Source organism: Sciurus carolinensis, chromosome 12, assembly GCF_902686445.1.
Source record: "Sciurus carolinensis chromosome 12, mSciCar1.2, whole genome shotgun sequence".
In the NCBI taxonomy this organism is placed as follows: domain Eukaryota; kingdom Metazoa; phylum Chordata; class Mammalia; order Rodentia; family Sciuridae; genus Sciurus; species Sciurus carolinensis.
In genome coordinates this window covers 82,779,776-82,850,418 of record NC_062224.1, presented here as the reverse complement: position 1 = coordinate 82,850,418, position 70,643 = coordinate 82,779,776, and the positions used below count along the sequence as shown (strand labels likewise).

Below are 70,643 nucleotides of genomic sequence, written 5' to 3'. Positions count from 1 at the left end.
ATGAGATGAGGCGGAGCAGGAGAGCCCAGGTCCTCGTCCAGAGATGCTCACCTTGGAGTAGGGGAGGAGGAGGCTGGCAGACGCAGGGGAGGGCAGAGAAGGGGGCTGTCCTGGAACTGGTGGACCCGCATCTCCAGAGCCTGCTGTTGAGGACTCAGCCTCTGCCCTGACCTCCCGCCAATGGGCATTTCTTTTCCCCCTCAAAGAGTTCCATGGGAGGAGTCCATCCTCACAGTCCTTTTGGAGTTTTAACTGCCTCAGGCTCCACCTCCCCACCCAGGGTCCATGTGAGGTCACAGCCAGTGCCCATTGGTCCTGGGTCTCCACTGGCCTGCTTTCAGGCCTCATGTCCTCACTGCCTCCCAGTCCCACTCCCGACTTGGGCTGACCCAGAAGGTGGGGAGCTCCCAATGCCAGCCCTGACTATCTGTCCCAGGGCCCACTGGAGCAGGAGGAGCTGCCAACATGGGAAGCTTGGCTGCATAGGGCACCCCAGAGGATCAGAGGAGCAGAGCAGGCTCCTAGTGTCCCTCCCTTGGTGGCAGCTCAGTGCTGGACCCGTGCCATGCGCCATCTGAGGCAAGGGGCATGAGCAGCCTCCAGGGTCCTCAGACCAGAGCTCCAGAAGGCAACAGCCAAGGGACCAGGGCCTGGTCTGACACCTCCCAAAGCAACAGAGGGAGACAGGAGTGGAAAACCACTCCCGCAGCCCAGCCAGACAGCTGCTCAGCTCTTGCTTCCCCTGCCCATCTGGCCTCTGGATACGATTTTGCACTCCTGGAACCCAGAGCAAGGAAGGGCCACAAGGACTCCCCTCACCTTCCCATCTCACTACCCCCTCCCTCTGCAAGGTTTCTGATGCCTGTGCATGGAGAAAGAGTTACCAGGACAGGGAATCAGGAGAGAGTCAGAGAATGTTGAACAGGACAGCAAAGAAGGGCCGACTTTGCCTGGGAGCCATTGTGTGTGTGTGCGCACACGTGTGTGTGTGCATGCGTGTGTGTGTGTGCCATGTGTGCATGCTCGCCTGTATGGGAAGGGGCATGTGTAGGTGGGTGTGTATGCAGCTGTGGAGGGAAGCGGGTGTGTGAGGGTGTGTCTGTGCGTGTGGGTGTTGTATTCAGATGTGTGCATACACTGTATCTGGCTATTTGAGCGAGGCGTGGATGGAGGGGCACCACCTTGCAGGGTGGCAGGCCTGGTCAGCCCTGGCAGCATGGTGCTGGCTCTTGACCCCTGCTCTCCTTCAGAACTTCATCAGGCATTTTTTACAATCTGGATTCCTAGTGATCCTTATACTGGCCCTTGGATGGAACTGGGCCTCTGCTGTTTCCATGGGAAACTGAGGTCAAGAATCAGGGACATGATGGTTAAGAATGCTGACTGTGGGGCAAGACTGGCCCAGGTCAAATCCCGCCCCCTCCCCGAACTGTTCCTTCTTGCTGTGTGTTGTTGGGCTAGTCATTTAACCTTCTAAGTCTCAGATTCTGTACTGATAAAAAGAAAATGCAGCGCCTATCTGGCAAAGGGGCATGAGAAGCAAATAGGGAACGTGGTCACCAATGGCATCTGTTTTTATTACTTTTTATTATTATCAATAAACCCCTACTTATGAATGTGTGCATATATAAATGCATAGACATGCCATTTGCAGCGGTGTGTGGGTAGGAACGGCTGTGTGTATACACTGCGTATCTGGCCATGTGAGGAGCTGAAAGGTGCGTGTTAACGTGTATCTGAATGTCTGTGATGTGGCCCGAGAGTGCGTGTAAGGAAGTGTGCAGGTGAGCCACGTGCAGGTGTGTCCATGTGGATATTCGGGGGAGTGTGAGGGTGTGCGCCCGGCTGGTGCGCAGCAGAAAGCTTGTTTCAGGAAGAGGGACGGTCTTAGAGCATCTTAGAGCGCCAGCGCGCCCAAGCCCACTCAGCTGCCCCACCCCTAGACGCCTGGAAGCTGCTATTGTGAAGGTGGCTCCCGGCACCCCGCTCCCCTCCATCCCTCCTCCCCGCCCTCCCAGTGGTCCCAGCTGGGGCAGGGAGCCCTACCCTCCTCCACCGCCATCATTAACTGGGGATTAAGCTGGGCTTTCCAGCCGAGATGATGCTGGTGCCGCCAGACCAACGCCTCCGAGGCCTGGGGCGGCAGTGAGGGAGAGTGACGGGTGGCAGGGCGCGGGGGATGCCTGCACCGGGCCATTTCTGGGAGCCCGGTCTCCTACCTCATTCTGAGAGCTGCTTAACAGCTGCCCTCACTCCCAGGGGGCAGGGCAGGGCCTCAGCTGCAGCATGGAGGCCCACCCTTGGAAGAGGGCCGACAGCTGGGTGCACCCGGGCACTAATCGTTAATGGGGATCCCCGCCTCCTCCGTGACCTGCCGATCAGGGCCTGAAATCAGCCACATGGAGAGGTAGGAGCCAACGGGGGGTGAGCACTGGCTCCTGCTGACTCCACAGAGACAAGGTGCCCTGGCCCCACCCGGCCGAGACGCACAGGCCCTGTGGAAAGGCAGGTACAAGACCCTGTCGCCTGTGCCCCTCATACCCTGCCCCTGTCCTGGAGAGGTGGGACAGTGATGCATGAAGAAAGAGCACCTGCTTGGGACAGGACTTGCAGGAAAACTCCATTTGCATGTGTGGTATCCATTTTTTCAGCAATTTCAGGAGAACTGGGGTTTAGACCTGTCTGGGTCATGGACTTACCATGGGACCATGAGCAAACCACTCCCTTTTCTGGGCCTCTCTTTCTTGAATTGGGACTTTATAAAACTGCCACCCATCAGCCATCCACTTGTCATCAGATGTTCTCCCCGCTCAGCCCCGCCCGCCCCACACTTGGGTCTGGCAGACATTTGCTGGGCATGCGCTCCACACCAGATGCCCTGCCAGGGTTCTGGCTGGATGCTCGGGTGGGCCCTGGAGGAGATTCATAGCTTCTCTTTTCACAGATGTAGACGTGGGGGCTCAGAAGAGTCCCATAACTTGCCGAAGGTCACGCAGCCAGCAGGAGGCCCAACCCGGCCCCAGCCCCAAGGCTTTTCACTGAGTCACTCTGCCCCAGAAGGGCACTAGACTCCAGGGACACGCCCCTCCCCCCTAGGGTTCTCCTGCATCTCGCACCCCATGGATCAGTTCCTTAAGGCTCCCCAGGGTGGCACCCCAGGGTGGCAGCAACTGCTTGCATTCTAAGGCCCCAGCATCTCGATCCTAAACCACTATTGGGACATGTGCCACGTGACGTGTGTCTGCTGCACACGCGACAGGCCCCAGCAGGGAGAAGAACCTGAAGAACGACCCAGTTGCTTACCCAGGGTCAGGTACAGAGCAGGTGCTTAATAACCAAGTGTCGGGAGGGACTGACTGTGACAGATGGACCACGGGGGGCCTGCCCACCTATTTAAATTCAAATTTAAATTAGTTAAAATTAATTAAAAATCGGTTCCTTAGCCACATTTCAAGTTCTCAGTAGCCACCGGTGGCTAGTGGCACTAGTGGAACATACTCCATCACAGGAAGTCCTCCTGAGCAGCATGGCGCTAGAGGCCAGGCCCCAGCTAGCCTCAGGCTGTGAGTCCCTCTGCTGGTGTCCTCTTCTGCAGCTTGGAGTTTGACCCAGGGATCCCCGGCCACCTTTGGGCCTGTCTTTGAAGACCAGCCCGTTGGCCTCCTATTCCCAGAGGAATCAACGGAGGAGCAGGTGACACTGGCTTGCCGTGCCCGGGCCAGCCCTCCAGCCACCTATAGGTGAGGGCCCTGCAGTGGGTGCTGGGAGACCCCGGGCCGCCATACTGTCTTCCCCTCATGTCAGCCCTGCCATCGGGCAGGACTCAGAGGATCCCCCTCCTCTGTCCCCTGCGGCAGGTGGAAGATGAATGGCACAGAGATGAAGCTGGAACCAGGTTCCCGACACCAGCTGGTGGGGGGCAACCTGGTCATCATGAACCCCACCAAGGCACAGGACGCCGGAGTCTATCAGTGCCTGGCCTCAAACCCAGTGGGCACTGTGGTCAGCAGGGAGGCCATCCTCCGCTTTGGCTGTGAGAACAATGGGGGGCCAAGACCCTGGGGGAGGGGAAGAAGAGGCCAGGAGGGACAGGTGACACCCTCAAGCCAGGCCTTCCTGCCCTCTCGTCACATGCCCTCATGAACTCTTCTTCCTGGGGAGCACGAGTCGGGGAGGGAGCCCCAAGCAGGAGGATGGTACCTGAGCCCCAGTCTCCACCTCCAGTTCTGCAGGAGTTCTCCAAGGAGGAGCGAGACCCTGTGAAAACCCACGAGGGCTGGGGGGTGATGCTGCCCTGTAACCCACCTGCCCACTACCCAGGTGAGTGGCACCTGACCGGGCACACAGGCGTGACTTCTGGATGTTCAGCAGGGGGCGGTTGGAATAAGAGGTGGCAAGTGCCCCTTGAAAGCACTGATCCTGGGTCCCAGACTTTGACTGGTTCTGTCACGGGCTTGCCATTTTCCAGCTGCCCCTAGGGTGCATTCCCAGCACCCAGCCTTCCTGCAGAACAAGGCTCAAGTTCCATCTTGCCTCTAGGTCTCCCCTCAACTCCCATGCAGAGCATGGGGGCTCCCAGAACAAGGTCCACAGATTCCCACCAGCATGTGAGGGTCCCACCCAGATCGCCCCTGAGCCCTGCAACCCCTGGTTTCCTCAAACTACCCGCGTCCTAGGCTTGTCCTACCGCTGGCTCCTCAACGAGTTCCCCAACTTCATCCCGACGGACGGGCGTCACTTCGTGTCCCAGACCACAGGGAACCTGTACATTGCCCGGACCAACGCCTCGGACCTGGGCAACTACTCCTGCCTGGCCACCAGCCACATGGATTTCTCCACCAAGAGTGTCTTCAGCAAGTTCGCTCAGCTCAACCTGGCTGCTGAAGGTCAGGATTGCCAGGTGTGGCGGGAGGAGGGAGCCAGAAGGCTGTGGGCGTTGTGGGGAAAAGGCCCCCTGGTCTTCCTGCCGCGAAGCCTCAGACCTTCCCAGACCCAAGGGGAAGGGGGAGGAAGTCATCCACCAAGCTGGAGCTGCGCAGATGGTGGGCTCTGAGGGTGCCACACGGGGTCCTGGCATGGGAGCACTCCCCTGGAGTCACTTGGGTGTGATTTGCACCACCCCTCTCTCCCCAGATCCCCGGCTCTTCGCGCCCAGCATCAAGGCCCGGTTCCCGGCAGAGACCTACGCTCTAGCGGGCCAGCAGGTCACTCTGGAGTGCTTCGCCTTTGGGAAGTGAGTGGAGCTCCCTGGCCAGGCACAGCCTTTCAGAGCCCATCAGGGACACAGGGGACTGCAGAGTGAGGGTGATCAAGGCCAGCGGTCAGCTTAGCGCCCCTCCGCCCCAAGCAGAGTGCTCAGTGTGCAGAGTGCTAACAGGCTTCGTGACCACCCTCTGATCACGAACTGCAGGTGGGGCATCCCGTGCCAGGGGCTTTACACACATTGGATCACTTGGTCCTGCCAGCAATGCACAGCAGGCTCAAATGGCCTGAGCAACACCAGGGCAGGGACAGGAGCAGAGTGTGGGCTCCAACCAGCCCACCTGGTATAGATCCCAGCTGTCACTCACTGACTGGAGGCCTTGGGAACACTTCCTAATTTGTGTCTCAGCTTCCTCCTTCCTAAACAGTGACAGTAACAGTAATCACCTGATAAGATTGTAACCAGGAATAAATAAGTTAATATACTTAAAGCCTTAGAGCAATGCCTGGCATTTAGTAAGTATTCCATGAATGTTAACAGTTACCAATTTCAAACCCACAACAGAAAGTGTTATCTTTCTTGCTCTCCCAGAAAAACAGTTCACTGGGACAGGGCTAAGAAATAGCACGTGTTGCCAGGCATGGTGATGTATGCCTGAAATCCCAGCAGCTCGGGAGGCTGAGGCAAGGAGGATTGCGAGTTCAAAGCCAACCTCAGCAAAAGTGAGGCACTAAGCAACTCAGTGAGACCCTGTCTCTAAAGAAAATACAAAAAAAAAAAAAAAAAAAAAACGGGGGCTAGGAATGTGTGACTCAGTGGCCAAGTGCCCCTGAGTTCAATCCCCGGTACCACAAAAAAGAAAGAAGAAGAAAAGAAATAGTAAGTGCTCAATAAATGTCTGTGGAATGAAGGAATGTGACTTTACTTTGGTCCCCTCTTGCTTCAAATTTGTCCTGGGGCTGCCGCTTTGTGGAAAGTTACTGGGCCTCCAGAAACCCCACATAAAGGCTCATGGAAGGGTGATCTAGTGGCCCTTCAGGATGCTGATTCCTCAGTCCATTATAGGACACAGGTTACTAGTAACTAAAGTGCTTTTGAAAAGTGGGGCAGGAGGAAAGGGGGCCCATAAAGACCCAGCACATAGACTGCGGCTGACCAGGACAGTGGGAAGTCAAGCTGGACCACATGAAGACCACTTTATTGGCTCCACAGCTGTGGCAGTGGACAGGGGCAGCAGAGGAGGCCTGCCCCGTGTCCCTTCCCTGATGGTGCTCCAAGTCTAGCAGGGAGAAGAGCTACAAATTGGCCCACATGGGCCTCTGTCCAGCTGTCCCCTCTCAGGGTCTGAGTACCAGGAGTCTGGGCACAGGAGGAACGTGCCCAGCTCAGCCCGCCTGCTCTGACTTTGTCTCCCCTGCCAGTCCTGTGCCCAGGATCAAGTGGCGCAAAGTGGACGGCTCCTTGTCCCCGCAGTGGGCCACAGCCGAGCCCACCCTGCAGATCCCCAGCGTGAGCTTTGAGGACGAGGGAACGTATGAGTGTGAGGCGGAGAACGCCAAGGGCCGCGACACCGTGCAGGGCCGCATCATCGTGCAGGGTATGATGCCGGGGACCCCTTCGCCTTCACCCTTCGCCCTGAGGAAACATCCCCAAAGTCAGAGGGAGTCTGGGGGGCCCTCAATTCCGCCCTCTTGTCCCAGGACTGCACTGAGTCTGGGGAAGAGAGGCTACTGGCCAGCACAGCTTCAGCTGGGGGCGCGGACAGCACACAGACACTTTGGAATGATTTAAGTTGCTAGAAGAGCCACTGCATACCCAGAGTGCCGACTTCTTCCTGCCCTCTCCTTCCCCGTCTCCACCTGCAGGGGGCGCCTCTGCTGTCTGGCACACATACAGCAGCCCCACCGTTACCTCCTACTTAACCAACCAGAGGCTCCTCCCAGGTCATCCCAGATTCTCTCTCCCTTGCTCTCCACAGCTCAACCCGAGTGGCTCAAGGTGATCTCAGACACAGAAGCTGACATCGGCTCCAACCTGCGCTGGGGCTGTGCGGCCGCCGGGAAGCCCCGACCCACAGTGCGCTGGCTGAGGAATGGGGAGCCTTTGGCCTCCCAGGTAGTCCTGGGCTTCCTCCCACACAGCCTCTTCTGCTCCCCTGGTTCCCTCATCCCCAGAGCCTCCCCCCATCACTGGTAGCCCTTCTGGACCAGCCAGGGTGTCATGGGGGGTGGTTCTGGGTGCTTTATCCATCCCAGAGTCACATGGCCACAGGCTGGTCAACTGGATAGAATCCCAGAGACCTGGGTCCAAACACAACTCAGACTCAAAAACAGAATGTGGTCCTGAGTGGGTCACTTGGCCCTCCTGGCTTGGGGACAGGGGCTGGGCTGGGTAACGACAGAGTCCTGAGATTCCAGGCTGCCCGGAGCTAGGACTACACAACAGCCCCATCCCAAGGAGCTACCAGCCTCGAACACGTCCCTGCCGATCCCTCCTCCCGGGCCTCCAGTGATCCTGATCCTCTGTCCTGCCCTGGGCTGGGCTCTTCTGCACAGAACCGGGTGGAAGTGTCGGCTGGGGACCTGCGGTTCTCCAAGCTGAGCCTGGAGGACTCGGGCATGTACCAGTGTGTGGCTGAGAACAAACACGGCACCATCTATGCCAGCGCTGAGCTGGCCGTGCAAGGTAAAGAGCCAGGGAGGCAGGGGACTTGCTCGTGCACAGAGAGGGCGGCTGTAAGAATTCTGAGTCCAGCATCTCCTGACGCTCAGTGCACACGTGCGCACGTGCATGCGCATGAAGGCAGCGGTCCTCAGTTTTCCGACAGCCTCTGAGTGGGAGAATTGAGGGATTTCAAAGGAGGTGAGATACCAGATTGACAGGTCCCAGGGGATAAGGTCTCTTGACTTGTCCAGTGTCTGGCAGGAACAACGCAAATGCAGTGGGGAAAACGGTAGCAAAATCATCAAGAATCAAATCGATGAGCTCTGTTTGACCTCGCCCCTTCAGCTGGGTGAACTTTGCTTAGCTTCTTTTTCTCTTCCTTTTCTTTCTTTCTTTCTTTCTTTCTTTCTTTCTTTCTTTCTTTCTTTCTTTCTTTTCTCCCTCCCTCTCTCTCTCTCTCTCTCTCTCCCTCTCCCTCTCCCTCCCCCCCTCTCTCTCTTCCTTCCTTCCTTCCTTTCTTTCTTTTTCTTTTTCTTTTTTTGTACTAGAGATTGAACTCAGGGGCACTCGACCACGGAGCCACATCCTAGCCCTATTTTGTATTTTATTTAGAGACAGGATCTCACTGAATCTCTTAGTGCCTCACTATTGCTGAGGCTGGCTTTGAACTCACAATCCTCCTGCCACAACCTCCCGAGCCACTGGGATTACAGGTGTGCACCACTGGGCCTTGATATACAAAGCTCAGGCAATAAGGGTCCTGCCCTCATTCTGCTACTGTGAGGGTAAACAAGATGGGAGAGGTAAAGCATAAAGCACCCGCCCATCATATGACAGGTGCCCATGAAGTGTCATCTGGTGTTCATATTTAGTTCATATGCTTTCGGCTTGCTGAGGCTCAGTTTCCCCATCTATAAGATGCGCCTAATGATACCCATCTTGTTAAGTCACAGTGAGGCTTAAATGAGACTTGCTCCTTCACCCATTCACTACCTCCAAGGGAATGAGCAAAAAGATCCTGCCTGTACCCTCAAAGGTTTTATAAACCAATTGAGGGAGAGGGACAAATACACACAAAATCAAATAATGAAATAATTTCAACTAGCCATAAAAGATACACTATAAAGAAAATCCATTGGAGTCATGAGTGAGACAGGCCATTACCTGGGGTGGTGAGGAAAGACTTCTCTGAGGAAGTCACATTTGGGATTTGACCTGAATGTTAAGAGGAGCCCACCTTATGAAGAGTTGGGGAACTTCTAGGCACACTGACAGCAAGCACAAAGGTCCTGAGGCAGGATAAGACTTGGCAATTTTAAAGAACAAAAGAAAAAAAAATTGGCTGATGATTGGAGCGCAGTGAGTGAGGGTGAGTGGGGGAGGCGGATGGGAGAGGTGGGGACTGATTTTTGATGGCTGTGAGCAGCTGGGCTTCGTTCTGAGTGCTTGATTTACATTTTTACAAAGACATTCCTGGCTGCTGGGTGGAGAAGTGACTGGAGGAGGGAAGCTGTGTCACAGAAAGGCCACGTAGGGGGCTTATTCAGCAGTCCAGGAAGGAGAACTGGTGGCCCGGAGGTGGTGCTGGATGCTGGGTGTGTCCTGGAGTGGTACTGCCAGGAGCCCGAGGGTCGGTCTCAGGAGGAACAGATGGGGCTTAGCACGTGTCCCGTCCAGGGCACCGGGCGCTGCTCTTGCTCTGTGGTGACTGCATGTCTCTCCCCTTTCCTTCCAGCATTGGCCCCTGACTTCAGGCAGAATCCCGTGAGACGTCTGATCCCCGCCGCTCGCGGGGGAGAGATTGTCATTCCCTGCCAGCCGCGGGCCGCCCCCAAGGCCGTGGTGCTCTGGAGCAAAGGCACTGAGATTTTGGTCAACAGCAGCAGGTACCACCCGCACCCCGCCCTGCGCCGTCCCTGCTCCCCCACGTTCCCCTGGGAGGCCGGTTTCCCTGTGTGTCTGCAGTGTGTCCCTGGGTTGACCAGATCTGCTTTGTCCCTGCTGCAGAGTGATAGTAACTCCGGATGGCACCTTGATCATAAGGAACATCAGTCGGTCAGATGAGGGCAAATACACGTGCTTCGCTGAGAACTTCATGGGCAAAGCCAACAGCACTGGAATCCTGTCTGTGCGCGGTAAGGCCGTGGCTGGGGGGCCTCCCGGCTCACAGCCAGGTGTCATCTCCCCTGCAGCCTGCTCTCGTGTCCCCAGATGGCTTTTGGTTTGGTGTTGAGGCCACCTCAGGACTCAGTTTTGCATGGGACCACCCCCTTGCCACTGTCCAGAATCTTGTCCTGCTTCACTGCTGGCCACACGCTCAGAAGGCTGCTGAGGGGTCAGGACACCTATTGGTCACAGCGCCTCTGTTCTTTCCTGGGGCTCAGGACAAAGCCCTGCGCCCTACTACAGCCCCTGGCCTGGACTTTTCCCTCCCCCACTCACCCAGGGGCCTTTTCATTTTGTTTTTTCAGATGCGACCAAGATCACTCTGGCCCCCTCAAGTGCTGACATCAACTTGGGTGACAACCTAACCCTGCAGTGCCATGCCTCCCATGACCCCACCATGGACCTCACATTCACCTGGACCCTTGATGACTTCCCCATCGACTTTGACAAGCCTGGGGGTCACTACCGGAGAGCCAGTGTGGTGAGGACTGAGGCCAGAGTCCCCCCTCCTTCCAGATGGACAGAGGACCCAAGATGTCCTCAACCGTCACCACCTGCAAGCCCCTTCGGAGCCTTCCCCATTCCCGAGGCCCACACAGGCAGACCCTTCCTTCAGGGACCCACTCATTCAGGAGAGGGTTAGAGACAGAGTTAGAACTCGGAGCATCCAGGAGACCCCCTCCCAACTCTCCTCTTGTTATTCTGTCACCCAAGGCACATGACCAATGCCTTGGACTGTCAGTGACTGTCTTCTGTAATAAACTCTGTTGCTTAGTCCCCCCAGGGGCACTAAGAGGGGAGTAGCTGATGCCTCCCATTGAACTGAGAGGCAGAGGGGCCTGCGGACATGATGGAGCAGGGGGACTCCCGAGTCCTGCTTTGTGTCTCATGGCCCACTGAACTAGTGAAGGCTACTTTCTCTGACCTGGGTGTCCCCTATGTGCAGAAGGAAACTGTTGGGGACATGACCATCCTGAATGCCCAGCTGCGCCACGGCGGGAAGTACACGTGCATGGCCCAGACAGTGGTGGACAGTGCCTCTAAGGAGGCCACCGTTCTGGTCCGAGGTAAGGGGTTCCCCTCCTCTGCCCGACCCCTGCTCCCTTAGTGGCCACCAGGGCTATTCTGACCTGTTGTCCCTAACTCCCCTCCTCCCCCAAAAGCTGTGGGGAAGGACTTCTGGCGGGAGTGGCCTGCTGAGCCTGCACATCCATTCAATGCCTGCCTGGTTCTTTGTAGGTTCTAGATGAGTAGAATATTTTTCTTCCAAAGCTAAACATTTATTTTTTTAAAAATCCATTCTAAACCCAAGGCAGAATACTTTGCCAAACCTAATTTTCAAGTCTGGTGCTGGGGAATCTATGCAGGGCAGGGCTCTGCTGGTGCCTCTGAGCACACAGAGCCTGAGGCCACCCTCCCACTGCATCCCCCACTCCCCACTGACTACACCCCCCCTTACCTTTCTTCCTGGGTGTGTCCACTGCGCCCTCTGCTGCCCTCTCTTGGTAATGCACCAGCCCCAACTGGGTTTGGAGAAGGTTGGCTCAGATTGAAAACTGCCCAATCCTGACCCAGTGTGCTCTGCTCTCCGTGCAGGTCCGCCAGGCCCCCCGGGAGGTGTGGTGGTGAGAGACATCGGTGATACCACTGTCCAGCTAAGCTGGAGCCGTGGCTTTGACAACCACAGCCCCATTGCCAAGTACACCCTGCAGGCTCGCTCTCTACCTGCCGGGAAGTGGAAGCAGGTTCGGACCAGTAAGTGTGAGGCCCACCCGGCTCGGTACTGAGAAGGCTGGGCTGTGTGTGTTGCAGGGTGTCAGGGTCAGGAGTCTGGGGTCAGAGGGCCAGCAATGAACCTGGAATTTTGGAAAGGTATGAGTTTTGCCTTCTATCATCAAGAAGCACCCGGACAGGTGGGGAGACAGAGAGCAGGAGAAGGGAGAGAGTGGAGGAGGAGATGCTCAGTCTGCACCCTCAAAGACTTGGAAGGACTGATACTGGAGCAATGAAAATATGGGTTTTGCATGCTTAGTATACAGCAGGAACCACAATGGGGGCTGGGTACCAAGGTGATGGGGCCCAATGCCCACCCTCATCCAGATGTGAATAACCACGTGCTGTGCACTCACTCCCTGGTACCCTGCAGATCCTGCCAATATCGAAGGCAACGCCGAGACCGCCCAGGTGCTGGGCCTCACGCCCTGGATGGACTATGAGTTCCGAGTCTTAGCCAGCAACATCCTGGGCACCGGGGAGCCCAGTGGGCCCTCCAGCAGAATCCGGACCAAGGAAGCAGGTCAGGGTCCTGGAGGTCCCCAAGGAAACTCAGCAGGGCAGAGACACTGGCTCCCCTTCCAGGGAGCCTCCAGTGAGCAGCCATCACGGAATTCCAACGCTGCTCACCAGGCTTTGGGCTCTAACCAAACAGCTGAGAAAGGACACCCAAGTGTCGGCAAGGGCAAGGGCAAGGGCGAGGGCGAGGGCGAGGCTGCCGTGGGGGAGAGCCACGTCGTCCAAACCGCTCATTTCAAACCCGAGTCCACCCGGCCACTGCATGCAAATCTATAATTATTTTTTAAGTTTAATTTAAAAAATGTGGAAAAACCAAAGTTTGGAAAAGGGAAGGGTCACACCAGCAGAGCCTAAGCCTGAACCCAGAATCATGGGTTGGCATTCCTGGAAGTGCACAAACTGCAGAGATCAGTTAATGGGGAAGGGCTGTGACTGTGTCATACAGGGGGACAGGAAAGCAGCCAGTGTCTCCAGGCCCTTGTTTGGATGACCTCTTTGGGAACAGGAGGAATAAGAGTCTGCCCATGGCCCTCAGTGAAAGGTGCATGTGTCAGAACCCGAGTGGGGACAGAGTGGGAGAGACTCCAGGAGGAACAGGCGCAGACCCCATCAGCATCTGCTGGGAGGCTCTTGCCCACCTCCCTCTGAGTCATTTGCAGGTGAGGGCCTGGAATGAGGGATCCTGCAACAGGCAGCATGGACTCAGAATCCTGCCCCCTCATCCTGCCTCCTCAGACCTGCCGCACTGGATGTGTAGTGAGGGTCCATCTTGGTGTCTCCTGTAAACATGGTCTGTGTGCTCCAGGTTGACTCTCCAGGCTTTCTGGAGTCACCTCAACATTTTTAGCTGGTACCTTTCATGAGTAAGAAGTTTCAGAGGGAGTTCTTTCTTTGATTGACCCCGAACATCTTGGTGATGTGAGGTGGGAAAGGGTCTCCTATATTCTAGTGTCCCGGGAGTTGTGTAAAGGAAAGATGGTGGGCTTAAAAATCAAGAGCTGAGTTCAAATTCTAGCTGTGCTACATGTTAGCCATGTGTCCTTAGGCAAGACACTTACCTGCCCCAAGTCTCAATCTTTTCTACTGTGAAAAGAATGATAATAATGCCCACCTTGCAGGGCCAAATAGGGGATGCATCTAGGTGTCCCTTACAAGCCCAAGGCCTGAAGATATCATCATCGGAACCAAATGAAAAGTCTCCATGTGCTGAATTCTCTGCAGAAATATCTAGACCCCAGCCAAGCCACTTTCAGCCAAGCTGGACAGCAGTTGAAATACATCCTTGTTTTAACACCAGTTTTTTTTTTTTTTTTTCTTTGCTCCAGCAATTTGACCCCAGGGGTAATTTATCACTGAGCTACATCCTCAGAACCATCCACACCTTTTTTTTTTTTTTTTTTTTTTTTTTTTTTTGAGACAGGGTCTTGCTAAGTTGCTTGAGTCCTACTAAGTTGCTGAGGCTGACCTTGAATTTGAGATCCTCCTGCCTCAGCCTGCTGAGCCACTGGGATCATAGGCGTGCGCCACCATGCCCAGCAACATCAGCCTTTTTTAATACAACAGGCAATTAGGGAATCAAATCTGACACAAAAAGAATAAGTTATACAATACTTTGGTGTGCAAAAGAAACAGGGATTTTTGTAGTTGTTTATTCAGTGGTGTGTGTGTGTGTGTGTGTGTGTGTGTGTGTGTGTGTGTAGTGCATTAACTGCCATGCTGGGTTATTTATTCCCCTTAATTTAAAGCAAACTGGTGTTGGTGTCTGTGATTTAGTTTGAGCTGACAGGAGTGAAAAGGACAATGACCAATTTTTGGAGCATCTACTATCTGCTGGCCACGCCTTAAATTTCAGTTTCATTATAGCCTTTGAGAGAAACGGTATTATCTTCATCTTAGGAAGAGGAGAATCAGAAAGGTTAAGTTACTGGCCCAGGAAACACAGGTCGCCAATGGCAGAAATGGGACTTGATCTCGGGTCTGCCTGACTCCAGAGTCCTGCCCAGAAGGGGCTGAGGGAGGACAAAAACCAGGATGCATTTGAGGATGTCCCCATCCTGAGATGGGCTCCGGGCACAGGCTGGAAGCTTTTGTTCCCTCGTTGCCCATTAACAAGCCACATCTATGTCCCTTGGCCCCTGACAGCCCCCTCAGTGGCACCCTCAGGACTCAGCGGAGGAGGTGGAGCCCCCGGAGAGCTCATCGTCAACTGGACTGTAAGCTGGCAGGGACAGAATCAGAAATGCGCCTCCTCTTCTCTGGAGGGACGAGCCCTGCCCCCTCCTCCTCCCTTCCTCACTTGAGCAGCGTGCAGAAAGGACCACTGCACAGTTTTGACTCCAAAGCGACCAACTTCCTCCTCCCCTCCCCTTGCACCTGCTGCCCCCGCGCAAATCCGCTGCAGGCTGGAAGCGCGGCGGGCGCAGGTGCCCCAGGGCTGCCCCTCTTGGTGAAGGATGGGTGGAGTCAGGATGGGCAGGGAGACGCGCCGCGACCCCTCGCCCACGCCACGCTCTTGCCCTCAGCCCATGTCACGCGAGTACCAGAACGGAGACGGCTTCGGCTACCTGCTGTCCTTCCGCAGGCAGGGCAGCACTGGCTGGCAGACCGCCCGGGTGCCCGGCGCCGACGCGCAGTACTTCGTCTACAGCAATGACAGCGTCCAGCCCTACACGCCCTTCGAGGTCAAAATCCGCAGCTACAACCGCCGCGGGGAAGGGCCCGAGAGCCTCACGGCGCTCGTGTACTCGGCTGAGGAAGGTGGGCCCCTCCTGGGCCACGCTCGGCCCCGCCCCAGCCGTTTGTCCGTGGGGATGCGGGGCGGGACTGCTGCTCGTGCCCCAGCTTGATTTAGGAGTTGGCGGAGGAGAGGGCGCCTAAGCCCCGGACTCACTCCTGCCCTCGGGGCCAGGGGAAGGAGGAGAGCGCTGTCTGGGAAGAGAAGTAGACACTCTGGCAGCCCCCACCTGGCTCTGTCCTGGGTCCTGGACTCTCCTCCACAATCCTAAGCAGTCCTGGTTGGGAGCTGCTCTGTAGGACACAGGGATGCTCTGGAAATCCAAACCCATTCTGTGTTGGTCCCCAGAGCCCAGGGTGGCCCCTACCAAGGTCTGGGCCAAGGGGGTCTCATCATCAGAGATGAATGTGACCTGGGAACCTGTGCAGCAGGACACGAATGGCATCCTCCTGGGGTACGAGGTGAGTACTAACTCAGGGCCTAGGAGAGGAATGTGGGGTGCTGGGGCTTCAAGGTTTGGGGGGACGCCTGACAGCTCACTTGTCACTTTTCCTGGAGTCACTCATTCTCTGCCTGGCAAACTGAGCAGCCAGTCTGTGCAGCACTGTGGATGCAGCTTCACTAAGACCCATGGCTGAGCCTGGCGCTGGGGTGCACACCTGTAATCCCAGCAGCTCCGGAGGCTGAGGCAGGAGGATTGAGAATTCAAAGCCAGCTTCAGCAACTTAGCGAGGCCCTCAGCAACTCAGGCAGACCCTGTCTCTAATGAAATATATTTTTTAAAGGGCTGGGGATGTGGCTCAGAGGTAAAGAGCCTTTGGGTTCCATCCTTGGCACCAAATCCATGGCTGGCACCCACTGGGGAAGACAGACTTATAGATGCCATGAAGTCAGTGCTTGGCCACAGAGGGAGAAGGTCATTCCAAACTCTCCCCTTGATTTGGGAGAATATTTAGCAGTTCTTAATATTCCAACTACTGTGAAAATGGGTTCATGTTTGTTAACAACCATCGTAAACTTGCCGGGGGCCGGGGGCTACCTTGTAAATATAAATGTGCATTTCGTATCTCTGGCAGAATCTGCATGGTAGCCCTGAGTTCCTGAGATGAGATTGGGTCCTGGCAGGCCATTGCTAGGCCAAGCCTGTGTCCCCGCTTTGATCATCCCTCGCCCACCCACTCCCTCATCCATTTTATTGAGCATCTTTCTTGGACCTGGTACTGGGTGACCCTGCTGTCTGGATGCTTATGACTAAGTATCCCAATTCTAAGACTCAAGAGACTGAGTCTTAGGACCAGGTTGAGGCAGAGAGAAACAGAATGTGGGGGGCCAGGACCAGGGTAGCCCTGAGATCCTGAGCTTGACCCCTGACCCTAGGGTACCCCTGCCCCCTTCAGATCCGCTACTGGAAAGCTGGAGACAAAGAAGCAGCTGCTGACAGAGTGAGGACGGCAGGGCTGGACTCTAGTGCCCGAGTCACTGGCCTCCACCCCAACACCAAGTACCACGTGACCGTGCGGGCCTATAACCGAGCTGGCACTGGGCCTGCCAGTCCTCCTGCCAATGCCACAACCATGAAACCCCGTGAGTCTGCCTGCCAGGGGTGAGGTGGGGTGCTGGGGGTGCTTCCAGGATCACTCTTTCTCCAGCCATAAGACACTTGCTCTAGTCCACAGAAACAAGGGGTGCGCTGCTGAAAATGAGGTAGAATTCACAGCCTAGCTCTTCTCCAACCTTTGGGCTTTTGTGGACTGTGTCTCTTAGGGATTGGCGGCACCGTGTTCTGGGTGTAACTACCACAGGCAGACATCTGGAGAAGGGCTGGCTGATGCTGAGGGGGGTGGGCAGGGGACTGTGGCGGTCTCACCAACTCTCCCTCCCCTGGCAGCTCCCCGGCGACCTCCTGGCAACATCTCCTGGACGTTCTCAAGTTCCAGTCTTAGCATTAAGTGGGATGCTGTGGTCCCTTTCCAAAATGAGTCTGCAGTCACTGGCTATAAGGTGAGGAAGAAATCCATCAGGCCTGGATGGTGGGAAGAGCTCTGGTCTTTCTGGTGAACACGAAAACTACAATCTAAAGCAAGAGGGATCTGAGTGAGACAGAAGCAGAGTGTGGGACTGGGAGAGGCTTGCAGAGCAGGGGTGATCTCCAGCTAGACTAGAGTAGAGACTATTAAACCGATGGAATTGCTGTGGAAAGGCAGGGGTGAGGGGCAGCAGGGGGCTGGGTGGAGTCCCAGCCTCAGGAGTCTCCAAACACAATCGAGCTACTTGCAAGGTCACCTCCCACCAATGAGGAGCTTGGCTGATGGGAAACCCCAAGAGGGATGAGGAGACAAAACTAACTGAGCTCCCCCCAGGGACTAGATCTGGGCCAGAAAGAAGGATCCGCCCTGGCGTAAGGAAACGCCACTCGGAAACCTTCTTCTAGATGCTGTACCAGAATGACTTACACCCGACTCCCACACTCCACCTTACTGGCAAGAACTGGATAGAAATCCCGGTACCCGAAGACATTGGCCACGCCCTCGTACAGATTCGGACCACGGGACCCGGAGGGGATGGGATTCCGGCAGAAGTGCACATCGTCAGGAATGGAGGTGCCGCCTCTCCCCCCCGCAGTATCAGGGCTCACCAGACGCTGGTGAAGGGCTCATTCCCACCGCGTCACCTCCAACCTAGACCCCGAGGACAATGGAAAAGCCAGGCAGGAACCAAAGCAGTGCAAAGCCGAAACCACCCACACGGCCGCCCTCGCCCACCCTCCCCCACCCTCCAAGCAGCCCCGGGCGGGGAAGGGAGGGAGCCTCTTGCACCGGGTACATAAGGAGGCTGTAGCGAAGGACAAAGGCCCCGGCGAACTGTAGGGGTAGGACTGAGGATACCAGGCACCATTGGCCCTCTGGGGCCTGCAGTGCTCCCCATCGCGTGTCCCCTTAGGAAAGGTCTGGATCCGCGGTAAGCGGGGCAGGGGAAGCCCCAGGTCTGCTGACTCGGCCCGCACTTCTGCTGGTTTCAGGCACGAGCATGATGGTGGAGGACGCGGCAGTGTGCCCAGCCCCACAGCCCAGCGCCATCCTCTCCCACTCGGCGGCGATGCTGATCCTCATTGGCTACCTGGAGCTCTGAGCTCAGTGCTCCTCCTGCAGCAGAACTAGAACCCACCTCTGATGGACACAGCCAGCTGGCCCCTGCCCTTTCCCATGCCAAGGTGGCCGGACACTGTGGTTGGTTTTAAACACCCACTTGAAACAGCACCCTTTGCGCAGGAGGTGGGGTAGTTCAGATTCTGCCACAGGACAGAACCGTGGAGGATTTTTTTCTTTAAATCAAGATGAACTAGGCAGCGACTTCCATGAGGATACTGAACCCAACACTGGGCCTCTACAGGTCCTGGATGGAAGACGCAAGCCCATGGGAAGAAGGGGGTTTAATGTGTATTTTCAAATGGCAAGAGATGGCATTCTGAGTCCGCACAGAGACTCTGTCACCTGAGAGCAGAGTCCTGGGTCCTGTGAGAACACTGGGCAGGACCGGGCTAAGGAAATGGGACAAAGCATAAACATCGACCTCCCTCAACCAAGGAGAGGACGAACCCTGGGACCAAGACCTCTTCTCGTCCTCCTGCTGAGCAGTAACACAGCTGGACCCTGGCGTTGTCCTCCATGACGCCCTAGCAGCCCCTGCCTGCCTGGGCGGCTGAGAACTCTCGCCTTGCTGCTGGGGTGGGACGCCTGGACCCCTTCAGCATTGAGGGATGGGACTCCAGACTTCTGGGGCTGGGGGCTAAGAAGGGTTGGGAGGCTGGGACGCCTGGTGGAGTGGGGCACCAGCCTGAGCCTGAGGTACGGGCACCATCTGGGCGACACTGCCCTCTCAGCCAACACTGCCAACCCAAGCCTGTCACCCTGAGTGACAGAGCCACCTTAGGTGGCTGGGACTAAAGGGCTCGTCTTGGGGAAGTCCCCCACCGAGACTTATCCTGCACAGCCCCTCCAAGGTTAGGGCAGGAGACCCACAGGCGCTCACCTGCCCTTTCCCGCCAGCTCCGCCTGCAGACCTGTGGCCACCCCTCCCCCACTGCAGGCCCCAGACGCCCCGCCCCCCTCAGCGCAGCAGGCTTTCTCTGTCCTGGCCTCTGGAGGCTTCTGAGACAGGCGAGGATCAGTGTGACCCTGCCTGCTCCTAGGAAAACCCTGACCGCCTGGACAGCCCCGCTCCCTAGACTGCCTGGACTGCTCTTTTGCATTCCCCAGAAGAAAGAGGGGCTAATAAAGGGGACATCCCGCCGTGGGCTCAGGTGTGCTGCCAGTCATGGACAGCAGAACTGGAAGAGGCCTGAGAGCTCAAGTTGTCCACACCCTGCCCTTCCCTGGTGAGGAACTGGAGGTCCAGAGAGGGTCAGGGACTTCCCTAAGTCACGAGGCCTATAAGTAGAGGGGATGGAACTAGAACTCAACTCTTCTACCTGCCTATTCAAGGCTCTGTCTCTGCAGAAGGAGGAGGCAGTGCTGAACAGCTGTGGCCCAGTTATGAAGGTGGTCAAGGCCAGTAGGGGGTGAACAGTCTGCGTCAAGGCTCCCAGTTGGTGACCATGAGGATTGCATAGCTGGACCCAGCTCAAGGCATGGATATCCCACGAGATGTCCCAGCCTTCCTTGCCTTCTGAGCCTGGCTTCTGCTGGGGACTCGACGTGCAGTACCGACTTGAAGTCCCGACCCCTTACCCTTGCTCCGAGAAGAGACCAAAGCAAGGACAGAGTCCCTGCATCCAGGCAGCAGTGGCAATGCAACCAGGAAACCCCAAGGCCTGCGCTCTGCCAGGGGACCCTCACTTCTGGGAGCAGTGTGACAGGCATCTTGAAGGGCACTTGCCCCTGAAGCTCCCTGGGCCAGTTTTCTGTAGTTTACAGTTAGAGCTCTATTTTGTTATGGTTTTTTAAACTTTTAAGTCCTGCTCTATTTTCCTGGGCAGGTTTATGTTGATGTTTACCCAGTACAATTTTTTTAAAAATGTCAACTCACACACCTTCTCCCTGCCACCCCCACACCCAACTCCCCGCAGCATAGGACTGCGAGGGCTACGGGCTTAGCTCAGCAACCATTCTCCCTCACGGGGACCCCAAATTTGGCCTAGCATCTCTTTGTGCCCTGCTGGCTATGATTTGGCCTGTGCCCAGTTCTTCATCAGAAAGGGGACACTGAAATAAGCTTCCCCAAGGTTTATCTGATTCTTTCCTCACTGCTTGAGGCTGCAGCAGGGGAGACAGGGAGCCTAGTTGTTGGGACAGTATGAGCTGCTTTGGCGCGGGACCTAACCAGGGAAGCAGCTTGAAGGAGAACTCACCGTCAAGTACCTTACTTCTAATGAGGTCCGTTAGAAAGACGTGGAGGGTGCCTGCTTGGGAAACCCAGCAAGGTTTTGTTTTGTTTTGTTTTGTTTTATACCAGGAAAACCTGACTGCTACACAGGCAGAATTTGCTTGAGGGACAGAGCCATAGAACTATATTATAGCAGATGTTTCTGCAGCGTGAGACTTCATGTGACTGAGGTTGCAGGCTTGTAAAATGGAATAGCCTCTTGCTGGGGTGGCTTGGAGGAACAGACTAGATCAGGCAGCTTCCCAGAGTCCCTTCCTGCCTGAGGGGCCTCTGATTTTTGTCTTCTCTGCTTGGATGGGCTGGGGGAGCTGAAGGGGGTTCATCCTGCTGCAGTCCTGACTCAATTCTGGATTCCTTTCTCTCACACACTGAGCCCCAGAGAGAGGAAGCAGCCGGGGGGCAGCTACAAACAAGCATTTTGCTGCCCCACAGCTTAATGGCGAGTAAATGCCCTGAGAACTAGGGCCAACCAGCCAGATGGCTCTTCAGGGCTGGGGAGACAGGCACCAGCTGTTTGGTGAGCACTGGGGCTCAGGCAACAGCACTCTGTCCTTTGGCCTACAGGGTGGGAGCTCTCTGCGTCTGCGCGCGGAGGTGAGGGCTTGCAGGTCAGCTTCAACTTTCCTTCAGGGCAGCAAATCCTAGGTGATGCCAGGGAGCAGCAAGGCCAGGGGGGCAGGGGGTGGGGGATTTTTTCTTTTCTTTAATAAAATAACAGGAGAGACTCAAGTTAGACATCAGAAGAAGCTTCTGCCATGAGACCCTGGAATAAGCAAGCAGTTATTTCTCTAGGGACCTTGGAGGAATTTCGAGTGTTGTGTAGTCTAGGTTAGGTGAAGCTGTGACTGGAAGGACAGAGACTCTGCTGTCCTTCCAGAGCTGAGACTCTTAGAATCAAAGCATAGGAAGATGCTGTCTGTTGTGGTTCTTGTGTCTTAAAGGAAGCCATTAAGGAGCAACGGTCACCCAGAAGTTGTGGTGGCAACCCAGTGCCTTCCCCAGCATGCACTGCCCCTTGGCAGTCCCCAAAGCCATCCAGCCTGCACTCTGGGCAAGAGCCCAAGGTGGCTAAAGATGTTTTCCTCCTTTCTTCCTGGTGTCAAACTGAGATCACTAATGGGGTTCCTGCTCATCACAGGTGTAGTACCCGTGGCACAGGTGTGATGTTTGTCTCCCCAGCTCAGACGAACCTGGGCTAAGGACTCCTGGAGTAGTTTGGGGTGATCAGATGGGCATTCTTTTCTAAGGGACTTCAAAGAGCTCCGTGGACATGGGTACCTAGGAGCCAGTGGGGAGGAGGGGCAGTGCCCCACAGACTTGTATATAATGGTCATAGGCTTTGGGAAGGCAGGGCCATAAGGAAAATTGGAGAGGAACAAGATGGGTCAGATTTGCCCAGAGTCCCAGGCGGCCCCAGGCCTAAGGCACTCAGTGCCCTTGGATGGGGTGCATCCTGCCTTGGCCCAAGGTGCCTCCAACTTGCCACCTGCTTCAGGGCCTGCCCAGCTTAGAGAAGCTCAGGGCTTGGCAAATGCTAGGGCCTCACAGACCACTGACCTGACAGCTTATGTTCAAATGGAGCCACTCCCGCCGGCCCACCGTCCGCTCTTGTACTTCTTGTATGGTTGTTATTTATTGACTCTGGTAGCAGGCAGTTCTTAAATAAAGCTGGTTTCTCAACCTGTTGGCTGGCAGCAGCTGTGGGTTCTTATCACTTGCCTGGAGCACACCTCCTTGTCCTGTTTTGTAACCTTAGAGGCCTCTCTCTCCAGTGCCTTCAGCCTCCACACAGCCAATACTAAGGAGTTAGCATACACAGTCCACATCACTTCGGCCAGTCCTGGGAGGGGAGAAAACGGCCAGGAGACTCAGGCAGGTGACGCAGAGCACAGCAGGCACTTTGCCAGATGGAATGGCTTCACCTAACAGTGGCAGCAAACAAAGCCTGTGATGGAACTGTTTTAAGGTCCCCTGGCTTTTAAGAGGTGTTGACTCAGTGGTCCCAAAGGGAGATCTTCTCTCCTCAGAGAGATCTGTGAGCCCCAACTGGTGATCATGTGACTGCTGCCTCTGCTCTCTGCAGCCAAAAGGTTGTGGTTATTACTCAGTTTGCAGCCTCACCTCACACATTCAACCAACCCTGATGCAACTTCCATTACAGATGGGAAGTGCTCCAGGACGCACGTGTGGCCCCATATTTGATTTTCAGTGCAAAACAGGTACTGAGGGCCCTGTGCTCTTAGTTTTCTTGAGGGAGATCAAGGTGAGTGGAGACCCCTGTGCTGAGCACTTAGCATTCCGCAGGGCGTGTTCAGCATGAGAAAGGACCCTTGCGAACACCAGTCTGACCCAACAGGGTCACCCCAAGTGGATGTTGGGAGCACAGGTCACTATAGAAGCTAAATTTTAGTCCAGTCAGCCTCTCCCTCTAGAGGCAGATTACATACACAGAACTCGATTAACTGAACTTGGTTTGTCTTTAGTAACACTTTTGAGTCTTTTACGCTCTTCCCTGCCCAAACCCTTGAGTCAAGGAATTTGCTATCCTGAGTCAAAGTTCAAGAGCCCAGCACACAGAGGGCAATAACCCAAGAGCAGAGCAATAGTATCACCTGACCGCAGGTTTGCAAATGAATGCTGCAGGCTATTTAGCTCTTCTGAGTGTCAGTCTCTCCATCTTAAAAACAGGAAGTAGCAGTCCTCAGCAAATACTGAGTTCATTACATACAAAGTTAAGATACTGTTTCCCATCTTTAAAGGACAGCAAGTTATCTCCCAAATGCTTCAGCAAAACAGTACTGAAGTAGAGAATCATTAACAACATTTCTAAACTTCAGTTACTTCATTCAGTTCACCTCTCGGATCTCACTGCACCTTCATGATCATCTATTTCAAAGGTGAGGCCTGCAAAAGGTGTTAGCTTGCTCTAGCACAGACCGTAGCTCTCCCAGGCCAGAGTCATCTTCTGAACTCCCCTGAGGTGTGAAGATAGGGGGAAGGGTATGTGTACAATTTAAGGTCTTTAACAGCAATAGTAAAGACAACTCCCTATCCGTGGGCCTAAGCTAGAGATTCTCAATCTTAGCTATGTATCAGAGCTATCCATAAAACCTTTAAAAAAGATGGTTTGAGGGGCTGGGGCCATAGCTCAGTGGTAAAAGCACTTGCCTTGCACATGTGAGGCACTGGTTTCAATTCTCAGCACCACATAAAGAAAATAAAGATTTTGTGTCCATCTACAACTAAAAACATGTTTAAAAAAAAATGCTTTGAACTCATGATCTCTGCATGTGTATTTTATCATCATCAATAGTGGGCCAATCTAACACCATGAGCCTCCTAATGTGACGTATTAAGTATGGCTCTATATAGGGCTCTTGTCAAAAATGTCTAAAACTCATTTCTTATGAATCTAATCATGTAAAAATGAAAATTCAGGTTGTGGGACACCACCCAATACAACTGGAGTAGCCAGACGCTTCAATAAAATCAATGTCACACCAGGTGTGGTGGTGTACTCCTGAAATCCTAGAAGCCTGGGAGGTTGAGACAGAAGGATCACAGGTTCAAGACCAGTCTCAGCAACTTAGTAAGACCCTATCTCAAAATAAAAAATAAAAGGACTGGACATGTAGCTCAGTGATAAAGTACCTCTGGGTTCAATCTCTAGTACCAAAAAATAAATAATAAATAAAGGGACTGGGGATATACTGCAGTGGTTAAGTACCCCTAGGTTCAACCCCCAGTACCCCTCCAACAAAGTAAGAAATTCAACAATATCAATGTCATGAGAAAATACACACACAGATCTGTTGAAAATTAAGACTTGAGAAAATATTGAAGGTAATACATGAATCTTTATTTTATCCTAGATCAAAAATTACATCAAAAAGCTCTAAGATTTTGAAAATTGGGGCAACTTGAACATAAGTTATATGTAAGACAGGGAATTGTTCATTTTCTTAGGTGTGATACAGGTATTGTATTTATACAGGAGAATGTCCTTATAAGGAAATGCATACCTGATTTACTTTCGAATAAAGGGTCACAATGTCTGTGACTAGCTTTCAAGTGGTTCATAAAATCTATAATTTAGGCAGCTGTGACAAAAAGCTGTCAACTGATGAACCTAGACAAATGGTTTATGGGTGACCATGAACATTTCTTCCAACTTTTCTCTGGGTTTGAAAGTTTTAAAAGTAAAGGAAATAATAAGGACCCTCTGACTATAATTTAAAGTGAATATCCAGGGTTGGGGTTCAGGAATCTTTATTTTCCAAAAAGTCATCCAGGTGACTGACACATGGCTCGGGGGAAAGAACCACCGGCCTTTGGTTCCCTACTGGTGTAGCTGGAGTACGGAGAGGGGAAGAAATGCTATAACTCACTAGAATTAGCTCAGCTGGATGGTCAAGAACCTTTTCCCTGACAGTTCCATAAGCCAATTATCTCAGACAGGCTCAATGGCCCCCAAGAGTCTTAAGGCTGGATCTCCTACAGAAGAACGAAGGTGTGAGTCCTCCCTTGGGAGCTTTGGCTGATATCAAAAACCCATTCACTTTACCTTTCCAAGAGCACAAACTTCAGGGCACTGAGCAAGGAAAGCATAAAGGAGCAGGGAGCAAGCCACAGAACTGTCTCAACGATCAGGTGAAGGATCCGTGTTTTACAAGGAAATTCAATTTAACATTGAACACATTCGGTTCACCTGGGGAGGACAGGGAGGGCAGGTAATTTATTAATATTTAGTGACTACTAACATACCTGAGTCAGGTGTCATTACTAACAACCTCTGCTACCTATGGACATGGGCCCTCTAGAAAGCAATTTGTCCGATGTCTAAGAAATTCAAAGGAAATTAAAGCCAGGCTGACTATGGGACCATTTAAACATGCAAGAAAGAAAAAGGCTAGGTCTCCATATAGCTATTGTAAATTATTTTTATTGAAGAGGAAAACAATGTTTTCACTAGGAAAGCTATTGACTATATCCTTCTGACTAAGCTGCTAGAAGAGAGGAGATGGAGGTGGGGAAGCAGGGGTTACACAGAATGCAAGTCTGGAAGACAGAACTCTTCCCAGGAACAGTGGATGCCTGCAGACAGTGAGATGTACTTGCAGCCAGGGAGATGTGGGACAGAGACCCCTGCAGGACACAAACAAGCTGGTGATGGTCGCTCACAACTATCATAAGGCTGCTCCTTCCATGCCCCTCACCCAGTCTTTTGGCAGTGGGAGCCTCCCTCCTAGCCAATTCACTACCTGACACCCAGAACATTCCCTGAAAAGCTAGCCTGGCTTTCTGGGTGGCCAGTCCCTCGGGAGCAAGGCTTGTAAGTTCATGTGACTCTCAGTGCTGTAGGTGCCTCTCTGCATACCACAGAGCACAATGCTCACCAATACACCACCAACCACTCCTCCAGCAATTCCTAGTCCCAAGGCCAATGCCACCTTCTTTTGCCACTTTGGCTGGAAAGGCTTGGAATGGTTGTCCAGATTAACCTCCAAGCCCTCATCTACTAACTTCTGGTCCTCAGTAAGGGACTCATAGAAATTTAGGTTCACCAACTTCGGAGGAAGGACCCTCAGTCCAAAATAGAGCCTCTTCACAAATCTCAAGTTTTTTAGCAGCTGCACATCACAGCGGTATGTCCCAGAATCAGACTCCATGGCAGGTTTAAACCTCACGAAATAGGATTTGACTCGGAAGGGTTTGAAGACCACGTCATTAGTGGAAATGATACCCCGTGCAATTCTCCAGGTGAAGCGGAATGCTTCCTTTCCAATCTCCAGGATGTCTGAACTCAGACAGTTAAGCTCAAACACCTGCCCATCAAGAACGGTGAAATGCAGCATCCCACAGATCCAGTTGGTCAGACATTCCAAGCGCTGAGATTTACACTTCCTTCTCACTCCATCAGGGCCTACCTCACAGACGGTCTCCTCTTTGTAGCCAAGGCCGCAAGTGACAGTACAGGTTGTGGTGTTGACAATAACCCTCCCCACAGCTTTCTGAAGCTTCTTAGGGATGGCCAGTGTTTTAGGTGAAGTCACCAACAATGGCAGGTAGACAGTCAACGCCAGACTTGTGAGGATAAAACCAGTGGCCGGAGTCTTCATGTCTCCACAGGCATTTCACCACCCTGAGCCAGCATCCTCTGGGTATTCCAGTTGAATTCTCTATGTATCATAAAAGAATTCCTTCAACATGGGATATCCTTCAAAGTTAAGAGATAACGTGATGCATGCACTGTCAATTAAACAATGCGACCAGATACAAAAAGCCCAGTCCTTACTCAGAGGTGAAATCCCAAGGCAGAAAAAACAAAACTACAAAAAAACCAATCAGGAAGTTGTTGCTGCTTTACTATCTATGCTCGTTAATGAACACCTTTCCAGTCTCCATTCCTTTCATATCTTCTTAATGGATTTAAATTCACCTCTTGAAAAGACACAGATGGAGGGTTGGAGATTAGCTCAGTGTTAGGGTACTTTCTTAGCATGTATGAGGCCCACAGATGAACAGACAAGTGAATTTCTAAATGAAGTTACATTTCCCTACCCTTTCCCTCCCCTCCCATGTGGGATAAATTAAAGATTTCAAGATTCCCAAGTTGAATCTGATCAAATAAGAAAATAAATACTGAAGTGTAAATAAAACAGATGGTTAAACAAATTAAGCTCCAGATCAATATCTTGAATTATTTACTGTGAATTCTCCTAAACCTTCTATAAAAAGGATTAAGAACTCTGGACTGGAAGGCAAGTGACTTACCCTTTCTGAATTTCTAATTGTTTCCTCCTCCATAAATGAAGTCCTCCCCACCTATTTCAGGGAGATCATTTGACGATCAGATGATATAGAGCACATGAAAACACTCAGTGAAGTGTGAAGCACTGTTCAGATACAAGGAATTTTAAAAAAGAAAGAAAATTCATGAAGGCAAGGGCCAAGATGCCTTATCAGATGAACAAGTGAGGCCATCAAAGGCAGCGCCCTTCCCTGCTGAAGGGTCTCTTCTTTCCCAGGGTACCCAAGGCATGTGCTGAGCCAAAGGATGTAAGATACTGCATCTGGGCCTGCTCCCTTTGCCCCATAGAACAGAGGGGGTTCTCATTGATTCCTTAGGCTGATGAGGGTTGCCAGGAAACAGTTATGAGGTCAAAGACAAGTTCTCAGTGACATGACAAAAGATTAATAAACAGACACTCAGATTTGGCATTGATAAATCAGACTTTAAAACATATTATTCTTGAGGAGACAATGAGTAGTTAGTGGATTTTAAACCTACTTAATGCAGGAAAAAAGACAAATAAAGAGGAATTTAAGACTAAGAGAGGTCCCTGGAAGCCTGGAACCTCCTGGCATGCATTTTTTGTAACTTCCAGAATGCCTAGAACTATGGCCTCTTCAGAGTAATTAAATAACTTATGCTAAGTTAAAAATCTGAAGAGATCAACCCGAGGTTATCTTTTTGGTTAATGACACCTTTTGTTTCAATTCATTTATTTTTAATCTTAGCAGAATTAGATTTAGATTCTGTGACCCCACCCCACATGCTCTCCAGCTCTGTTCCGTAAGGGTTGGGCTCTAAGACCAACACAGAAAGTCACATTCTCCAGTATATGAAAGCACAGTGGCTCCAGAGGTGATCAGTGTTTACAAACGAACATCTGCACCTGTTCTTTAATAAACATCCGATTTTATTTACAAAGCATTAAAGCTTCAGCAAGAAGTACCCAAGGCTACGTTTCATCTTGTACAAAACTACAGAACATTTTAAAAACAAAATGGTGGGCAGGGAGAAGATGACAAAAGGGAAGAAGAGAATATACATACATTATACAAATTAAGAAACTCAAACTGAAGCAGACAGATGGTTTTAGGGGCTAAAAAAAAAAAAAAAAAAAAAAAAAAAAAAAAAATCCAAAACCATAAATAATTATTAGGAGCTGCTGCCAAAACAATCTGACAGGATTTGATTTTCTCAGTAGCCAGTTAAGCAGGTGGACAGAGTACAAACAGCAAATGCATGGGTGGAGGAAACCAAACTCTTTCATACATGGGAGTAAGGCAGAAACCCTCTGTATCAGTTTCCATACTACTGCAGTGTGCAGAACAGAGAGCTGGAATGGATATGTCTGTAAAAGAGAAACATGTTCAGCGGACCACCTGCCAACCCTAACCACTTTCCAATTCACGTGAAATTCACAAAATGAGCACTTAAAGAAGCAGCGGTGGCAACTAAAAATAGAGACATCTTTGCAACTAACTCAGGGAGAGTTCTTTCTTTGACTTCTGGGAAAAATAAAAAATATATATATTCTGAAAGATGGGATGGGAAAAAGAGGCCCTTACTGATGTGTTCTACTTTGATTCTATCCTACAATCTAAAAATAATCAATGTGTTTGGCTACCCAAAGGAGCATTCACTAACTGATAAAGACTTCCCAATAATCATAGTATTTAAATTCTCCTTTGAAATACTGAGAAAATGATGATCCAGGGTAAGCACTTTGGGTCAGCTAAAAGTTCTACTCGGAGAGGCTACTAAACCCCTTCTACACCTGGTTTCCTGACTGGATTTTCAGAAAATTTCAAACACCTAATGTACACATCCATCCAATCTGCTACTTTTTATTTAAAGAATAGCAAAAGAAAAAAAGAGGGGAAAAAAATGCTAAGCAACCTTTCACAGAAAGGAAGTGACTGGAAAACACAGTAAGAAAAAGGAGCATGGATGCACGGATGCAAGAGGGGAAAGACGCACTGGCTGATGGGGACAGGTTTCCACTCTCAACAATCAAAAAAAATTTACCTTGATCTTTGATTTGAACTGTTTTGCTGCTTTGATTTGGGATTTTGTACTTTAGTCCTTGCACAAGTTCCCCCACCCCAATAAAAAAGAAGCTTGTTAAGAAACACCTTGGTCTGTTTCCATCTCTGGAAGCCTGCACAGATAAAGTAATATAAATTGTTGATGATTCTTTGCTGGAGATGGATAAAACTAGTTATCTTCAAAAACCATGATTAATGAGACTGAACCAATACTGGAAGAAACATGCAATGTAAGGAAAAACCCTGAATCTTCTACGGACCAGCTTCTTGAGCAAAATGTGGTATGACAGGAAGAGGGGGCCTTCCTATCTTTCTTATTTTCCTGTAAATTTGAGATCTTTCACTCACTCTCTTTTCTGCCCAACCTTTGTACACAATATGGACAGGAGTTATCTGGGATAGGGTACATTTAAAAATGCAACAGAAGTTTTCCTAGGATACTGGAAACAAAATTTCAGAAAAGAACAAGTCACTCGAGGACATGCATTGAGGACGGAAGGCAAACAGGAGATAGGAAATGACGTGTCAAAATGATGCTGGGTACTATAGCTAGATGAACAAAACATAAGTATCTTTTCTCCAGCAACATAACCAAGTGTTGAAGTTTAAGTGAGTCAAATCTCCTACTGGATGTCTTCACAAATCCTCATTCCTGAGAGCCTATTTGGACTTACGCTTGAAAGGGAAGGTAAGGGACATATACTCTTCTTCCATAATTCACTTTCTTCATTCAAACATAAAATTCACTCCTTCCACCTCCTGGGTGGGAGGCAGAGGCCTTTGTTTTAAATTAAAGTCAATCTCAAATAATTGACCACACTGTCCAGAGGCCACCTGATGGCAAGTGGGGAAGAACGAAGAACTTCAAGGTCTTCATAATAGTTCTGAAATTGCTCCTCCTGCTAAAGAGATTAGACACAGAAAGATTTCTTTTAGCATCAACTCAGATCAGTTACTTCTAAGAACAGAAATACTGCTGAATGCTGCATTCCAAGCATACATGGGCCAAGAATGTCCTCCTTTTAAGGAAAGGTTACAACCAACTCCAACTCCCAATTACTCTTTATTGAAGCAACAAGTAATCTAAATCCTAAATCCCCACTCTAACACTTTTATTCTCAGTACTGTCCCTAAGGGATGGGGGTGTAGAGTAAAGCTAAGCTGCTAGCCAGTCTCTACAGTGTTAAAAAGAATGCTTAATAATCAAAAGCATGCAATAAATAGAAGAAAGGAAATTCTTGGGTACTGAACATTTTACATATTAGATTAACCAGTCACTAAATGATTAACAGTGAATGAGAAAGCCTGTCCAAGAACCACTGTTCCTTAAGTGACATTTCCATCATCTGAGAAGCCCAAATAAGGTGAAATGTTAATGAAAGCTATTGTCCGTGTCCATGTTTCTACGTACCAACAATTGATTGATACACAAAATCCTAAACAGTAAAATCAAATGACCGCTTCCCTGATTACTTCATAGAAGCAGTTCAACCTCTTAGGGATATTCTCAAACGAGCTGTTGTGAAATTACAAACTAGGAAGTGTAAAAAGAGAACAAGCTGAAGAAAACCCTCTCAGGAGTCACTTGGAATGGGAGAAAATACACTGCTTGAAGGTAAAAGGTTAAAAAAAAAATTGCCCAAGTTATGAAGGGAAACTACCCATTTACAAAAACTTGCTTTAACCTGATTTCAAAGTTCCAGTACAAATGAAAATTAGCATTTATAAAATTATATTCACAATTTGCCTGAGAACAGCCTGAAATTAGGACAAGACACAAAACTCTCTACTGAATACAAGTTCTTTACTGAATGCTACACTGTTAAATCAAATTTAAATTTTTACAGTTCAGTTAGATAAAAAGTTTATGTAGCACCTGGTTTTCAGATCACTCCCAACATAAAACATAATAATGAATTTCTTGAGTTTGTTTTTAAAAAATCTTAAGATAAAAGAATATACTCCACAAGTCTCAACCATTGTGCCATTACCACGTAAAGGCTAGTCTCACTGATTTTTCCCATAGGTACTCTGATCAATTTAGTTTTAACAGTTTAGAGATACAAGATTGCCACTGTAAGCCTAAATCATGATGGGAGAAAGTGGCTTGATCACAAATGAACAGCTTTAATAATGGCCACTCGAATTGACTAATAAGCACCTTATCCTAATTATCTTTGCAGTTCTATTTCAGTAACATCCTTATTCTTGTGAAAAGACATGCATACATACATACACAGGCTTGTTGAGGCATTAGGCACAGAACAAAACCAGAGCGCACGATACCAAGCAAGGTAATATATACAGAAATAGCAACACAGGAGACCCGCAGCAGTTGCCTGAAGGGAACACATTGTTTAGCTGCAACATAAAAGGAAATCTCCAGTAATATAATATTAGGGAAATTTCAGTTTAATATGAACAGCTATTTTTGGTACCTCCCAATAGCAGCCTGATCCAGTGTGGCTTAAGAGAATGCTGGATCATGATTTCCAAACCCTACCTTAGTGAGCTAATAAGATCACATAAAATGAGAAAGAATATCCAACTAGCTTATCTGATTTTAGCAGGATTTCATAAATTAGTCTGAGACTGTTCATGAAAAGAAAACAAAACACACACCTTACTCATCAACAAATGATTACAACAATTGGATTCTGTGACTTGTAAGTGGTTCAAAGCCCAGATGGTGGGGCAGCAGCAGGGAGCAGTAGTGCAGAGTGGCCCAAGGCAGGAAAATCTGCATGGTGCCTGTCGGTCCCCAGAAGCAGCACCTCTGCTCACTTTGGCTTTTGCCACCCAGAACAGGCCGGGGTGCACACCAGCCCCTTCATGCCCACCATCCCATGAGGCCTTTAGGTCATGTATGTGATGGACCACACCTTTGTGTTACTTTGCTCCTGATGGCAATAGGAGCCCTGCTTCTTAGGCAACACGGAAACGTGAGACTGCTCACAGTTAGTTTCTTTCCAGGACTCTCTTCTGGAGAGTAGCCAAGGTAACTGAGGGGCAGACATTTGGTAGATGGCACTGATCTGCCAGCCTGGTCTTTCCCTGGGAAGTCCTGAGCTCAGGGTTACTTCTGCCATGCTTCGCTGGTGGGTCCTCACTCCACACAGAAACTGTCTTCAGGAATGTTGGCCCTCAGCTGCTAATCCAACACTCATGAGCTATTTGACAGCAAAGATTGTTCTGTAGCTCCAGAGTCCAGATGAATTCAACAGTGGTTCACTTGTCTTCCAATCTCCCCTTGAAATGCACCATCTCCCAACACACGCAGCAGCTCTGAGGGCTAGTCAGGGTTTGGGGGAATACGTTTTGTAGTAACTGGTCAACTGCAGGTATCACCAAACAGTTGCCACCCATCTAGCTTGGGAAGCACCACAGCCTTCACTTATAACCTTGCCTTCAAACAATCTAGTTTTAAAGCAAAAGTTGTTGAATTAAAAAAAGAGGATTCACAACACATGAAAACTCTTGGACTAGATTGATTTTTTAAAGATAGTTCAGCCTCAGGCATTCTGAATCAGGTTTCACTTCTTAATATCTGGTGGGAAAACAATGACTGCATACTGCCTTTTATTGAAAACCCCTAAGGTAATCTTTTATTGAAAATCTTCTGTGGAAGAACATGAGATCCAGATGCCAGAGTTTCCCTCAGGGGTCTTGAAGGGCTGTGTGCCAATCAGTCTTTGCCTGCTCAGGCTCCTCAAGATGACTGTGTCAATGGATGAGCCCCAGCCCTCAACCAAAGAATCCCACACCCAAGATCTGATAAGTTATCCTAAAACACAACTTCTGACAAAGTTGTGATTATCCAGTCTTAGCCCAACTTGCAGCCTTCATTCACAAAGATCTGAACTACACTGCAGTTAGTCAATAAAGCTAGCAGCCCTCCTGAGGGCCCTGAACCATTGCATGCTGCAAACCACCTGTTGAGTTGGGTTTTTTTGTGTTTGTTTTTTTAAAATGATCCTGTTCTTAAGCACTCTGAAACTGGTCATATCTGTTCTGGAGATTTCCATTCAAATAAAGTTGAGGAACAAAGGCGAAAAAAGAAAAAATGGGAAGAACGACAGATAGATCAGATGGTAAGTATGCAATGCATGCAATTATGAGTAACTGGGGAAATGCTTGCAGTCATCTATGTCCTTCTTCGTCTCTATTACACAAAGTACCATCACTCTGGCCCTACCATGGGAAAGCCTCCCCTAGCCCTTGTAAGGGGTAAAGCTGTTAAAGGAGCTGCCTCTATACTTAAGGTTGATCCACTTTGGTGCCTAACAAAAATAAGTAGAAAATAAAAAAGTCCAGTAGGAAGCACCCTGCTACTTTAACATACAGTGAGGTCAGTCCCACCTTTAACCTTATCAACAAAATCAGCAAGAAAAATCTTGTAATAGGCCCCCAAGAGCAATATCTGCTCTTCTAGAAGGGGCTTTAAAATGCTGATTTGTATAAATACTAAAATACATATACCCACATATAGTTCAAATTTTTACTGTAAACTTTCTTCTGTCACTAAGATAACAACACCGATGAATATATTCAGTAATTAAGAATTTTAGGGAATTAAAAAAGCCCATTCCTTCAGGGCTAAGTAAACCTTCCAACATGTTTACTTTAATTCTCATTTAGACAGTTACTGTCCAGTGACCACATCACTTAGAATTCAAAGTTGAAGTTATTGTATTATTGAAGAAAATGTGAGTTAAAAAAAAAAAAAAACTTAAATGGTTTATTTACCACCACTTCCTACTGAAAAGCACAAGATTAATTAAAGACAGGTTTAAAGAAAGTGGGAGACTACATCCTAAGGAGTTTTAACAAATTGAATATGTTTGGTCATATTTATTTTTTATTTTTAGGAACCAATACTTTTGTTTTATTTATTAATTTTTATGTGTTGCTGAGGATAGAACCCACTGCCTTACAGGTGCTAGGCAAGTGCTCTGCAACTGAGTCACAACCCCAGCCCAGTGTGGTCACATTTTAAATCTCCTTAAGCATTTGAGTTCTTTGGTCAGGGAAACCTATTTAAACTTTAAACTGTTCCTTCTGTAGTAGCATCAGCTTGTATAAAAAGTGGGCTATGGAAAGATCACCTTTATTTATGTCTAGTCAATTATACTGATCTGCAATTTCTGTTGACAATGCCCATGTAAGTATTTTTTTTTTTTTTTTTTTTTTGGAGACTATTTTGAATGGGATAGTTTTCCTAATTTCTCTTTCAGCTGATTCATCAATGGTGTACAGGAATGCAATGATTTGGGGTGTTAATTTTATATCCTGCTATTTTGTTAAATTCATTTATGAGTTCTAGAAGTTTTCTGGTGTGGGTTTTTGGGTCTTCTAAATATAGAATCATGTCATTGGCAAATAGAGATAAGTTTGAGCTCTTTTTTTCCAATTCGGATCTCTCTTTCTTTCTTTTGCCCAAGTGCTCTGGCAAGGGTTTCCAAGGACAATGTTCAATAGAAAGAGTGAAAGAGGGCATCCTTGTATTGTTGCTGTTTTTAGATGGAATGCTTTCAATTTTTCTCCGTTTAGAATGATGTTGGCCTTGGGTTTAATGTATATAGCTCTTACATGTTGAGATATGTTCCTCCTATCCTTAGTTTTTCTAGTGTTTTGAACATGAATGGATGCTGAATTTTGTCAATTGCTTTTTCTGCATCTATTGAGGTAATCCTGTGATTCTTGTCTTTAAGTCTACTGATGTGGTGAATTACATTTATTGATTTTCATATGCTGAACCAACGTTGCATCCCTGAGACGAACCTCACTTGATCATGGTGCACTATCTGTTTAATATGTTTCTGTATGTGATTCACCAGTATTTTATTAAGAATTTCTGCATATAAGTTCATCAGGGATTTTGGTCTGAAGATTTCTTTCCTTGATGTGTCTTTTTCTTTAGCTTCATGAGTTTGACAGGGTTCCCCCCTTTTCTATTCCATGGAATAATTTGAGAAAGATTGGTATGAGTTCTTCTTTGAAGGTCTGGTAGAACTCAGCTTGAGAATCTGTCTGGCCCTGGAATTCTGTTGGTAGGCTTTTGATGGTGTCTTCAATTTCACTGCTTGAAACTGATATGTTTAAATTACCTATGTACTCCTGATTCAATTTGGGTAGGTCATATTTCTCTAGAAATTTGTCGATGTCTTTCTTCAAGATTTTCTATTTTATTGGAGTATAAATTTTCAAAACAGTTTTCTGATTATGTCTATAATTCAGTAGTGTCTGTGGCAATATTTCCTTTTTCATCATGAATTTTAGTGATTTGAGTTTTTACCTCTTTCTCTTGGGTAGCTTGGCTAAGGATTTATCAATTTTATTTATTTTTTTCAAAGAACCAAATTTTTGTTTTGCTGATTTTTAAAAATTGTTTTTGAAATCGATTTCATTGATTTCAGCTCTGACTTTAATTATTTCCTGTCTTCTACTGCTTTTGGTGTTGATTTGTTCTTCTTTTTCTAGGGCTTAGAGATGTACTGTTAGGTTATTTATTTGGTAACTTTCTATTCGTTCAATGAATGAGCTCATTTGCAATGAAGTTTCCTCTTAGAACCAACTGCTTTTATAGTGACCCAGAGATTCTGATGTGTTGTGTCACTACTCTCATTCACCTCTAAGTAATTTTTAATTTCATCCCTGATTTCTTTTGCCATCCACTGGTCACTCAATAACATATTATTTAGTCACCAGGTGTTAAGAGTAGCTTCTATTTTTTATTTAATTGTTGATTTCTAATTTCATTCATTATGGTCTGATAGAATGCAAGGTATTTTTACATTTGTGAGAAGTTGCTTTGTGGCCTAAGAAAAGGTCTATTTTAGAGAAGGATTCGTATACTGCTGAGAAGAAAGTGTATTTAGTCACTGATAAATGAAATATTCTATATATGTCTGTTAAGTCTCAATTACTAATTGTATTTTTTAGTTCTTTAGCTTCTTTTCTTAGTTTTTGTTTGAAGGATCTATCCAGTGATGACAGAGGCATATTAAAGTCACCCAGTATTATTGCATTGTGGTCTATTTGATTCTGGGTATTCAGAAGGGTTTGTTTGATGTATGTAGATGTTTTACTGTTTGGGGCATAAATATTTATGATTGTTATATATTGTTGCTGTATAATTCCCTTAAGCAGGATAAAATGACCTTTGTCCCTTCTGATTAGTTTTGGCTTAAAGTTCACTTTATCTGATATGAGATTCACATGAATGATACATTTTTCCCTGTCCTTTTACCTCCTGCCTGTGGATATCTCTGCCTATGAGGTGAGTTCTTGGAGATAGCATATTATTGGGTCTTGTTTTTTAATCCAATCTGCCAGTCTGTATCTTTTGATTGAAGAGAATAGGCCATTTACATTCAATATTGAGAAATCATTTTATTCTGTCATTTTGACTTATTTCTGGTTTTAAATGTGAATTAATTTCTCCTTTGACTGACGATTCTCCTAGTATAGTTTCTCTCTTTGCTGGTTTTCAATTTTATTTTTTCACTTTTTCATGAAATATTTTATTGAGTATATGTTACAGTGCAGGCTTTCTAGTTGTGAATGCTTTTAACTTTTATCATGGTTTTATTATCAATTGTAAAGTTTAGTTTTGCTGGGTATATTTTATAATATAGGCAGAGCCTTAAGAGGACTGAATGTGATGGTGGTAACTAATTAACAGTGAAGTATACTGTTGTTGGGGGAAAAAATGTTGGCACACAGTGGTATGGTACTGGGCTATGAAAAACTAAAGTCTAAACCTAGCACACTTTAGGTGGAATATTCCAAATAATGACTAATTCAATCTGTCTTCTGCTTCTCTGTGGAAGTCAGATTCATATATAATGATTAACTGACAAAGTATAAATAAGAAATTCTGTTTGCTTTCTAGTGCTTATCATCATATATCACTGTAGACAGATTAACAATTTTGATTAAAACTTGTGTAAGCAGGAGGGAAAAAACCTGAATACAACCATTAATATTTTATCTGTCCTGCCTTGAGACTACTCATTAGCCTCAAAAAATTGAGAGTATTGTATTAACTCAAGTAGTGCTGATATATAAAACACTAAACAAACTCAACATCTAAAGAGAATGGATTCCAATTGATTAATATTTTTCCAACAAAAGATCATTTAGCCTAGGTTAGCAAATATTTGATAGGAAATTGAAATGGCTCTCCATCCTCCAATAAAAATTCCTCAATCATATAAAAAAGGGGAAAACCAAATATTAAATATCAAAAGGCTCAGGCTTAAGAAGTTACATAGAGAGTAACGGTTTCTGTCTTTCGGATAATTTCCTCCTGTTCTTAGATATGGGGAAGGGGTAAAAGCCTCATTTTCTCCTTTACACGATGGTGCTACTAATAATGCCACTGTTTCTTCTATATCATTAGGAGAGAGAAAAACACCTTTGTGCAATTTGAACAATATATGTAAAGAAAAGATGCTACAGATAGGGATTATATTTAAAAAGCTTATATTCTGGGTTACTTATAAAGAAATGAATTAAATCAGTGTTCTTACCTTTTTGGGTCATGGATTCCTCTATAGGTATCTGATAAAACCCATAAGTATCTTTCCCAGAAAAATATCCCCATAATATTTTGCATATACTATTAGGGGAATGAAGACCCTCTGAAACCTATTTATGGACCCAAGGTTGAGAGCCACTGAATTAAGTCAATTCTGGTTCAGCCTACTCTTAGCAGCTTAAAATTCAGGCATTATCTGCTGCTGGAAAAAAAGAGAGGGGGAGAGGAATGCTGCAGTTATAGGAAGTCAGGAATTGTACAAAGCAAGGCCACAAAGCAAGCCAGACAGTGCTCCCAATGTGTCCTTACCTGTCAAGGGCTGGCTGAGTTCCGCCTGCACTTTACCCTTCGTTGATCCTTCCAGAGGTAAACCTCTGTCCCCTTTGTAGAGTTTCGGTTTAAATGGAGAATCTTTCTCTTTACCTTTTGATCCTTTAGGCCGGCCTGCTTGCTTCTTCTTGGATTTGCCATCCCCCTTCACACCCAGTAGTGGATGGACTTCTGTAGAAGGACAGACAGATCCACACAACACCGTCTTAGCACCCCACCAGACCTCTGAGCAAAAACAGTACTTTTGTGTCCCAGATCTAATATCATAAACAGAAAAGTTTGCCTTATTTATTATTTTAAAAACTGCACCCAAGCTTGGTGGTGCATGCATATAATCCCAGCTACTTGGGAGGCTGAGCCAGGAGGATAGCAAATTCAGGACCAGCCTAAACAACTTAGCAAAACCCTGTCTCAAAATTTTTTTAAAAACTTAAAAAGGACTGGGAATATTGCTTAGTGGAAGAGGGCCCTTAGTTTCAATCTGTAGTACCAAAAAGAAAAAAAAAAAAAAAAAGGAACAAAACAAAAAAATTTACAAGAGTGTATATTAAATGACAAATAGTTGCTTGACCCAAATGAACACATATATTATACGGTTCACACCAAGTCATAGCAACTCTAAATTTAAAAAGGAACTGAAAGACACACTGGTTCTCTATTAATTCACACTCTGGCAGGCAAGGGCACATACACTATATTAAATCAAGCTCTGGTATGAGGGAGCAAAAAAGGAATGGGCTTTGGGTTTAGAAAGATCAGGGCAAGAATCCCGACTCCACCACTTTCTGTGAAATTTTGACCAAGTAACATAACACCAGCACAGATTTTCTCCTTTTTAAAGTAGGGAGAGTAAAAGAACTTGCAGGGCTGATGTGGAAGTCAGCAGTAGCATATAAACCACATAGCAGTGCCTGGAACAGAGCACACAATCCACAGCATCAGGGGAAAATGCAGTTGCATATTTTGTTGATCTATAGTTTAAGAAAAAATAAAGGAGGATGCCCAATAGTAAACACACATACACACCCCCACCCATCCACCCCTAACCATCCCAACACATAATAATAAAGGCTTGCAGAGTCAGCTTGTAAAAGCAGGAAGGAAGAATGAAATGACTGTCAGGGTTTGACTAGAACTTAACCACCTTATCAGACCATGCTATGGGAAAAGATTAAAAAAGAAGATGAATATTACAAGGAAACAAATTGAGAACTGAATTGAAGAAGACTTGAAGCATATCACCTTGGGTGAGGTACCAAAGGGCAGAATTTCCCATATTAAAAAGGATGTGAACACAGATGCAATCATTAAAAAGCTTTAAAGCACTATGAAAAGACTAACAAGAAAATTTCCTTAAGGTAAAAATTGCTCAAATGGGAAACTATCAGTTTTAACAAAAAGTGGTTGCTGTTGGGCACCAGGGAGATGCAGTTCTTACCATCATTTGGTACTCCTTGAAGTTCAATATTGGTTGTTTTGGGTTTCTTCTTAGGTGGTTGGGACCCATCTGCTGAAGACTGCCTCTTCTTCTCTGAACCGGCCCCTTCATCCATCAAAGAAGTTTGGACAGCATCCGGTGGAGGGCCATAAGGATTTTCTTCTGGGTCTTCTACCTCAGGGGCAATGGGTAAATACAACAGAGCCTTTGAATCTTCCAGCTCTTCATCGCTATTTGGAAAAGGATCAGACAATGGATTGGAAAAAAGAGGAGAAAGTTGCTTAAGCATAAGCCCTCTTCCTCTAGCACCCATATTAAGCATAAACAACAGGTATGGATCTAAAACTTTAAGAAAGCCAGGATGATTAAAAAAAAAAAAAAATCAGACAACATGAATCACAGGAAATAAAAAATCAATAATCATAAACAGATTAAATCAATTATTTCAGTTTCTTAAAATTCTGTATCAGGAAGATAGGGAAGAGAAAGTAGGGCTAGAGAATAAAGACTAAATTGTATCTCCTGTACACCAAAGGAGTTCTCTCTTTAAATTAATATGCAGATGGGACTGAAAGGGCAGTTAAGGGAACAAAGTTAAGTATCCCACCAGAGATTAAAGAGGAGCATCTCCAATGCCCAGCATTCCATGCCAGCTCACCTACTACAGAAGGCAGCAATGGGGTCCACACTGGTGACATCCACCTCCTCATCTTCTGCAGCATCAGCTCCTGCAGGACAGAAACACAGGAGACGTTTGAGGAGAAGTAAAAAACTGCTTTTTACTTACAGCTTAATGATTTTCATAAACTGAAATTCAGGAGAAAGGAAGGAAGAAAACCAAGTAGTTTATTTCACTTAATCATTTAAGAAACAGGTGCTGAACTTCCACCATATGCTAGGCACTGGGATTAGTGTGATGACCAAGAAAGGTGGGAATAGCTCTTTAGTTAAACCTTCATAGTCTGAGAAAAAAGACAAACAGATCTTTCAATTTAATATAGTAAATGCTAACACAAAGGTATGTGCAATGTGCTTGCAAGAAGGAAGAGGGGGTAATTTATGTAGATCTTAGAACGTCACAGAAAATAAACCAGGAATGCCAAAATAATCCAGAACATTCTGCAACCCTGGAGGGGTTCTATTTAATACATGAGGCACGCAAGTTATAACACCCAAAGTGAGGACCAAAACACATTCAAGTTGTACAGAGCTACCATTAATCCTGATTCCGGCACCAGGAAATGGAGTCAATGATATGAGGCACTAATTGTAGTCACATACACGAACCCCTGCTACATGTAAAAATCTGTGTTAGACATCATTAGGATAAAAAGTGAAATCTTTACCTTTAAGGAGGTCCTATCTATAGAGGTTCAGAAAATAAAAATAACAATGATTAGGCTGGGGATATAGTTCCTTAGTAGAGCACTTGCCTAAGTTGGGTGGTCTTCAGTTTGATCCCCAGTATTACAAAATAAGATAACAGTCATAATCATAATAAAAAATGACATCTGAACTGGGCACAATGTTCATGCTTATAGTGCCAACTACTCTGGAAATGAGGTGAGAGGATCACTTGAGCCTATGAGTTCGAGACTGGTGTGGAGGAAAAAAAAGACAAGCATGGACAACATAGGGAGAACTATCTCAAAAACAACCACCCCTCTCCAAAAAAAAAAAAAAAAAAAAAAAAAAATAGGGACTAGGGATGTGGCTCAGTAGTAGAGTGTTCACCTAGCATGCTCAAGGCTCTGGGTTCACCCTGGCACCACAAACACAGAAAGAACAGGGCACAGTGGTGTATACCTGCAATCCCAGCTACTTGGGAGGCTGAGGCAGGATGATTGCACATTTGAGGACAGCCTCAGTCACTCAGTGAGACCCTGGGGGAAATAGCTCAGTGGTGAAGCACCCCTTGGTTCAATCCCTGGTACCACCTGCCCCCGCAAAAAAGGAAAAAAAAAAAAAAAAAAAAAAAAAAAAAAAAAAATCATTGGGTGCTTATGACAGCCTAGCCAGATACTAGGTTCATTTATTCCCTACAACCCTAAAAGACAGGTAATATTATTACTATTATTATCCCTATCTTTCTTGTTTTTTTAGTACCAGGGATTGAACCCAGTGGTGCTAAACCACTGAGCCACATCCCTGGCCCTTTTTATATTTTATTTAGAGACAGGTCTCACTGAGGGCATCATTAAGTTGTTGGGGCTGGCTTTGAACTCACGATCCTCCTGCCTCAGCCTCCCAAACCACTGGGATTATAGTCATATGCCACTGCACCCAGCTTATTAGCCCTATCTTACATTTGAGGAAATTCCAGTTTAAGTATTAAAATTAAATCTTTTTCTCAAAGTTGTCAAGACTCTAGAGCCATGTCCTTGACCTTGTCACTTAGAAGTAATAGAACATGATACAAACTGAGCACTCAGCACATCTAGGTGCTTTATTAGGCGTTGCAAGTAACTACTAACTAATCATCTGTACTTAACCAGAAAATACCAGTGAGATATCAAGAGGACTGCTTGAGCCCTAGTAATTACCTATAAACCCTTAATTAATGTCATATATTAAGACTCCCCAGACACTGTTAAAACTGTGTACACTTAAAGAAAAAAGGTAACATCTTAGATTAGGTGCTAAAATAAATTTATATAAGAATATTAAGTAAAGGGACTGGGGATATAGCTCAGTTGGTAGAGAGCTTGCCTTGCAAGCATAAGGCCCTGGGTTCAATCCCCAGCACCGCCAAAAAAAAAAAAAAAAAGAATATTAAGTAAAGCAATCATTTTTCCTTTTTGAAATATTACCTGTCTGCTCAGGCTCACTCTTATCTTCATCTTCAATATCAAATTCTGATTCCCTTTCCTCATATTCTACATTTTCATCCAACTCTTTGAAATCTGGTGCAAATGCACTCCAGTTTTCCTACACCACAAACAAAATAAAAACCACATGAGAAAGCAATAATGTGTAATCTAGATATTAATGATATAAATGAAAGAGTTGAGCATGAAAGAGTCACAGAAGTCTGAGATTTAAAGTGTGAGATTTTACTACCTGAAGGTATTTCCTATCTAAACATTCCAAGTTATAAACTGTAGTTCCTTCTTTAATCTCTTTAAGATGTAATTTTGAGGTAAAATGTTAAATTTTATTATGAGTACACTGATTACAAATACAGTTATAAAAGTGTTTAAAGTTAAAACAAGATGTGAAAGTAAGAAAAGAAAAAGTTCAAGAAATAGAAAAATGTAACAAAGTGTACTAGACTTTCTCCATGAAAACAGAGCTAGTAATTCAGTTTGGGACCATGCCGTTCCCATCAAAATAAAGTGAAAACAAGACACACTGAACATAACTGGGTGGCAAGAATTATATACCAAATTTGAAAAAATAAGTACTTAAGGTAAGTATTTAACATATTACAATGGAAGGCTCTCACACATAAGAACTAGCTTTCTGTGTGTAAGGAGTACCTAGTTTCAAAGCAAGTCAACCAGAAAAATACTTACTACTTGATTTTGTGCCCAGATAGATACCACACCACTAGAAATGGATGCTATGATGGGTCGAACAGGATGCCACTAAATTTTAATGAAGGAAAGAAAAATTGGCTGTAAGAACAGATTCAAGGTGTTCTGGATTATGTGAGTAACAATAGCAATGTCATGCTCTACTCACAGCAACATCCAGGAGAAGCTCTCCTCTCGTCCCATGGAGAATCTTCACCAGGTTGCCAATGCTCTTCTCCCAGATGTACAGGGCATGCTGACGGGCAGAGCCCGCCACTATGTATTCCCCATCCCCGGAGAAGCAGCATTTCTTCCACGGGGTCCTAAAGAACAAAGAAAGTCCCCAGGGGGAACTGGAACCTGAGTCCAGTGAAGAACTATCACATACTCTTTCAGGCTGCAAAACGTACCTATTCACCAGGTCCTGCAATTTTTGCATGGGTTCAGGCTCTCCATCTCTTCCACAGGTTAAGATTTCTCTGCCATCATAAACTCTGATTATTCGATCTGCTGTGTTAATTAAAAAGCAACTGAAGAAAGGAGACAGCAGAGGTCAGAAATCTGTTCCTCTTAACTCACTACCAGATATGCAGAACAGTACCACAAAACACAGTGGGGAGAATCTGAGTTTAGAATGCTTTTATCTTCTTGTCACCTTCAAAACTTAGTGGAGTGAGAATATATGTGCTTTATCCCTTCCATATATCCTTGAATCCAAATATTAAAACTGTCAGTATTTAACTAGATCCAAGACCTCTAAATTGAAGCCACTTTGAATTTTTGCTAAATTCAAAGTTTATGTAACATGTATATAAATACTTGATTTCTCTGGCCTATTCATACACTCAATATGTTCTTCTTAATGAGTTAATCAACTTAATAGATCATTTTAAAATGTCCAACTTTTTACACTTAGGACAATAAAAATCTTAGAAATCTGTCTAAAATAAAGTTATTTCATTACTTACTTCATTTACTTTCCTTCCCTTTTTTTTTTTTTTTTTTTGCCGTCTGGCAGTAGTCCTATTTCATCACTTTCTTACAGACCCCACTTTTTCTTAATATAAGAGCAACTCAAGGGACAAGGACTGTGGCTCAGTATTAGAGCACTTGCCTAGCATGCAAAGGCCCTGGGCTCAAACCCCAGCACCACACACATACACGCGCATGCACATGCACATACTTGTGCATGCATGTGCTTCAGCATTTTTAAAAATTCGGGGGCTGGGGAGATAGCTCAGTTGGTAGAGTGCTTGCCTTGCAAGCACAGGCCCTGGGTTCAATCCCCAGCACCAAAAAAAAAAAAAAAAAAAAAAAAAAAATTCGGCCATTATAGTTCAACATAATAGTGGGGTTCACTTTGAAATATTCATAAATGCATATAACATAGTTTTCTTCATTTCAATCTCCAAAAAGAGCATTTTAATTTTATTTTTGTACCAGTGACTGAACCCAGGGGTGTTAACCACATTCCCAGTCCTTTTTAATATTTTTATTTAGAGACAGGGTCTCCCAGAATTGCTTAGGGCTTGCTAAACTGCTGAGGCTGGTTTTGAACTCTCGATCCTCCTGCCTCAGCCTCCCGAGCCACTGGGATTACAGGTCTGTGCCACCACACCTGGTATGAATATGAATATCAAGTATATGTGGGTATTCCCAAATAGAAGAGGATGAGTATTTTCTGACTGATGACCTATTTCTTTTTGTTTCAGTTGATACATTTACTTTTAACAGGGTAACCAAATTTATCAGAACAACATCTGAAATTAAAAGGGTAAACAGGTTTTCTGTAAATGCATATTCAATTACCATGTGAATTTATGACATCAGTTCTGATTATAATTGGGGGTGAAACTCAGTGGCTGAACACTTAACTAGCATGTATGAGGCCCTAGGTTCCATCCTTAGCACCACTAAAAAGCATAAAATATTTCATCATAACCCAGTGCTTAATACATGCCAGGTATTTTGGTTTTAAGCATTAATCCCTTAAATATATACCTGACAACTATCAGATAAGGAAAATAAGACTAATTATGAACCCAAGAACCAGATACTGAAAGTTTCTAACAACTTTAATAAAATTTTTAAGTCTAATATACAGAAAAACTACAAATTTCAGTGTATTTTTGCATTCTACTTACCTTTAAAACAGTCCCTAAAAAGACAAGGTCTCACTCACCTCCCCTTCCGGGCAAACTCAATTGACTTAATTGCTGTGGTATTGCTTGTTCCAGTTGTTACTCTGAAGGAAGCAACAAGATCCTGAGAATCTGTTTTTAGGACCAAAATCTAAAGTTTACAAGAAAAAAGGGGGGGAAAAAGAGTAAATATTATGATACCTAATAGTAATTAGATCTAGCTTCTGTTTCTAAAATTGGGCAGAGACTAAGTAAAAATGCAAACATCTCTACTCCTATGCATTCAACCTGATTGACTAGTATTGCCTTTTCCCTCTTCAAATAAAGGACATTTTTAAATAGGATATTTAACATTATTCACAACAGTCAAAAAGTGGAGCCAGATACAGTGGCACATGCCTATAATCCCAGCAGCTTAGGAGGCTGAGATAGGAGGATCGGGTGTTCAAAGCCAGACTCAGCAACTTAGTGAGACCCTAAGGAACTAAGCAAGATCCTGTCTCAAAAAAAAAGAAAAAAAGGTGGAAGCAACCACAGTATACATCAACAGATGAATGAACCAAAATGTGACATATATCTACAATATTACTGAACTTTGAAAAGGGCAATTCTGACATGCTGCAACATTGAGGTTGAACCTTGAGGACATCATGCTAAGGAAAATAAGTTAGTCACAAATGGGAAAATGAGGTCTGATTTCACTTAAGAGGTAACTGGAGTATTAAATTCATAGACACAAAGTATAATGATAATTGCCAGGAGCTAGGGGAGAATAGAGACTGGGAAATTATTGTTTAAAATTACAGTAATTCATTTTTGCAAGATGAAGAGTTCTGGATGGTAGTGAGGGTTGAATGTACTTAATACCACTGAATTTCACATTTAAAAATGCTTAACATGGTCAATTTTATGTTATGTGCTTTTTATCATTATTTTGAAAAATTATCATTTCTAAAGTCACCATGAAATTATACTACCTCATGTGCCCTGGTCCAAAACAAAAAACCACAAGGTGACTGATGCAACTACAAACCCTGAGCATGAAGACAGCCTGGAAATTCACCTAACTAGACTTCTTATCCTGCAGAAGAGACACCTACTACAATGCATCCCAGGAAGAAGTGCCTACATCTCCCAAACATTCCAAAAGCAAGGTCAGAAGTTTAAAAGGAAGGGAAAAAGAAAGATGATGAAGTCTCAGTATTGCAGGTTAAGGCAGCCTGAATTACATGATGTTTTTTACAACTAGATGTTACAACGTTTTCATCAGCAGTGTTCCAGCTGGCGACATGACTTCTAAGTTTTGTTTTATAATTTAGTCATGGCCCTTCATTACTAGCATCTAGTAATGACCCTTTCATCCTTTTCTATATCAAATAACCTCTGCCCACTCTGAATCTAAAGAACAGAAATTATTATTAAGGCAAGAAAGAAAAAGAAGCTACATTTACTATAGGCAAAAGTCACGCTTAGTCCAGCAATTTTTTTAAAAGTCAAAAGAAGTAGAACAAATACACATGAAATGAGCCAATGCAAAGATACCCAATCCTTCTACCAACCTGTACGCTTCTTGGCTTACCTTGCCTTTTGCATTTCCTGTATAGATATATTCCCCTCGCCTATCAAAAGATGCCACCACGTTCAAATCAGAGTCATCGTCTACCGGCAGAACAACATGTTTGGAATCTGAAAGGGTCAACATGACAGGAGCAGATTTCATGGGACACACGAGAACCTTGTTCCTGTTTAAAAATATGAACAGCACATTGGCTATTGCTTTGGTATCAGCAGGCTGATTTCCTGTCCTTTTCGCTGATCCCTGTCAACTGCCCTCATCAACTTCCCAGCCCAAATTTGAAATAGTGAAAAAGCATAAAATCTACATGTCTAATAACAGTAAAAAAAAAAAAAAAAATCAGTAAAATTATGGGATCTTAACAAAATCTGATCATTAAAAATAAATATGAAGATGCAAAAAAACTAGTAAAATTTGAAATAAAGTAAAAAACACTGATTACAACTATGTAAAAAATGCATATTTAGGTACATTTAATATGGACTGAGCTACGAAGCATTAGATAATGAGCTTTATACTTACAGAGAAGTTGACAAGAGAACCCAGAGAAAGAAAAGCAGTTCTGTCTGGGTAATGAAATGTAGATATTTCTTTTTCTTAAATGTAGTTTTTTGAACTACATCCCCATACTAAAGAAATCCAAATAATCAAAGAAGGAAAAGCCCCACATCAAGTCCCAGTTATTATGATTATTCTCACTTTTGCTCATTTCTAGAGTCTTTAATATTGGCCAGTTTTTAACTATATAATACAATCACAATCTCCTTAAAAAAGACTCAGAAGGTCAATCTATACAGAGATTATTTTATGTAGATTTGAAAATATGTGCATATGCCTTTTAAAACCTTTAACTACCATGAACCGAAAGCTAATCCTATAGAATTAGACCCCTCCCTAGGAAAGGAACAGCTTAAACATACTGATCTCGTGGATGATACTGGACTTTTAAGATGGGTGAAGGAAATCGAAACCTCTGGTCGCAGTCGCCTGAAAGAACATCCCATTGTGACACTATGTTATCAGTGGAAGCACTCACGAGCTTATGACCATCTCGACTCCAGCTAGGAAAGAACAAAACATACATATATATATATATATATATATATATACCAGCATATATATAAAGTATAATGCACCGTTATTGTAGATGAAATATGGTAGGCATAAACATTGCTCTAATTGTACAGGTTAACACTTTTCTTAAAATACACTCAAACTGGGTGTGACAGCACATGTCTCTAATCCCAGCAACTTCAAGGGCTGAGGCAGGATCACAAATTGGAGGCTGATTTCAGAAATTTAGCAAGGCCCTAAGCAACTTACTAAGACCTTGTCTCAAAATAAAAAATTTAAAAAGGATTGGTGATATAGTTCTGTGGTAAAGTGCCCCTAGTTTCAATCCCAAGCACCAAAAAGAAAAAGAGAGGGCTGGGGATATAGCTCAGTTGGTACAGTGTTTGCCTCACAAGCACGAGGCCCTGGGTTCAATCCCCAGCACCATCAAAAAAAAAAAAAAAAAAAAAAAAAAAAAAGTAAAGAAAGAGAAAGAGAAAAAGGCTATTGGGGGTGGGGGAGCGCGGGATGCGGCTTCCAGGGTGAAAAGTATCTGAATTTTCTGAAATTGTCCCAGAAGTAGCACCATCATAGCATGAACAAAACAAAAAGAAAGTATCAGTTATGTTAAAATAATTAAGAAAAAGAAGAAAGAATCTTTCCTGCTAAGTACAGCTAAACACCCAGGCATTATATAAGACAAATATGAAAAGATAGAAAGAAAAGACAGACCAGTCAGAGACTGGAACATGAAGAAGACACAAAAGTGACTTCCCTGGATTTTCTTTTTGCCTCACCATCCTAACAGGGATAAAGAAGTCAAAAACCCAATGCCAACACACACACACACACAAAATCCCCAAGAAGACCCTGCTTTCTCTAGTTGAATAATCAGTAAAAAATGGTCCACTGAGACAGAAAACATTCCTTCCCAGACAGGACAGTATCAGCAGAAACCTAGAGGAGACCTATGCTTCTAATTCCACCCAGCAGTCTCTGCAAAGTAATGGAAGATGTAAGAGAAGAATCTCCAAATGAATTCTAGAACTGAAAAATACAGTAACTGAAATGAAAAATTCAGTAGATGGACTCAAAGACAATGGAGAAAAATAAAGAATCTGCAAACTGGAAGATAGAATAATAAAATTACCCAAACCAAACAACAAAAAGAAAACATAATAAAAATTAAAAATTAAAAAAAACAATGAACTGTGTCCTCAGGTACCTGCAGAAATATAATGAAAGATCTAATATTCATGTCATCAGATTCCTAAAGAGAATGGGACATACAAATACATAAAGATATTAAGTATTAAAGAAACTGCCTGAGGACTGGAGTTGTGGCTCAGTGGTAGAGCGCTTGCCTGGCATATGTGAGGCCCTGGGTTTGTTAGTCAGCACCACATATAAATAAATAAAATAAAAGATCCGCTGACAACTAAGAAAAACATTAAAAAAAAAAAAAGAAACTGGCTAAAGTTTCCCCCACTTAGGCAAAAGACATTAAAACTTACTGATTCAAGCTAAGTGAGCCAGTGACACACACATATAATCTCAACAACTCAGGCTTACTGAATCAGGAGGATCACAAGTTTGAGGCCAGTCTCGGTCTCAAAATAAAAAATAATAAGGTCTAGGGATGTACTAGAACAACCCTGGATTCAATTCCCATTACAACCGAAAAACAAAATAAAAATCAAAAGCAAAACCATTATAGAAATAACCAGAATTGTAAAAACTTGTTCAAGTAACCCTAGGAATCAGCAGGAATCACAGAAATGAAAAGCAGAAGGAACACAGGGTACAACAGAGCATGTCTGTAATCCAATAATTTGAGAGACTGAGTCAGGAGATTGCAAGTTTAAGGCCAGGCTCAGCAACTTAGTGAAACCCTAACTCAAAATTGAAAAGTAAAATAAGAAGGGCTGGGGATGCAGCCCAGTGGTAAGAGTGCCCAGGTACAATCCCTAGTACTGGAAAAAAAAAAGATAAATCATCAGAAGAAATAGTTCCAAATAATGGCAGTAGACTGGTAATGGCACAAGATTAGGAGTGGGGATAAACAAAGGACAACTTCTCTTGTTATTCTTGTTAAGCCTTTTTAGCACAATATGACTACATAACAGTGGTGGCTATGATTCCACTTTCCCTTTAAACTTTTTGGCACTATAGCATTTTTTCCTGTTTCATAGTGAGCTTGTATTTCTGTTATAGTGAAAGGGAATCTAATTTTTTAGATTAAGTTGTAAGTAGAAATGGAAACTAAGAGAGGTTCTCCCTCCTAAAAAATATAATTCTTGGCTGGGAGTATACTCAATGGTACAGTGCAGTTAGCATATGTGAGGCCCTGGGTTCAATCCCCAACACCAAAATAAAATTTAAAAATTCTTTAATTTCAAATTCTATAAATTCAAGAATTAGGGATTATGATATCTGAAAGTTTTGTTTCTTTGCAAAAAAAAAAAAAAAAAATGGGTCTTTACTAAGAGTGTTAAGAGTTTTAGGGACCATTTAGGTTTTTAGTTTTTTGCAAGCTGGAGATAGAATCCAGGTAGCACTCTACCACAGGGCCACACCCCCAGACCAAGACTGTAGAGTTTTATAGATCATTGAATTCTATCTATGGCCCCCACCCAGTGTGCAAACTTCTACAGCATCCTTAAGGGACAGCAAGCCTTAGTAGGGACAATTCCACTGTTCTTTTCTGGCAGTCTATCCCATCCATGGCATTTCTCTTGGGAAGCTCTTCTCTACTTTGAGTTAATAATTTGCTTTCCTAAAACTTCTATTAATGATGTTTTAGTTTAGATGTGGTGTTTCCCAAAAGCTCACGTGTGAGACAATGCAAGAAGGTTTGGAGGAGAATGGCTGGGTCGTAGCCTTAACCTGTTCAGTGAATTAATCCCTGATGGATTAACTGAATGGTAACTGTAGGTGGCTGGGGTGTGGCTGGAGGAAGTGGTTCATTGGGGGCGTGGCTATGGGGTATATATTTTATATCTGGAGAGTGGAGTCTTTCTCTCTGTTTCCTGATCATTGTGAACTGTTCCCCTCAGTCACATTCTGCTGCTGTGATGTTCAGCCTCATCTTGAGTCCTGAGGAATGGAGTCTTCTGTCTATGGATTGAAACCTCTGAAACTGTGAGCCCCCAAATAAACTTTTCCTCCTCTACAATTGTTCTGATCAGATCTTTTAGTCTGTGGCAAAAAAGCTGACTAAAACAGACTACTACTAGTTTTGCTTCTACACCCTGCGCCATTTATTCAGTCTCTCATATGCTACTATATAACAGTTCAAGACAGCTACCATGCCTACCCAAAACTTCTCTTGGTGAAACTTCTCAAGTCCCTAATATGTTCAAATATTACACAAGAATTAAAATAATACACAAAGTGTATCCTAAATGAGGTTAAACCAAAAGAAAAACACAAAATGGTGTAACTACTAATTATAATTATGGTATCCAAACATATACACCAAAAATTAGAAAACAGTTAAACAGTTATGATGCATGTTAGGTACAATTTGGGGGTGGGGTGGTAGTGGGTAGGTAGGTATTAAACCCAGGGGCTCTTCACCACTAACCTGCATCCCAGCCCCTTTCTTTTTCTCTCTCCCTGCCCCACTCCCGTTTTTTGAGACAGGGTCTTGCTAAGTTGACAAGGTTGGCCTAGAACTTACAATTTCCCTGCCTCAGCTTCCCTAGTCACTGGGATTGCAGACATGTGCCACTATGCCCAGCTAGGCACAATTATTTAAAATGAGACAAAAAAAAAAAAAAAAAAATCCACAATACATTTAGTGGAAAAGCAGGTTACAGAATAAAAATATATAGTGTATCTCCCAATTTTGTTTAAAAACATAAATACAGATATATATTTTTTTCATATTTTAAAAAAAAGATGTAACTACATCTTAGAGATAAAAGATATATATTCTGGGGCTAGTGGTACAGCACTTGCCTAGCATGTCCAAGGCACTAGGTCTGATCCCCAGCACTGCAAAAAATGTCCAAAACAAATGTAAAGGCATATTCCATACCATTTAAAAGTGGTTACCCCAAAGAGTAGACAAAGGGCTTTCATTTTTTTACACACTTATATATTGTTTGATCTTTAAAAAAAAAAAAAAAAAATTTTCCCCCAGTACTGTAAACTGAAGCCAGAGGACACTCTACCACTGAGTAACACCCCAGCTATTTTTTTTTTTTAAACAGGATGTTTTATTTTGAGACAGGATCTCACTAAGTTACCCAGGCTAGTCTCAAAATGAAATACTTCTGCCTCAGCCTCCCGAGTGGGATTACAGGCATGCAACACTATATCTAGTTTTAAAAAAATGGGGAGGGAGGGGTGCTGGGGGTTGAAACCAGGGGTGGAACTTTACCACTGAGTTATATCCCCAGTCCTTTTTATTTTTTTGAGACAGGGTCTCACTAGGTTACTTACGGCCTCACTAAAATGCTGAGGCTGGCCTTAAACTTGACATCCTCCTGCCTCAGTCTCCAGAGACACTGGGATTATGGGTGTGTACCACCACACCTGGCTAAAAACATTTTTTAAATAATAAAATATGGGTTTTGGTTTTTAAAAGTTAAAAATGTCAAGGAAGGGGAGAAAAATCTACCAATGTTTGTGCTGACTGACCAAATAATTATAGACCAAATACTTATTAAGCATCTCCACTAAGCTCCATTCATCCAACAAGTATCTGAATGCCTACTACATACTAGATGCAAAGCCAGAAGCTAGGAATATAGTAACAGATATGGTTTATACATTCACAGCACTATCATCTTCCAGGGAAGATACTCATAAAACAAATCTGCAATAAAACCTCAAGAATATAACAAAAGACATGCAACCATGATCTCAAACTCATTCTCTCTCAGATCTGAAATTATTGAATATCATTACCCATCTCAGAAATGAAGACCATCTTAACTTCTCCACTTCACTCATGCCCCTCATTGTAATTAATGAAGAAAACCTCATTTCCACCTTTTCTCCTATTTGTTTCAGTTAGTTCCATTTCCCAATTCCTCCACATCTTTATCACCTCTTACCTCGATCACTGCAGTTCTATTGTCATTCACAATCCCCTTTGATCTCTTTTCCACATGTTGCTCTAGAGAGCTTCTAAAATAAAAGCTCATCAAGTCACTTTCCCTGCCTAAAATCTTTTAATGACTTCACAGTACCAAGATAAAGTTCAAATTCACGAATATGGCACACAAGGCTTTCTATGAGTATCTCAACCTACCCTGCTTGCGATATCTCCCACAGCACCATCCAGCTATCCTGAAATACCTGTACTTTCCATCTTATGCTTGTTTAGGCTGATATGCAGTGCCCTCTGCTTGGAATGCACCTGGCAAATACTTATTCACACTACAAGAATGAGCTAGAAATCATTTCATCTATGAAGCCTTTTCTGACCATTGCTCTCCATGGGTACAACTGACATTTCTTTCTCTTGTACCTCTGCCTCCACTAAATTTCAAATACAGTTCACATACAGGACCTATTAAACTTTATTACATGTACCTGTCTGCACATTCACTTCCCTCTAATAATCAAGAATTTTTCCTCTGGGTTCAATCCTCAGCATGTCAAAAATAAATAAAAAATAAAAAAATACTACTCATTTGTTCTGGGGTTCCCAATGCCAAACATAATACCTGGGGCATAAATGTTTGCTCAATGAATGACTATATGACAGAAAAACTTTATGGACAATCACATTCACTACACATTATGTAACAGGGAAAAAAAAAAAAGAAAGTTATAACATTTATAACATGCAAGGCCTTGGGTTTGATTTTCAGCACTATAAAAAAGGAAAAAAAAATTACTTTAACTGTCAGAATATATATAGCCATAAAAAAGTTTTTAAGTAGGAAAATGTTTAGATAGTGTTAGGGAGAAAAAAAAAAGCAAAATACAAAATAAATTTTGGCATAATTATAAACTCTTTCTAAAAAACTGTATGTAAAACTTATGAAAACATTTATAGAAGTAATATCTGGATGACAGGACCAAGGGGAACAGTAGTTCTATTTTGTTTTATTTTCTACAATTTTCTAAAGTGATGAATACATATTACTACATAATTAAATGTACACATAGTTTAATAAGTAGGAGTTCCACAATTAGATTGTGATGATAGTTGTGCAACTTTGAAAATAAAAATCCAGTGAATTGTACACTTAAACTGGGTGAATTTTGTTATATAAATCACATCTGTCCTACTAATACTGTTAAAAATATATGAATTTAAATCTTTATTGCAAGAACACAACAGCAAGAATGAAATGCAAAGGAGTTGGAGGGGACCTAAACAGATCATCTAGGCCAGGCCATTTTGTAAATCAAAATTTGGCCCAATCTCCAGTTCATTAGTGGCCAAACCCAGATCAGTATTCAAGTTAATTCCCAAGTCAGTACTTCCTCCATTCAGACAACAGGAAATAGTTATAATTTAAATACCCTTGATCTGATTAAGTGCTTTTAATGGTACCAAATTCATTTAAAAAAAACAATTTCAGCCCCAAAATAAAATTTTCTGACATGAATAAAGTAAATACAGAGAGTAAGAGTGAAGTCAATGGGATTTTATATAACAGATTTCAGTTCAATGTATTTGATAATAAGCTTTATTTACTATATTATATATCAATGAAGGCACAGGCATGCTTATGATTGCTAAAACTGGTGGAATTCAAGAACTCAGACTTGCAAGTTGAACTGGATAACTTCCAAGCTTCTCTCCTAACAATTTATTTTAAATAAAAGGTCACTATAACGATTATACTACAGATACAAGATCTCATTCCAGTAATGTAATATTCCCAAAGGAACCTGATTAAAAAAAAAAAAAAAAAAATCCCTATTATAGTGAATTTCTCCCTATAAAGGTACTTTTTAAGGACAATATGGGATCAGGGTCTGTACAGACTAAGAGAAAATCGTATCAGTAATGACTGATTATTTAAAACTTTAAATACTAAAATACCTATGTTGAAATTGGCAGATAAATAGTCACCATTCATTCCTCTATCTTAACTCATATTTAACATATTAATCTAAAAATTCCTAGGGGTATATCTCAGTAGCAGAGTACTTGTCTAGAAAGTGCAAGGCCCTGGGGTTTGGTCCCTAACACCACGAAAAAAAAAATTAAATTAAAAATAAAAATTCCTTACCATAAAGAACAGACCGGATGAATGTGTGCACTAATTATTTTAGCAATGCCTCTTGTCAAGAAATCCCAGATGACAATTCGGCCATCATTACAGCCAACTGCAAGCAATGTACCCCACCTATTAAAGGTGCAAGTCAGGGCCATGCTGATGCAATCCAAAGTTCCATCAGCTTCCTAAAATTAAAACAAATATAGAAATATAGACAATAATGGCCAGGTATCTATATTATTTCTTAAAGGCTTTCTGCCATTTATGACATTTCTCTTGAATTTAAATAATAATGCATATGGAAATAGTCTCTATATGTCTTCTTATACCTTTCAAGTAGGCAAAATGAAGAAATAGCTATAAAAGCTAACCAAGAATTTTTGGAAACAAATGTGATCAATCCCTTATATACCACTATAACTGTACAAACTTTCTGGAAGTCAAATGGGCAAAACCTAACAAAAGTCACTGAGTCATACCTGTTGACCCTTTAAGAATTAAAACAACAACAACAGAAAAAAAGAAAACAAATACGTAATAGCCTATGTATGCAACATTAGGGAAATCAAACAAATTATTTTATATCAGTATCAAGCCACTTAAAATAACCACAATAGCTATATCGAGACATATTTAAGTACTGTAAAAGAACACTGATACATATTGATTATTACTATGTAAAAACATTGATCAAAACTTTAAAAGCACACAGGGGGAAAAATGTACGTACAGGTGATGGGAAAAAACCTCAATTAAAATTGTCTGCTTTTTTTTACTTAAAGGCAAATGACAAGATTTACAACATTATGTTGAGATTTTTAGCTAATATTACCTATCTATTTACCCCCTACACAAAGTTAAACATCTACATCTAATTCCTTATCATACCAAAAGATCTATCACAATGTTACTTTGTCAACCAACATAATCATTACATAGTCACCGTGTTCCTAAAACTATGACAAAACTATACTCTTACCTCCGGATAGTTCTGCCCAAAGGACTCTGCAACAAAGCAAAGAAAGAGAGTTGATGGAACATGTGCCACACACAAGGATCATACAGCTCATGAACAGTGCAGAGCAGTGGTTAGCCAAGTGGAGGGGGGACTGTTGCCCTTTCAGGACTCCATGAGGTCACACCTATTTTCATTATCATGCACAGATGGCATCTGCCTTCTTTACTCTCATTATCTCCTAAGTATGCAGATGAGTTTTCCTGAGGCTATATGACCTGTGACATTTCAACAAAGTGAATGCAGAAGCAGATGTGAGAATCCAGCCAACTTCTTCTTAGGAAAAACATTAAAGAGAAAATACATAACATGCCATTCTTATTAAATACTTTTTGTTTTCAAAAACAAAAGTCATAAAAAAATCTCAAGTTATTATAGTTATTTTTAAGTAATAAGCTTTAAAATGTTTTAATTTCTAAATTAGTAAACATCAGTAGATATCGCATATAAATAAAAGCATCTTCGGGGATCCTCAATTTTCTTTCTTCCTTCCTCCCTCCCTTTTTTCTTTTGTTGTGGTGCTGAGGATTGAATCAGAGCCTACACTAGTGCTAAACAAGGGCTCTGTGACTGAGCTACACCCCCAGTCTTTTTTATTTTATTTTGAAACAGGGTCTCACTAACTTGACCGGGCTGGCCTTGAAGGTGTCATCCTACTGCCCAGTCTCCCAAGTAGCTGGGATTATAGGTCTGTGCCACCATGCCCAGCTGGGGTATCTTCAATTTTTTAACATATAAAGAGACCCTAAGATCAAAAAGTTTGAGGTTGGGCTGGGGAGATAGCTCAGTTGGTAAAGTGCTTGCCTTGTAAGCACAAGGCCACGGGTTTGATTCCCAGCACCACAAAAAAAAAAAAAAAAAAAAGTTTGAGGCATGATGATATGTCCAGGTCTAACACAATCTTTCCCCACCACATTCTGCAGGCTTTTCATAATTTATTTCCATATTTACTAATATGAAGGGCAAGGAAGGCAAGAACCAAATCAAATCAGTCAAATTATCTTAAGCCCCAACTACTCTCTGAAATCGTTTCAGTAGAGCGCAGTGGAGCATGCCTGTAATGCCAGTGGCTGGGGAGGCTGAAGCAGGAGGATGGAGAGTTCAAAGCCAGCCTCAGCAACTTATCAAGGACCTAAGCAACTAAGCAAGACCCTATCTCTAAATAAAATATAAAAAAGGGCTGGGGATGTGGCTCAGTGCTTAAGCATCCCTTAGTTCAATCCCCAGTACCAAAAAAAAAAAAAAAAAAGACAGCAATCAGTAGGGTTCACTCCTTTTCCTGGCTAATACAGTATTTACCCCCTTTTCCATGGTCCAAATCCATGGTCCAAAAAATTTAATGGAAAATTCTGAAAATGATTTCTAAATTTAAACTACACACTGTTTTAGGTAGCATGATAAAATCTTGCACCATTCCACTCCATTCTGCCTGACCAGAGGTGAACCATCCCTTTGTCCAAAGTATCTACAATATATACATTGCCCACCCATTAGTCACTTAGTAGCCATCTTTGATATCAAATAATTAAGTATCACAGTGCCTGTGCTCAAGTAACATTCATTTTACTTAAATAATGACCTCAAAGTACCATTTTTATGTATACAGGTATAGGAAAAAAAATCACAGTACATACAGGGTTTGATACTATCAGCAATTTCAAAAATCTGCTGGAGCTCTTGGAATATATCCAACCTCCCCCTGCCTCACTACTGATAAGGGGTGACTACTGTAAAAGCATTTAGGTTGTAACATAATTTGGTAGCTGATTAAACATGTAATTCTCTGTATTCATTTCTTATATAAATAATGCTTTGGTACAGACATTACTCTATACATTCTGCTATGTTAATTTGGTATTTGTACGCTAGTAATGTACATTTTGGGCTACTGTGATGGTATGATATTATCTACTTATCAGAAGTCTAATTTTGGCAGCAGCCCTATCTTTGTGTTTATGTATGTAATTTCCAAAAGATTTTATTATGGTAGCTCTTTTACAGTATATTCTGAGAACTATATGTGCAAGGAAATTGTTTCACATGTAGGGTATCCACATAAAATTTCATTTTATTTTTTTTATTGTAAACAAATGGGGTACAACTTCTTTCTCTGGTTGTACATGAAGTAGAGGCATACCATTTGTGTAATCATACCTTTACATAGGGTAATGGTGTTTGATTCATTCTGTTATTTTTTCCTTCCCCCCAAAATTTCATTTAAAAAAGACAGGTACTTCTTTAAATAAAGTTTGAAAACCATCTTTATTACATTTTTGTCCTTTATAAAAAATAATAGAAAATTAGCCAGTACAATGCACTCCCAGCAACTTGGGAGACTGAGGCAGGAAGATTCCAAGTTTGAGGCCAGGCTGGGCAATTTAAACAAGACCCATCTCAAAATAAAGAATAAAAAGGACTAGGGATGTAACTTGATGGTAAAGCACCCCTGGGGTCAATCTCTAGTACAAAGAAAAAACAAAAAAACAAAAAACAAAAAAAAGAAAAGAAAAAACGAAAAACCACAAAACAGAAAAATCTAAAAGTGAAAAAACAAAAATACGTACAAAATATACATAAATATATGTAAATATATATAAACATGGGCCCTACAGTTGAGAAAATGAAACACAAAAATACCAGAAAAGGTAAAAACATTTATCTTCTTTGTAATGGCCTTCAAGTGGAAATCATAAAAGGAATAAAAGAAAATGCTGAAATCATATTAAGATGTATTTTTCTGAATGTTTTTAGTTATTTAAGTAAAACATTAGAAATGCATGATTTCAAAATGATGATTTTCCTTCAACCCACTTACCAAAGTAAAACTTCATTTTTACATGCTTATACATTCAAATATTTAGCTTTTTCATAAAAAAAAAAATAGCACACATTATTATGTGACTGGCTGCTTCATGTTTCTTTACAAATTGATAATAAAGAATATATTCACATGGTTCAGAAACAAATAAAAAGGAGTATTTATTTAACTATTAAAAACAAAATTAAAAAAAAAAACAAAGTACTCAGGAAGGAGCAGGGTGTGACTTGCTGTGCTGGGAGAAGGGAAAGCTGCACATAAGGTTCTGAGAGAATCCAGAATCCAGGAACCATTTAATAGTCAATTTTAACACAGATGATCTGTTTTTGCTTTTATGATTTGAGACCAGTTCCTCCCCCCCCTTTTTTTGGGAGGGATCATTCTAGTTATCAGAATTATAATAAGGAGTTTTAAAAGAAAACAAAGACCTAGTGACACATAAAAAAGACTAAGTTAGTCTGGGGCACTTAGGTTGAAGGGTGTACAGGATGACAGGCCATTTCCTCAAGAATGCTCAAAACCACTTTTATATTCCCCATCCTTCCATCATCTACCATGTGGTATTATAATTAGATTAACTATGCTTGGTTTTAAAGACCATGAAGGTGAGAAAAGATGCCCAGAGATATGCATGCCAATCAGTGGTCAATTAAACTGTAAGGGAAATTTACCTGCATAATACTTGATAATTCAAAAAACATGGGCTGGGGAGATAGTTCAGCTGGGCTGGGGAGATAGCTCAGCTGGTAGAGTGCTTGCTTTGCAAGCACTAGGCCCTGAGTTCGATCCCCAGTACCGCAAAAAAAAAAAAAAAAAAAGAGTGACTTTTATAGCAAAATGCATATTTCCAAAATTGATTACAAAAGAAAAATCTGACTGGATTAATGAATAAAGAACACACTAAAGCCTGAAGAGGCAGTGTATGCCTGTAATCACAGCTACTCAGGAGGTTGAGGGAGTAGAATCACAAGAAAAAGGACAGACTGAGCAGCTTGGTGAGAACCTCTCTCAAAAAGAAAAAATTAAAAGGGCTGAGAATGCAGTTCAAAGGTAGAGCACCCTGGGTTCAATCCCCCATGCCAAAAAGAATGAAGGAAGGAGAAAGTAAAAAGAATTCCAGATAAATTTAATAAAAATTTTCAAATAAAATCTTAGAAGAAAAATTAGGAGACCACATATATAGGGTAGACTAGGGAAAACCTTAAACAAAAGCTCTAAAAGAAAAAAGAAAATTCAGTCATATAAAAATTAGAACATTTTGCATGGCAAAAGTTTCAATAAGAGGTCAAAAGATTTTTAAAAATTTGAAAATCAAGTAACACAGATAACTAAACTAGATTAACTAGATTATAAAGAAATGTTTATACATTGATAAGTACAGAAAACCAGAAAAAAAACAGTATAAGAATAAACAAGTCAGAGAAGGGGAAAAAAAAAAAAAACCCTCCAAACAAAGGAAAACAAGATAAAACGCAGAGAAATGCAGCCAAATTAAAATGTCACTTTCATGCATGGACAGGGAATTTTTAAGAAAGCAACAAAAGGAATATCTTCATGTACTGCCTATAAAAATGAGAACTGCATAGTCATTTAGGGGAAAAAATCCTACAGCATCCATTAAAGCCAAAAATGTAATCTTCCTGTCAACAAACCTAAAATTGGAAATCTATCATAGATAAAAACAAACTAGAGGAACTTGTACAGATATTTAATGCATTGTTCTTGGTGAGAAAAAAAGAAAACCCCCAAAAACTATAAACAAGACAAATGTCTTTTTTTTTTTCTTATTAGTGTTGTTTGTTTTTGAGGTACTAAGGATTGAACCCAGGACATCAAGCATGTAAGGCAAATGCTATACTACTGAACTACATTCTCACGCTGGTAAATGTTTATTCATAATGGGATGGTTGAATAAATTATTTCACACTCAAATATAGCTGAACTACACTTTCAGAAATTCCCATTACTGTTAATGAGAACAAAAAGATATAACGCATATATAATAAGATCTCATTTTTTTGTAAATGTATATTTGCACAGCCAAGTGTGGTGGCCCATGCCTGTAATCCTAGTGGTTCATGAAGCTGAGGCAGGAGGATTCCAAGTTCAAAGCCAGCTTCAGTAACTCAGCAAGACCCTGTTTCAAAATAATAAATAAAAAGGACTGGAAACATGGCTTAGTGGTTAATGCCCCTGGGTTCAATCTCCAGTACAAAAAAAAAAGTGTACATGGATAAACAAAATCATGAGCATAGAGGTATATGTGATTATCAGCAAAGGGAGGAGACAAGGGAGGAAAAAAAAAGCATTTCTTAAAAAAAAAATACATTTATAGGCTGGGGCTCTAGCTCAGTGGCAGAGTACTTGCCTAGCACATTTGAGGCACTGGGTTCAATCCTTAGCACTATGTAAAAATAAATAAACAAAATAGAGGTATTTGTTCACATATAACAGTAACAAAATTTTTTAAGGACTGGGGTTTTAGCTCAGTGGTAGAGTGCTTGCCTAGTTCATGTGAGGCCCTGGGTTCAATCCTCAGCACCACATAAAAATAAATAAATAAATAAAGGTATTGTGTTCATCTACAACTGAAAAATAATTTTTAAATTTTTTTAAAAAAATGCATTTATATGGGTTGGGGATATAGCTCAGTTAGTACAAGGCCCTGGGTTCAATCCCCAACACACACACAAAAAAAATTTATAATTAGTTAAAATGATGTATCATATGAGTATGCATGTTATGCACTATAAACTGCAAGATCTATTATCTCCTAATACACAGAAATACCATCTTATAGTTAGATAAAAAGCAAGTTATAAACAATGTGTCTAAAAAGGTTTTAGCTGAGTACAGCATTTTGCACCTGTAGTCCTGGATACTCGGGAGGCTAAAATAGGAGGATCACTTGAGCCCAAGAGTTCAAGACCAGTCTGGGCAACACAATAAGACCCCCTACTTCAAGGGGAAAAAAGGTTCTACCTTCAGAAAAAAGCAAAAACAACGTCTTTACAATTTATATGTAAATACGTTTATATGAGCAAGGAAAAATGTATAAAAAAACATTTATTTGGGGGGCAGATGATTTTTCCAGTATGTATATTTGTATTATTTCTACTATTTTTATAAATATGCACTACTATACTTGTTAATTTGGAAAACATCAATGAAATGACATTAATAGGTCAAAACCCATGGGTTTTCCAGACACAAACTCCTGCTGGTTCATCACGTCTTTGTAGTGCTCAAACCTCCATTTGTTACTAATAGCTAACCACTTATTACATGTTTATGTACCATATCCTAAGCTAGAACTTCTATATTTTATCTTAGTCCTTCAATTCACTATTAAATGGTAAGTATTACTATGCCCCCATTTTATAAAAGAAGAAAGGCACAAAAAGGTAAGTCAGTTCTCAAGTTCCCACAGTTAAAAACTGGTAAAGTGATCTGATCAAGAAATTGTACTTTTAACTACATTGTAACTACACTAAAAAGACTCTAGATTCTTGCCTGAATTCAACCCCTAGGCTTGCAAAACATACCTGCCTTCTATTGAAAGTCAACACTTGTCCACCTCCTTTCAGCCTATCTTCCTTTCTGTTCAAATACAAGACCATCAACAATGATATCTGTATAAGCTTCCTCAGGGACAAGGAATGTAACTTGCCAAGCAATATGACCTAAGTGAACTACCTAAAATCTTGACCTACTGAGGGCTTTTCTTGGCAACAATCAATGTTCACTTTATTCTAAAAATTAATCCTTTTGCCTAGAAACAAAAGAAAAATAAGAATTTAAACATTACATTTATCCCTTGCCTTATAAAGGTCATAGGAAGCACACAAAAGGTATTTGTCTGAATGTTAAATGAATAACTCTGGTACTATACCATACACCCCAAGACATCCTTGTTCTTCATACTCTTCAAAATACTGAAAACCCTTTCTTACGACCTCATTTTTCAATCTTGGCTCTCAATCACATTTGCTTTCCTACCGCTATTCTTAAAAGCCTGGCATTCCCATATGTCCACCTTTAGCTTTGCCCCTCTTTGGTACACACCATTCTGGAATCTGAGTTAAGACAGCTTTCAGGGCAATCACATAGCTTCTTCAAGTACCTCTTCAGCTCTTCCCTTATTTCCTGTTAGGATTCTTTCTCCAAACTGCCTTGTGGTTTTCTAGGTCTCTCAAGTTTTTTTCCTTCATCACATGTATCACATGCATCTCCTTCAAGTTTCAATTGTCACAGACTCTAAAATTTCATGGACCTTTTCTCCCAACAGTTTTTTTTCTTTTTTTCTTTTTTTTTTTTTTTCCCACACCTACAAACCAGTTCCTCCCTATTGCATTAGTTTAGGACCAGAACAGCAGTTTCCATTCTGCTTCCTCTAACAAGTGATGGGTCTATCAGTAATTCTTTTGGAGAAATGCAACTTGCAGGTATATAGATAATTGATACTGAAGTACGAATTGAAGAAATTAAAAAAAAAAAAGTAGAAAGAAGACATAAAGGAAGGCAAAGAAACATAATTTTAATCTGAGGTTACACATACCTTTCCAGGCTTGTCACTCCCCAGCCAGTCTCTTTCCCACACCTATCACTCCCAAATTTCTGGGAAATCTGTAAATCTTAAAAGTTAACCATAAAGTTTTTCACTTATGATAATTATCTTGTGCACTGTTAATTAGCCCACCAATAAACAAATTAAGTAGAGAGAACTATGACATTTTAAGAAACTTATGACTTAAGGGACTTTCCAGTGTTATCTACCCATCAGATGATGGAGTTCACATCAGCCTAAGAATAACCAGATTGATGTCATCTTCACATACCTCCCCATGCCCATCCCTCATCAAGTTTCCTTTAAAAGAGGAACCAGGAACTCCCCCAAACACATCTCTCACTAGAGATGGCCTGCATTCTCCCTTGAATACATCCTCCTTACTCTCCTAAATGAATGAATCTCTGTGCCTCTACTGACATGTTCGTCAAGGATCCCATAGGTCTTCAAGTGAGTTTTCCTTTTTCTCCGAAACTCTCCGAGACTGGACCCCAGAGACATCTCCTCTCCCATGACAATCCCACTGTACCCTCATCCCAACGCTATAATTGCTACATTTCCCTGGCTCCAGTTTTGCCTCCCTCAGTCAATCTTTCACAAAGCTGCTGGAGCTGACTTTTTAAACCCCAGATCACATCACTCACCTGCTTAAAAACCTTTCTTGCTAAACAGTGTACAAAACTCCTAAACATAATTTTTAAAAGTAATTTCATTTTGACTACAACCAGTATTTTCCAATTTATCTCTGGCTAATTCCCTATCCACTGGCATCTAAAAAAGAACCTCAATTAACTCACCCTGAGCAGCAGCTGCAAACTAGTATTTCCTAAACATAATGTACACATCATGCTTGGAAGGTTTGTTTACCCCTGCAGTGTCTTCACAGGAAGTCACCTTCTCCAAATCCTCCCTCTGGAAAATTCTATTTCATCCATTTTGGATGTTTGCTTTGTTTTGTGGTACTGGGGATCAAACCCAGGGCTGAGCACGTACCAGACAAGCACACCACCTCTGAGCTACAGCCCTAGCTCCCTACCCCATCTTTAATGTCTAATTGGCACTTCCTCTATTAACATCTTCCCAAATCCTATAGTCAGTTTCATCAACAATGTAGAATTAACTGCTCGGCTGCTGGATTCTCCTAATAGATAAATTTGTTAGGATTCCCTATTATACAGTTACCTGTTTAAGCTTGTCTCTTCTTTTAGTTCTAGTTGTTTATCCAAGGAAAAGACAATATCTCATTTCAATGTTTCTCAAATCATAGGATTCAATCCACCATAAATGGGAAAATCAATTTAGTGAATTACAATAAATTAATAGATTAGAAGAGGAAATATCAAAAGACACTGAGCATAACAAGGATTATATAAAATTTTTTAAAGTTTTTTTGTTGCTTTGTGTTTTTTTTAGATATTGACGGATGTTTATTTTATTCATTTATTTATATGTGGTGCTGAGAATCAAACCCAGTGCCTCATGCATGCTGGGCAAATGCTCTACCACTAAGCCACAACTCCAACCCAGAATACATATAATTTTGAAAGTTACATGTGTATGTGTACATAATGGGCTGAGATAGAAAATGTATTTCTTACTTTGAGTTGTGGTACAAGAGTTTGAAAAACTGTCTTATTAACTTTGTATCTCCAATGCATACTTCTTGATAACACAGCAGGGGCTCAAAGTGGTTGCAAAAGTAAAGTTAGTATCATGCCTAAGGTCCATGTGAGTGGCCACATTAGGAACACACTGCTGGGCATACTTTCACATGACTGTAATCCCCCAGACTCACAGGCTAAGGCAGAAGGATCATAAGTTCAAGATCAGTCTAGCAACACAATAAGACCTTATCTCAAAAATAAAAAATAAAAAGGGGTGGGAATGTAGCTCAATGGTAAAGCACCCCTGGGTTCACTCCCTAGTACCACCAAAAAAGAAGCACACATTACCAGTTCCTTTATCTGATCAGCTGTCCTTTAGTGCTCCCACAAGCACATCACTGTTTCTTTCTCCCTCTTATATGTATGCATTAATCTTCTGGCTTTAAATCTGAGTCATTTCTACAGGATTTTAGCTTTTGGACACATACTTCATTTAAATTGTCTAACCTCTCAATGCCATTTCCAGGCTTGGAGTGTAGTTCAGTGGCACAGTATGTGCTTAGTATGCATGAAGCCCTGGGTTCAATCCCCAGCACCAAAACAACCCAAAAACAAAAATCCCTTCTCATGACCCAACTTCCTCTTTCAAAGAACTAACCTATACCTTTCCTTCATCCTTTACTTTTTAAAAATAAGGATCAACCCCCTCCATCTATTTTATCTCCCGCTTTCTTAAAAATCATTATAATCTGCCATCAGCTCAGGTTACTGAGGAGCTCAAGCTGCCTAAGAACTAAATGGAGCAGCCCTTCCTCAGCTGTCAGCCTCGACGGCTCTACAACTGGCTTCTACGGGAAGGCATCACACTAACCTGTTTTCTACCTCTATCTGGAAAAATGTAAGGAAGGCATTTGAAAAGGTGCCTAGCTGATACTAAGTACTAAACAACTGGTACTTAATTTATTACCATTTATTTTTTCTCTTGCCCCAATTATACAAGCGTTTGTCCTTGGCAATTTTCTGCCCCTCCCACTTCCGCCCTTAGTCAAGTCACCTACTCACAAGATTTCAATTAGCCCACCTATGACAATTATAACTCTCTCATAAATCCAAACCCGTCTCCTGAATGCTAGGTACACACTCAACATAATTCAAGTTCTCTTTTCCAAACATCATTAAATTTTATCAATAGCACCACTATTTGCTCCCATTATTTTTCATTTCACTCTCTTCCTCACCACCACTATATGCAAGTAATTCTCAAATTCTGTCCCTTCCTCCTCACTGCAATTTCTCTCCATTTCCTAATCCAGGCCTTCCTTATCATTCACCTACCGCAGGCCACCAAAAGGATTTTATACCCCACTCACACTCAACTACACATTACTGTCAGATAAAACCTTGCAAATCAGAGATGCAAGTGAGTTATTTACCAGGTCAAAACCCTTCAATGGACCTACCCCCCCTTCTTTAAAAAGCACAAACTTTTCAGCTTGGCATTGAAGAGTGCCATAAAACAGATGACATGAACTCCACCTCCTGGCCTTCTCTTTAACACAGCACCCACATCCTGGCCAAACAGGAAAATTCTTTAGTTCTGCTCTCACTGATATCCTGACTCAAATATATTCCATGTAAGCATTCGCCCCACATCTTCAAACTTAGTCTGTCAATATTTTATCACCCTTAAACATCCACTCCAATGCCTCTGGGTTTTTCAGAGTTTGTTTCTCCTGAAGTCTTAGTTCCCCTGTCCCACAGATATTAACTCCTTCAAAAATGTTCTTAGCACTTGTTAATGACTTGCAGAGGCCTATGTTCTGCAGTACAGTATGTCTATTTACATTATCACCCTAAACCCCACACTTAAAAATTTCTCCTTAAAGGCAAAGACCATTTCTTATCTTTGTAATCCTTTGGTCAGCACGTATTCTAAATCCTTCTTTTCTTAAGAGAAACCTAACCAATAAAGGCACCAAGTCATGTAGGAGTTCCCACAAACCTCAGACACCCTAGGCTGCCATGCTAAACATTACATAATGAAACTTAAGTTAGGGGTTGGGAGGAAATGTCTCAAAGAGAAGGTAACATAAATCAACTGCCTCTGTTTTCACATTTCAGTACTGTACACACCATCCATGGTAGCTAGGATCTTAAATTGGAGGTCAAGATAACTGGATTCCGGTGCCAACTGTCCCACTTACTTGCTTAGTGCCTAGTCATGACCCTCTGAACCTTTTTTCCCAAAGCTGTTCGATGAGATACTTTTAAGTTCCCCCAGTTCCCTTCTTAGACATTCCGTGTTTCTACGAAATGATTTAATCTGTCCAGACACTCAATCCCGACAGGTCTTTAAACCTTCTCCCCACTCCTCACTTCCTCAGAGTCCATCTCCGACAACTACAGTTCTGCCTGCTTTGAGCTACTTAAGCACCTGCGATCTCTGTAATCAGAGTTGAGTCAAAAAGTGTCCTTATCGCTCCACAACTGATCTGAAACTGGCTTCGCAAAGGCAATGCAGAGTCTATTCCGGCAGCAGCTGAACTTCCCGCGGTTACTGCAGCTCGGTACCATGAGAGCCCAAAGATCCATCGCAGAACAGTGTCCCTAGGTTGCAGCCTGAGTCCCCTCCCGCTCGGGTTCCCTCCTTTCCGGTACCAAAGGGTTCCCTAAGACGCAGTCATGGCCCTCCTCACCCAGCAACTCGAGGTTCATCCCTGCGGTCTCCGGCCGCCCGGTCTCGGCTCCGGCAACAACTCCTTCTCCCCAGTCCGCTTCTAAGACCCGCGTCTAAGTGCCGGGCGCCGCAAATAGCCAGGCGCAAGCTCTGGAGACTTTCTGACTTAGAAGGCCCCGCGGCTTCCGCTTTCCTCCCCCGCCTTCCTTCTTGGTTTCGAGTGGCTGTCTATATATATGCCTAAACAAACAGAAGAATAAACTCTCTTGGAACCAACTAATTACTACCTTTTTAAGGCATAAAACGTAATATTAACTCAGTACTTTAAAAAGTTTTAAATATTAAGGCTTTTCTCCTCGGGACTACGTAGTTAAACTAGAAATTTCGGGCAGAGAGTTAACCTACTCCTTGCTATGTTGTGTGTTCTGCGGTCTTGTCCGGGTAGGCTACCTCAGACGCCGCCAGAAAGGTTCCGGATAGGTCCTACTCGCGTAGGAAAGCGGGAAAGGTCGGCCCCTAGTGCCGGCGAGTTGGAGCTCCACTGATATCAAGGCACTCACCCTGTATGTAAAACAGTTACCATGTAGCTGATTCATTTTCGTGAAAATTATATCACACTTGTAAAGATATGCCGTTGATCTCACAGGTACGATGGCATTTGTTAGGCCTTTACCTAAGTTTTTACTTGGGACCCAGAATTGACTTGGACACTACGAAAAAGAATTGGAGAAATGGACCGAGTTCCCCGGGAGAGGTCAATCAGACAACGGCGAAGATATACACACAGCAATTAGAGAAGGCTCGCTAATGGTAACTGAGCGGGCCGGGACAGTTCATGTGAACAATTTCCGACTGTAGATGCTGTGACCTTTTACAAAAAGCAAAGAACCCGGCTCGGTAGCACACACATGTATTCCCAGAGATTCGGGAGAACAGGCAGGAGGATCAAAAGTTCAAAGCCAGCCTCAGCAATTTAGCGAGGCCCTCTCAAAATTAAAAATTAAAAAAAGAAATAAATAAAAACTGGGGATGTAGCTCGGCGGTAAAGCACCCCTGGGTTCAATCCCCAGTCCCCACCTCCAAAAAAAAGAGGGAAAGGAAAATTGCTGCAAAAATTAGGACCCAGACTTGATCTGCTTTATAGATATAATAGTCCCTGCTCTACCCCTCACTCACTCTATCCCTTGAGAAATATTTTACCCCCTGAACCTCAGGAAATGGTAATGATAATGCTTAAAGTATTATCATGAGGATAACACATATGAAGCACCTAGAATAGCAAGCGCTCAATAAATACTAGCTGTTGTAAGTCCTTTTCCCCTAATTTTTGTCACTTCCTTGAGGCCATTAGGGTAGGTATTAACCCCATTTGACCTGATACAGTAATTGAGAACCAGAAATAATAGGCAGTTTGTGTTCTTTCGAATATCAAAACATTCTCAAAATGCCATCCAAAATATTGCCCTACAATATATATATGGGATTATTTCTGCATACTCTTGCAATCATTCATTATTACTAAGTCTTTTTTAAACTGCCTATTGGATAAGTGAAAAAATGTCATTGTTACCATTTACAAGAATGTTACATACTGATGAGGATGAACAACTTTTCACATGTTTATGTATTTTTTTTCTCTTCAGAGAAAGGTGGCTGGTGTCCTTTGCTGTTTCATGGATGGGTTATTAATCTTGGGGTATTTAAAAGCAAGGGATAATATAATCAGATGGGTGTGTAAAAAATATAATCCCTGCAACTCCCCGCTACTCGGGATGCTGAGGTAGGAAGATCATAAATTCTATGGTAGGCTCTGCAACTTAGAGAGACCCTGTCTCAAAATAATATTAAAACTAAAAAAGGGCTGGGGGTGTAGCTCAGAGGTAGAATGCTTACCCCAAAGAAGTACACAAATAAATAAAAATAAAAATAAAGCATCTTTTTTTGCTTGTTTGCAGTGCTGAAGATAGAATCCATGGCTTCATGCATGCCAGGCAAGTACTCTACCACAAAGCCACATGCCCAGGCCTAAAACTTTTTTTTAAACCCAGTGCCTCAAGGATTCACTGCACCACAGAGCTACACCTCCAGTACGAGAAATAAAACATTTAAGGACATTGCTAAATAGGAATTGATTTGAGGGTGAAAGTCTTTAGGAGTTTACGGCTGAAATCACATGGAGACATGAGGAAGACCTGAATCAAAACCACAATAGAGAAGGAAAAAAGGCAATGCATTCAAGAGAGTTGTAGGAACCAGGCACAATGGCATGCCCGTAATCCCAGTGACTCTGGAGGACTGCAAGTTCAAGGCCAAGACTAGGCAACTGAGTAAGGCCCTGTCTCAAAATTTAAAAGGCTGGGGATATAGCTCAGTGATAAAGCACCCTTGGGCTCAATCCCCAATACTGCAAAAAGAGAGAAATGTAGGAGGCAGAACTGATTTTTTAAAAAAGACCTCTAATATGTGAAAATTAATAGAGGCTCGCGAATCTGACATGACTCCCATGTCTATAGTTTGGGCAGCTCCATTTGCCAAGGTATAAAATGCAGGAAAGAGAACGCTTTTGGTAAGGTAGATGAAAAGTCCAGTTTCACACACGTCAGCTTAAAAGAGGGTATGAGAAATCGAGGGCTGGGCTGTGGCTCAGTGGTACAGCGCTTGCCTAGTACGTGTGAGGCCCTGGGTGTTTGATCCTCAGCACCACATAAAAATAAATTAATTAATTTAATTTAAAAAAGAGAGTATATGAGAAATCCAAGTGCCATACAGGCTCAGAATTCAAAGAGGTATACCTTATTTTATCAATTCTAAGATGCACGTTTTCTCACATATTAAGAGCACTTGCCTAGCATGTATGAGGCCCTGAGTTTGAGCCCCACCACCATAAAAACAGAG

At 43.6% G+C, this 70,643-nt stretch overlaps 3 protein-coding genes across 8 annotated transcripts in view; 1 reads left to right on the top strand and 2 right to left on the bottom strand.

Moving 5' to 3' along the window:
* The window catches only part of Cntn2 (contactin 2), a 31,544-nt gene extending 9,418 nt beyond the window's left edge, over positions 1–22,126 (top strand). For both annotated transcript variants that reach the window (XM_047521247.1, XM_047521248.1), the window contains 21 exons: positions 3,596–3,740; positions 3,858–4,033; positions 4,225–4,320; positions 4,677–4,886; positions 5,134–5,233; positions 6,625–6,800; positions 7,182–7,318; positions 7,759–7,888; positions 9,603–9,753; positions 9,875–10,002; positions 10,339–10,514; positions 10,980–11,100; positions 11,630–11,788; positions 12,180–12,329; positions 14,468–14,538; positions 14,848–15,082; positions 15,408–15,520; positions 16,457–16,643; positions 16,948–17,060; positions 17,491–17,659; positions 18,079–22,126. In XM_047521247.1, coding sequence (XP_047377203.1) covers positions 3,596–3,740; positions 3,858–4,033; positions 4,225–4,320; positions 4,677–4,886; positions 5,134–5,233; positions 6,625–6,800; positions 7,182–7,318; positions 7,759–7,888; positions 9,603–9,753; positions 9,875–10,002; positions 10,339–10,514; positions 10,980–11,100; positions 11,630–11,788; positions 12,180–12,329; positions 14,468–14,538; positions 14,848–15,082; positions 15,408–15,520; positions 16,457–16,643; positions 16,948–17,060; positions 17,491–17,659; positions 18,079–18,188 — 3,053 coding nt within the window. In that variant the 3' untranslated portion in view covers positions 18,189–22,126. The remainder of the gene's footprint in view (positions 1–3,595; positions 3,741–3,857; positions 4,034–4,224; positions 4,321–4,676; positions 4,887–5,133; positions 5,234–6,624; positions 6,801–7,181; positions 7,319–7,758; positions 7,889–9,602; positions 9,754–9,874; positions 10,003–10,338; positions 10,515–10,979; positions 11,101–11,629; positions 11,789–12,179; positions 12,330–14,467; positions 14,539–14,847; positions 15,083–15,407; positions 15,521–16,456; positions 16,644–16,947; positions 17,061–17,490; positions 17,660–18,078) is intronic.
* Positions 22,127–24,298: 2,172 nt separating this feature from the next.
* On the bottom strand, positions 24,299–26,991 carry Tmem81 (transmembrane protein 81). The gene has a single exon (XM_047520614.1). The coding sequence runs from the start codon at positions 26,558–26,560 to the stop codon at positions 25,730–25,732; it is 831 nt and encodes a 276-aa protein (XP_047376570.1). The 5' UTR covers positions 26,561–26,991; the 3' UTR covers positions 24,299–25,729.
* A 1,373-nt stretch (positions 26,992–28,364) lies between these two features.
* On the bottom strand, positions 28,365–68,070 carry Rbbp5 (RB binding protein 5, histone lysine methyltransferase complex subunit). Of its 5 annotated transcripts, none has more exons than XM_047520611.1 (14): positions 67,768–68,070; positions 56,047–56,072; positions 55,080–55,252; positions 47,742–47,882; positions 46,825–46,987; positions 45,287–45,396; positions 43,515–43,634; positions 43,274–43,427; positions 43,105–43,176; positions 42,400–42,517; positions 40,248–40,317; positions 39,590–39,819; positions 38,245–38,322; positions 28,365–30,181 (listed from the first exon to the last, which is right to left on the bottom strand). In XM_047520611.1, the coding sequence occupies exons 1-14, from the start codon at positions 67,784–67,786 to the stop codon at positions 30,153–30,155; spliced, it is 1,503 nt and encodes a 500-aa protein (XP_047376567.1). In that variant the 5' UTR covers positions 67,787–68,070; the 3' UTR covers positions 28,365–30,152. The 5 variants fall into 5 exon arrangements, with proteins under 5 accessions (XP_047376567.1, XP_047376566.1, XP_047376565.1 ...); XM_047520610.1 differs by having other exon boundaries at positions 28,365–30,178; positions 38,131–38,322; positions 67,768–68,060; XM_047520609.1 differs by having other exon boundaries at positions 28,366–30,181; positions 38,131–38,322; positions 67,768–68,055.
* Positions 68,071–70,643: the final 2,573 nt, after the last annotated feature.

Bases quoted from the DNA above. Each gene is read 5' to 3' on its own strand.
- Tmem81 (XM_047520614.1), bottom strand. From the start codon at position 26,560: ATGAAGACTCCGGCCACTGGTTTTATCCTCACAAGTCTGGCGTTGACT.
- Rbbp5 (XM_047520609.1), bottom strand. The intron at 43,428-43,514 runs GTACGTTTTGCA...TTTGTTCTTTAG, and splicing joins TTGCAGGACCTGGTGAATAG to GACCCCGTGGAAGAAATGCT. The intron at 38,323-39,589 runs GTAAGAACTGCA...GTCCTTCTACAG, and splicing joins TCAAGGAGTACCAAATGATG to AAGTCCATCCACTACTGGGT.